The sequence below is a fragment of the Aristolochia californica genome, unplaced genomic scaffold, assembly GCF_029961685.1.
Source record: "Aristolochia californica isolate CCGP_79_NKW_82.1479 unplaced genomic scaffold, dmAriCali1.0.hap1 SCAF_2, whole genome shotgun sequence".
NCBI lineage: Eukaryota > Viridiplantae > Streptophyta > Magnoliopsida > Piperales > Aristolochiaceae > Aristolochia > Aristolochia californica.
In genome coordinates, this window is record NW_027181881.1 from 34,234,225 (window position 1) to 34,306,313 (window position 72,089).

Genomic DNA, 72,089 nt, shown 5'->3' on the forward strand with positions numbered 1-72,089 from the left:
ATTATTTTATAACCAAGATAGTCAATACCAGATTTATCTGAATTAATTAAAAGAATTTCTAATATATAATGACTTATAATAGGACGAATGCCTCTTTCTTAGTTATTTTATCATCAATCTAGTTTTTTAATAAATTCCATCCGCACTTGCCATAAAGTTAACTAACGCAAAATCTAAATTCTATTGTACTTTCTATAGACCATACTAACATAAAATAGTACATATCACCCAAGGATTCCCCTCCCCCCATGACTGTAATAGGAAGAGTGCTCCTATTAATAGGCTCATCAGGCCCTCATCTTCATGATGCAGGCCCCCTTGATTTTATTGTCTAACATTCTTCCTCTTATTTTATTCAAAGCTGAAGAGGATCCTATTAATAGGAACTAGAGAGCAATTATTTCCATGGGAAAGAGAAGAGTTGGTTATATACAACTAGTTTAGTTTGCTTCCATGACCTTTCTTCTTTCTCAATTTGTGTCTTAGGAAGGTCCCTTCAAATTCAACGTGAAAGATGTATTATTTTAACTAAAAGATTTGTTTTCCATCAAATTACGCTAATATCATGTTCAAGGGTGCAAGATGATGTTGAATCACCTTGACCCCTTAAAACAAAATTTTGATGGTGAAAACTTGATAACTTGAGTCAATTAGAATTTTATCACAAACACTTAACAAACTCGTATGTGTGTGTGTGTGTGTGTGTAAAGAGGATCCTATTAAGAGGTACTAGAAATCAGTTGTTTCCATGGGAACGAGAACTTTGCTTCCATGACCTCTCTTCTTTCTCAATTTGGGCCTTAGGATGGTTCCTTCAAATTTGACTTGAAAGATGTACTATTTTCCATGAAAGACTCATTTTCCATCAAATTACTCTAATATCATGCTCAAGGGTGCAAGATGATCTTGAATCACCTTGACCCTTAAAAACAAAATTGTGGTGACGAAAACTTGATAACTTGAGAGTCAATTAAACTTTTATCACAAACGCTTAACAAACTTGTGTGTGTGTGTAGTTTTCTTGGACAACGTCGCTTGTATGATCTATCTTCTTTCTCAATTTGGTATTTAGGGGGGTTCCTTTGTGTGTGTGTGTGTGTAGTTTTCTTGGGGGGATTAAGATGGGGTTGAAACTGAAGCCTTATTGTAGGGTAAGAGCGGGGTTGAGTTTCTGAAAACCCAATTACTTTGACAAGATCCTTACCTAATTGAAGCTAAATAACCTTGCATACAAAATTTATAGGTCACCAAAAACTGTTTCAACAGATAGTCTCTTTCCTAGTTGGTGGCTTGAAAATTAAGCTAAATTTAGAAAGGCAACCTTGAAATTTGATTAGGGCTTATCATATTTTTACATGGGACTTTTGAAGTTGAACATTTTCAAAGATGGACTGATAAATAATTCTAAGAAACAAGTATAACACTATTAGTGTTCCTAATGAAAAAAAATGTCACAACTTATGGTTATAATATTTTATCTATATTTTTAAATGGTAAAATATAAAAATTATTCATGTTAAGGCCAACAAATTAACTTGGAGTTTTCGAATTTGTATCTCGGCATGAGAGTAAAACATAGTTATCCAAACATGTAGATTCTATAATCTAGGTTTCAACATGAGACAAAATCATGGTTGTCCATTCATGCACGTCTCAATGACAAGTACACTTATGAATTAAATCTAACAAACAAATATAATCTTGCCAATAAAATTGTTAATAGGATTAAATGTCATATAAGATGTCTATATTATTTTTATCTAGAAATTTTCTATAGAGATCAACTACCCTAACTTATAACATCTAAACCAAAACATATCTCAAAGTCACAAATTGACCTGTCATTCAAAAAATTATTTTAACCTGGAAAATTAGTGTGAGAATTAAGAATGTAGATGGTGTATAAATGGAACAAAGTAGCTTATTTAGTTTACATTATGTTTATATATAGATAAAATTCTATTTTATCTGACTATGCCATCTCATATTCTGTATATCGTTTTACCAGATTATTTTATACTTATTCCATATTCCATTTATTTTTTCCATTACCTAATATAAAATAAGTAATTGGGTAAATAAACGAATAAATATCAAAATAAAAATTGAAATCTATTACAATCTCAAAAACTTAGAAAAATTCATACAATCGAGTAATCTAAAAAATACCACTCTAAAAAACTCACCAAAACATCTAGTAGCTAAACGTCATGTACACACTATTAAAAATTAAAAGGTCATGGAAGACTTTTCTTTTTATAATTTATATTAAAATTTTACTAAATTACTCTTATATACCTTTAAAATAATTGAGTAACCAGGCTATTGGGTATGATCAACCAAGTAAATATGTTAATTTAATTTAATTTATTTTTAATAAACAATTATTAAATAAAATAAATAAATAGGTGAATTTGACACTCTTAAAATGTATATCCCTTATTCTATGAGGTGTGTGACACAAAGAACAAGAAATAGTCTAACGAGGTAACCTTATTCACTATTATGCCAGGAAAAATAGTGTGGGCCCGCGTTATTGTCACGACGTATGCGTATCAAAACTTGCACCCATCCTCAACATCCTGCTTAATCAAAAAGTTCATTAGCCTATTTAAGACCTGCAATTTCAATGGTACTAAGTCCACATCAATATATTCTCTTTATTTATTTCTATAATTTTTTAATTTTTTTTTTTAAATTTTAAAAGTAGGTTAGAGCTCGAACGTGGCTCGAGCTCAGGCTCAAACTTGATTAAAATTCTTTGGCTTGAGTTTGATTTCAATTTTAGTCTCAAGGCTGAGTCAGAGATGGAGTTCAAAGTATTCAGATCAAACCAAACTCGAACACATGCAGGTTTGAGCTTTGCTCCACTTGATGTCACCCCTATTATTTAAGTCATTTATAGTCAAATCTTTTCTTATGGTCTTCGTTAAATAAACCACCGAAAGTAGTACACCGCGGGCCATCGACTACAAACTTGTAGCAGCCTGGCGGGAAGTTTTAATGTTGGCAACTTCAAATTACTTTATATGCGCAGTGAAGGCGATGCATCTGATGCAAAACCAATCCCGAGCCTTCATTCACCAAATTCCTCTTGCTTGTTTTGGTCTTTGAACTCGAAAAGGTGCTGAAATGTACACGCATTGATTCTCCATCAATCATTTCTTTACTTTACTTCTCTCTTTCTCTCTCTCTCTCTGACTTTTTATCCAATTTTATACGTGAAGGCTGCATTCTTGTTGGACGTCGCGTTGATTTTTTAGTGTAAGTTGTCTCTCAATTCAGCTTGCTTCATTTCCTAATTTGTTCGTTTTTTTAATTTTGGTTAGCTGGATTTGTGTGGAAGGTTCATTCACTTTAAAAGTTTTTAGGGAATAGAACATGGATGATGTTTTAAGTTGTTCATTATTAGAATCAGCTGAGACATTATTATTGAAGGACTTCTCTGTTGGTGACTATTGTCAGCATTGGTTATTCTGATGAAGAAGAAAGCATATGATGGCCCTAGAATATTATCTTCTGAGTGATTACTCGTTACCCCCCTGAATTGGCATTTATTACTCCTACTTTTTGAGAGTCGGTGACCTGTGGAGGGACACAGTGATGGAGGAGTTTTATTACACTTCTGAGTGATGCCTATAGATCCACTACCTACAGAAGATAGGAGTGTGCAAAATATCCAATATAAGCTATTTGAGTGGAGTATGGAGCGATGTCTTATGGCTAGGAGTGATTTTACTCTCACTTATATTATGTCAGCTGGGCCTCCTAGAAGAAACCACCAACTTGAGGGGGAGTGTTAGAAGATATGGAGGACCGCCATTTTATATGGAAATATCTTATACACCATTTGCAACAAGGTGGGAGTTCATGATGTTCTCTCACCCCCAACTTGAGGGGGAGTGTTGGAAGATGGGCCCAAAACCACACGACCAAGGAAGGTCCACGTATCCAATTGTATTAGAAGATGGGTTCAAGCCCATAAAACCCAGGAAGACCTACACATCCAAGAGATGTGGAAGATAGACCCAAGGCCCATAGACCAAGGAGAAAACCCACAAACCCACATAGTGATGGTAGGATGGTAAGCAAAGAGTCATCTCATAGAAATGACATTGATGTAATTAGTTTAAGTTCTAGGGGTATTATTATAATATTATGGTTTTTTCAATCTATAAATTGAGTTTTAGGGGGAGGGTTAGGATATAAGTCCATAACCTTTTTTTTCTTCTATTTACACCCAATGGGTCTCTTTCTCTTTTTCTTCATGGGCTAAATCCATGGAGTCCTGAAAATTAACATGCTCCATTATAAAGAAAATGATCACATATAGTTGAAATTTTTTGTGCTAGTATGCTTTTCTCCTAGTTTGGAAATCCTCTCAAGTAAGAAAGCCAATTCAACAAAACGGAAGTACTCTTACAAATATTTTTTGAACACAAAATTTGTCACTCCAATTAAAACTATTTGTTACGGATGATGTATCATCGATTTATTTGTTTGATGTTTGGTCCTTCCACCAATCTTTTTTGTACAGAATGTTTGCATTTCCGTGTCAAGATTAGCAGAATGCATATTTGTTTCGAAGAAAGAGCTTGAGGCTTCACCTAATAAAATGCTAGTATTTTTCTCTTTCTATGAATTTGACATTTCAGATTCAGGGGCTGTTACACTTTTGAAATCTGAAATACATGCAGAAAGCAAATATTCTCATTAGAGAAATGGGTAGTGGAACCAACTTCCCCTTTGCATGCAAGGAGACATATTGTTCTGATCTTATGATTCCTACCCACACCTTTCCTGTTATTTACTGCAATTAAGAGTGAGACATGTGAGCCTATATGCTGCTAGTACCATATAAGTAATATACAAAGAAGAGCACATAACATTCAGATCATCCAATTGTAAGTCTTAACAGATAACACTCCAAACAATTATTCCTTAATGAATCTTTTTGAATCTGGTTGTCTGGACCCGCAATTATTCCCTTCTTTGCTATTTTACAGGGATTTAGGTGTGCCCATGAGTTTTAGACTGGCTGTTTCTTAACATACTAACAGTCTGCTCTCCAAGATTTGATAGAGTTTCTTATTCTTTTTCTCTCTTTTTTATATCCATATCTTTTAAAACACCAGTACGGTCATTGCTCATGCTGGTGATGGCAACTTCCATACGGTGATTCTGTTTGATCCTAGCATGAAGCAGCGAGACTTAACCACTTCATGGTCCGAAGGTACTTTAATTAGTAGGAAGTTGTAATTTGGCATGAGACAACTAGAATCTTGGTCTATCTCATTACTTTATTCCAGTTACAGCAACAACTACTTTATCTCCTTCTTCATGGAGAATCAGAATGCTCTGAATCCACAAAATGAGATGGTTATTATTCAAAATTCAAATGTTCTGTCTGCTGATTTTATGCAATAGTCTCTTCCTGCTGATTATCATCAACAACATGTGGTTACTTCATCATCTTGTCCACATAATGAGGCTGGTTTGAATCTGCATAGTGCTGGTCCAGCTAAAGCTATTCAACCTAGTGATGGATCCACGTTAAGCCACAAGTCCAACCCCATCTCATCTTCTACTAGACTTCATCCTGTGTTTACTCCTTCAAAAGTGAGACTAGCCTTTTCTGCCGTTTCATCCTTAGTGGCAGATTCTATTTCAGATCTTCCTTTTGAATCCAAGAGCTATTGTGAGGCACTTAATGATCTTGCTTGGAGAGCAGCCATGGCTGAAGAATATGTTCCTCTTCTTCAAAATATACTTGGGTGGATTAATTTACAATACCCTTAAAAAATCATACATAGGAATTGATTCCCTCATTAGCTTCTAGCAATGTCTTTGGCTGCAAGTGGGTGTCTAAGTTGAAAAAAAAATACAAATGTCAATGGAGAATGTCTTAAAATCTGGCTCATTGCATAAGGATATAAGCAACAACATGGAATTGATTATGATGAGTGGATGTCGTACTAGTGAATGCACTATTGAAGTGGTAGCCTCTTGAACAAGTGGATGCCAAAAATGCATTTTTGCAAGGTCATCTGAATGGAGAGCTATACATGAGACAAAACTTGGCTTTTTACATTGCCAGCATCCGGGTTAAATTTTCAAGTTGAAAAAAGCTCTGTAAATATGCTCCTTAGGCATTATTCAATAGGTTTGCAATCTTTCTTCAAGAACTTGGTTGCTAAGAGAACCCAGCTGATCCCTCCATGTTTATGTATGAATTCATCTGAAGGAATGATTTTGGTCTTCCTTTATTTGTATGATATTGTGCTTATAGGCAGCTCTTCCTATTTGTTACAAGCCTTGATTTCCACTCTTCAACACGAGTTTCCTACCAAAAATCTTGGTCAGTTGCATTATTTTCTTGGAAAAGAGATTTTGCCACTATCATTTGCTTCTAACTCAATCAAAGTATGTTTCTCAGTTATTGGTGAAGTTTAATATGTAGAATAGTAAACCTTGCTCTGCATCTCTTGCTTGTTATGATATATTTGGATGTATATTAGATAGATTTTATGTTAATACTTGTTGTATAATTTGTGTTATGTACATAGGGTAATTAGATAGGGCTTAATGGGCTGGGTTGCATTGTATTGGGCCCATGGGCTGTTATGTAATAAGCTTCCTAAGATCTACGTTTAAAAAGAAAAATAAAGAAGGAAAGGTAATGAATTCCATTCCAGAAATCTCTTCGTCTCCCTCGCCGATAAACCATAGAATGTGAAGCTTTCTGTCTGGACTGCGCCATCGGTCCCTAGAAGTTGTAGTGGTTCCGTCCACCACCATTAGAGCCGAGTGCTCTCTGTTGGGCTGTGCCATCAGCCTCGTGACGAGGTGGTTCGGTTCCTGGGAAAACCAGACTGTGAACTTTGGTCTTGGCTGATCCGTCAACCTTGGTTCACCATCGTAGACCTCATTTTGTCATGGTATAAGAACTTAGTGGTTCAACTGCCCTGTGCTGAACGTGAGCTTGGAGCTCAAGCTCACTCCATCCTAAGAGTTCCTATTTGAAGAAGTTCTGTCCGACGAGCTTCCATCTGACGACTCAGCTCAGAGGGGTGGGGTGACAGATTCTTTCCGGGAAGGTGAATGGCCAGGTGGGTGTTTCTCTCCGAGCTTGGATTTCTGGGCTGATATTATGTGCATAAGGTGGTTTCTGAAATTTTCAGAAACTGTGGGGTAAATCTGGAATTTTTGGAAAGTGTGGGGGTAGATCTGGAATTTCTGAAATTATGGGGGGTAGATCTGGAATTTCTGAAATTATCGGGGTAGATCTGGAATTTTCAGCAACAGCAGAGGTAGATCTGGAATTCTCAGCAACATCAGGGGTAGATCTAGAATTTTTGGCAGCAGTAGGGGTAAATCTGAAATTTTTAGCGGGGTGGTATATCAACGGACGAGTTAGATTTCCTTCCTTTTCGGTTCACGGGTAAGAACTACAGTGCCCGGGCATGTTAGTTTCAATTATTTGTCATGGGAAAAGATTTATGGGGTCTTATTGATGGGTGTGATCAGACACCTCGCGAGGCTGAGGCGTTGTCAGAATGGACCACCATGGATGCTATGGTCATGACCTGGATAATTGGATACATTGATCCTCATCTAGTCCTTAATCTGAGGCTCTACAAACTACAACGGATAAGTGGAATTACCTCCACAAGGTTTATCATCAAAACAACACGGCCCGACGGGCGATTTCTAGTCGAATATGAAATGGAAAATTTCAAGCAAGGCAGACATTCCATTGAAGAATATTTTTCGGCTTTCCAAAATCTGTAGGCTGAATATACAGATATTGTTTATGAGAACGTCCCAGTTGTTGCTCTCTCTACAATCCAAGCCGTACATGGAATCAGTAAGAGGGATCAATTCTTGATGAAGCTCTGTCCAGAATTTGAGATTGCTCGTTCACATATGATGAATCATCATCTAGTGCCGTCTCTGGATGCCTGTTTGAGTGAACTTCTTAGGGAGGAGTAGTGCATTGCTACTCAGGCTGGCATGGAACATCGAGTGCAGGCTGATACCTCTGCTCCTGTGGCCTATGCAGCACAAGGGAAAAATAAGGGTTGGGACATGAGTTTTGTCCAGTGCTTCCACTGCAAGTCATATGATCACTTTGCTCGAGAATTCCCCAATAAGTCCTATAACTACTGCAAGAAGTTGGGTCATCTCATATCAGCTTGTCCTATTCACCATGAAAAGAAGAAGAATATGACTTATCATGCCTCCACTGGTACTTCTAGTTCTACAGCATTGCCGACTGCCGTCCTGATTACTACAATTCCTATTCCTCCAACACCTGCAAGTTTAAACACACTCACTCCTGAAATGGTACAATAGATGATCATATCTGTCTTTTCTGCTTTTTGTCTCTCAGGTAAGCAGAAAGTCTCTACTCAGCCATGGTATTTTTATTACGGTGCTTCTAACCATATGACCAACAATGTAGTGTCTCTTTCTAATGTCAAAAAGTATGATGGAAACCTTCACATCAACACTACTGATGGCAGAGGCCTATCAATGCTATTGGTGATCTCTCCCCCTCCTTAGCTGATGTCTTTGTGTCTCCTGACCTATCGACAAACCTTTTGTCCGTTGGTCAACTGGTTGATAAAAATTGTAATGTTCAGTTCTCTCGCTCTAGTTGTGTTGTACAGGATCAAGTGTTGGGGAAGGTGATCACGAGGGCCTAAAGTGGGACGGCTATTTCCACTTAAAATGTTTCTATCCACCATTATTCCCCGTACTCCTGTACTTTCTTTTGCATGTAATGTTGTTAGCTCTGGCACTAAGATGTAGCATAGATGTCTAGGCCACCCAAACTCGGACGTTCTTTGTACAATGTTTAAGTCTGGTTTATTAGGCAGTCAAACATGCACCTCTCTTGATCTTTCTTTTGACTGTTCATCATGCAAATTTAGCAAAAGTAAAGTTTTACCGTTTCCTCATAATGCCTCGCATGCCTCCCACTGTTTTGATCTTATTCATAGTGATATCTGTGGAATTGCTCCTGCTGTCTCCCATGTGCAATATAAGTACTTTGTTACCTTTATTGATGACTTTAGGCAGTTTACATGGGTCTACTTCTTACGAGCTAAGTATGAAGTTTTTGTTGTCTTTAAGAGGTTTCTTGCGCTTCTTGAAACACAATTCTCTGCTCACATTAAGATACTGCGCTCTAACTCTGAAGATGAGTACATGTCTACTGAATTCCAGGATTTTCTTCAAAGAAAAAGCATTATCTCTCACCGTTTTTGTCCCTCGACACCGCAAAAAAATGGGGTTGCTGAGCAGAAAAATCGTAACCTTCTTGATATGGTCCGTACCCTTCTACTTGAATAATCCATTCCTCCCTGTTTTTGGTGTGAAGCATTCTCTACCTCAGTTCATTTAATCAACCACCTGCCCTCGCCTACCTTGAATCATGTTTCTCCATTCATTAACTTATTTGGTTATTCTCTGTCATACACTGATCTTCGAACATTTGGTTGTGTTTGTTTTGTGCATCTACCTGATCAAGAACGACATAAACTTACAACCCATTCAGTTATGTTTGCATTTCTTGGGTATGCCATTTCTCAAAAAGACTATGTTTGTTATGATCCCCAGGTGCATCGAGTTCGTATTTATCAGAATGTGGTCTTCTTTGAAAATCAATATTTCGTTCTATCTCAAGTTACACTACCATCTGCATCTCTATCTAGTCTGCCGAGCTTTGATGAGTCTTGCACCAATTCATCACTGCCCCCTTCCGATCCCAACTTGGTGCCTACTCCTGATCATCCCTTTGCTCCTATCCCCATCACTTTTCATAGGTCTACTCGTCCTTCTTTCCCTCCTGATACGTATGGTTTCCCCTCCCCTGTATCACTTGCGGCTACTTTATCCTCTATTTCCATTCCCTTTTGCTACAAACAGGTTATGGCACATGAGTGTTGGCAAAAGGCAATGCAAACAGAACTACAAGTGCTAGAGGAGAATCACACTTGGGACATTGTGACTTGCCCCCTGCTATTCGGCCTCTTGGGAGTAAGTGGGTCTTCTCTATCAAGCTGCATTTAGATGGATCATTGGATTGGTACAAAGCCTACCTTGTAGCCCTGGGGAACAACCAGGAATATGGGATTGATATGAGGAAACATTTGTGCCAGTTGCCAAGATGACCACAGTCCGCACTATATTAGCCATTGCAGCCTCCCACTCCTAGCCACTACATCAGATGGATGTGAAGAATGCCTTTCTACATGGTGACCTACAAGAAGATGTCTACATGAAGCTCCCCTCGGGTATTACTAACTCCTCTCCTAAAGATGTCTGCAAGCTACGCCGTCCTCTGTATGGACTTAAGCAAGCCCATCGAGCTTGATTTGAGAAGTTTCGCAGCACACTTATTCTCCACAAGTTTACACAGAGTCAGTATGCTTCCTCTCTCTTCTATCATAAGTGTGTCGTGGGCATGGTCATTCTCTTGGTTTATGTGGATGACATCATCATTAATGGCACTAACTATGTCTTGATTACCAAGCTTCAACAGGTGTTGCATGCCACCTTTCATATGAAGGACCTTGGCCAGCTCACATACTTCTTAGGGCTGGAGGTACACCACCGACCCAACGGTATTTTCTTAAACCAGCATAAGTATATTAAAGATCTTATTACTCTAGCTGGGTTGGAGGACACATCTTCGGTTTTTACTCCTATGGAGGTCACTGTCAAATACAGAAAAGATGAAGGGGCTCTTCTTGATGATCCTACTATCTATCGATGACTGGTTGGGAGTTGCATATACTTGACCACTACTCGTTCGGACATCTCCTATGTTGTTCATCAGGGCAATCAGTTTATGTCTTCTCCTCGGCACCTTCATCTTGCGGCAGTTCGACGCATCATCCGCTATCTGCAAGGTTCTCCTACTCGTGAATTATTCTTTCCTACAGGCTTCGCGCTACAATTGGTTGCATATAGTGATGCTGATTGGGTAGGGTGCCCCGATACCCATCATTCTACTACAAGCTGGTGTATGTTTTTAGGGGATACATTGATTTCTTGGAAATGTAAGAAACATGACTGGGTGTCCAAGTCATCCACCGGGGCCGAGTATCGAGTCATGTCTACTGCATGTTCTAAAGTTATTTGGCTCCGCGGTCTTCTTGTTGAGCTTCAGTTTCCTCAGACCTCACCTACACCACTTCATGTGGATAATAAGAGTGCTATTCAAATTGTTGCCAACCTATTTTCCATGAGAGCACCAAGCACATTGAGGTTGACTATCACTCTATCCACAACACTTTGGAGCACCCGGTAATATCTCTTCCATACATTTTTTCGGATCTTCAAGTGGCTGATGTCTTCACCAAAGCATTGTCTCAACCCCGGCATAATTTTCTGGTTGGCAAATTGTTGCTGGTTGACTCACCAGCATCAATTTGAGGCAGGATGTTATGATATATTGGGATGTATATTAGATAGATTTTATGTTAATACTGGTTGTATAATTTGTGTTATGTACATAGGGTAATTAAATAGGGCTTAATGGGATGGATGGCATTGTATTGGGCCCATGGGCTATTATGTAATAAGCTTCCTAAGACCTAAGTTTAAATAGAAAAATAAAGAAGGGAAGGCAATGGATTCCATTCCAGAAATCTCTTCATCTCCCTCGTCGAGAAACTAGAGAGCGTGAAGCTCTCTGTCTGGACTGCACCGTAAGTCCCTAGAGATTGTGGTGGTTCCGTCCACCACCATCAGAGCTGAGTGCTCTCTGTTGGGTTGTGACGTCAGTCTAGTGACGAGGTGGTTCCATCCCCGGGAAAACCAGACCTTGAACTCTGGTCTTGGCTAATCCGTCAGCCTTGGTTCACCGTCGTAGACCTCATTTTGTCATTGCTATCAATACTCATTCATCTTATAAGGATGGCTAGCTCTTACGAAATCTTTCAGAATACAAACAAGTTGCTGGTGCCTTGCAATGTCATACATATACATGGATAGATCTTTCTTATGATGTAAATCTTTTTCACAGTATGTGCATCAGCGCAAAGGCACACATCTTACGATGGTCAATCATATTCATTGATATCATAAACTCCTCTTAACCAAGTTGAAACTAAGATATAGACAAAAGTGAGTGTGTGAAATTCGTGGTGGAATCTTTTGTAAAACCTTCAAATACCATGTGTTTTTGGAAAAAGGTGTCGACATGTCTCAAATGTCTGTAAAAGATCGTGTTATCCCTCCACATCTTAAAATGGTCAAACATATTCTTTGATATCATAAACTCCTCTTAACCATGTTAAAAGTTAGATATAGACAAAAGTAAGTTTGTAAAATTCGAGGTGAAATCTTTTGTAAAACCTCCAAATACCATATGTTATTGAAAATAGGTATAGACATGTCTCAAATGTATGTAAAAGCTCGTATTTTCCATCCACATCATAAGATGGTCAAACATATTCTTTGATATGTTAAAATCCTCTTAACCAAGTTGAAATTGAGATATAGATAAAAGTGAGTTTGTGAAATTCGAGTTGGAATCTTTTGTTAAACCTCCAAATACCATATGTTTTTGAAAATAGGTATAGACATGTCTCAAATGTTTGTAAAAGTTCATGTTATCCCTCCACATCTTAAGATGGTCAAACATATTTTTTTATATCATAAACTCCGCTTAACCAAGTTGAAACTAAGATATAGACAAAAGTGAGTTTGTCAAATTCGAGGTGGAATCTTTTGTAAAACCTCCAAATACCATATTTTTTTTTTGGATGTAGGATCCCTTTTCCATAATTCCGAGCAAGAGAAAGAAGAGAGAAAAAAGAGAAAAGGGAAGAAGAGCTTTTGGGTAGAGAGAAGAAAAAATAAAAGAGCAAAGAGAGGTTGCGCCAAGCAAAGGAAGAGAGAGAGAGACTAACTCGAGATTGAGATGTGTAACTTCATTAATTCCGAATTAAAACACCTCTATTTATAGTAGAGGAGGAGGTAGAGTCCTTATACAATTAGCCTTTCAATCCTAATTACATTCCAACTCTAACTCACTAAGATAAGTCTATTTAAACCAAACTACTAGAAGCATAATATGAGTTGAACTCTTGCTTTCTTCATGTGAGTATAGGGGAGAAGGCCAGATCATAGCCTTATCCTTGTGGGTCCCTTGTGATCCTCCAGCTCATCTGGAAAAGGTTGACAACTCGTGAGATTTTTGTGGATCCCACTTGAGCTTCAAGTCTTCTAATTCAATTCTGCTTGTGCTTCTTGATTCCTTAACTCGTGCTTGCTTAGGTGAGGACTCCTCTTGGTGTACCACATCCTCTAGGACTCTTCTTGTTGCCCCACGACCTCATGGTGGGTCCCACCAGCTCGAGCACCATGGTGGGTCCCACATTGTAACACTCCCCCTCAAGCTGGGGGTGAGAAGACATCACAAATGCCCAACTTGCTGCATATGGTAGGCATAATCTTGTGAGTGACTGGCTTGGTGAGAATGTTTGCAAATTGATTTTGTGATGATATATGTTTCAGAGATAAGAAACCAACTTGGAACTTTTCTCGTATAAAATGGCAATCCACTTCAATATGCTTTGTTCTTTCATGGAAGACAGGATTTGATGTAATGTGTATTACTGCTTGATTGTCACAGTATAGATCTATTGAAACTTCGTTGTAGAATCCCAACTCAGTGAAAAGAGATCTTATCCATATGAGTTGACTAACAGTGTGTGCCATGGCTCTATATTCTGCATCTGCACTCGACCATGCTACTACATTTTGCTTTTTGCTTCTCCATGTAACCAGATTTCCTCCAACCATCGTACAAAATCTCGAAGTAGACTTTCAGTCATCTTGGGATCCAGCCCAGTCTGCATCTAAGAATCCTTCGATGTTGAAGTGACCATGATTTTTATATAGAAGCCCCCTTCCAGGAGCTCCTTTTAGTTATCGTAGTATTCTTTCAAGTGCTTGCCAATGACTAAGTTGTAGCTTGTGCATGTATTGGCTTACCACACTTACTGTGTTTGAAATATCCGGCCTTGTTACACATAGGTAAATAAGTCATCCCACTAGTCTTTGATATTTTCCAATATTTACATATTCTCAAGTGCCTCCACATAATTTTGTATTTGCATCCATAGGAGTGTCTGTTGGTTTGCATCCCATCATTCATGTTTCTTGTAGTAGATCAAGAGCATACTTCCTTTGGGAGAGGACAATCCCATGTCAGGATTGTAACACTTTAATACCCAAGAAATATTTGAGTAATCCAAGATCCTTCGTCTTGAATTATGCACATATTTTCTCCTTTGTTTTCTGAATGCCCTCAGAATCGCTTCCAGTTAAAATAATATCATAAACATATACAGCTAGAATCACCTTACCTCTCGCTGTATTTTCAATAAATACTGAGTGATCTGTAGAGTATCTGTGAAAACCGGCCAGGCTGATGGCTTGACTAAATTTCTCAAACCATGCCCGAGGGGATTGCTTTAGACCTTATAGAGATTTTTTAAGGTGGCATACGGACTCCCCCTCAACCACATACCCAGGTGGTTGTGGCATGTAATTTTCTTCTTTAATATCACCATTTAGAAATGCATTTTTTACATGTAGTTGATATATTGGCCATGACGAATTGGCAGCCAAAGATAATAAGATACATACCGAGTTCATTTTTGCCACTGGAGAGAAGGTTTCTTCATAATCAATTCCATAGCACTGAATATAAACTTTTGCAACCAGTCGAGCCTTCAGTCGTGCAATGGACCCATCCGGATTGTGTTTGATAGTATAAACCCACTTGCAACCAACATGTTTTTTTATCTATGGGAAGAGGAACCAATGACTATGTATGATTGTCATTAAGTGCCGTCATTTCTTCATCCATTGCTGCCTTCCACCTTGGATTTTGTAGAGCCACCTGATATGACTGTGGAACAGATATGGAGGAAATAGAAGAAAGTAACCGATAACATAAAGGTGAGAGGCGATGATGAGACACAAAATTGGAAATAGGATGAGAAGTAGAAGGTTGAGCGCATGATCGAGGTTCTTTCCGTATAGCAATAGGGCGAGTATCATATTGAGGACCAAAATAGCTGGTGATGAAGGACTTACCTCTGGTGGATCTATTAACTCGACAGGTGTGGTGTCGACCACTTGCTCTGGTGGTTGAATGATCTTTGTATCATGAGGCACAACCAATCTAGGGGAACTTTGTACTGAGGATAGACTAGGAGGAGCACTATCAAAATAATATGAGTCTTCAAAAAATGTTTTGTCCATGGACACAAATGAACGTTGAAGAGTAGGAATATAACAAACATAACCCTTTTGTGCGAGAGTATCCCAAAAAAATACACTTGATAGATTTAGGATCAAGTTTGCTTTGTCTACGTAATGAGTTATGAACAAAACATTGACATCCAAAGACTTTTAACGGTAATGAAAATGGATCATCATTCGGTAATAATCTAGAGTAGGGAGATGGTAGATGATTAATAACAAATGAAGCCATAAGGACGGCCTGAGGCCAATAAAAGTATGGAACTTTCATGGCATATAACAAACCTCGAACTACCTCAAGAATATGATGATTTTTCTGTTCGGCTACTTCATTTTGTTGAGGAGTGTAGGCGCATGATGTTTGATGGATAATGCCATTTTTTTGACAAAAGGAGTCAAGGTCTTTGGAAATGTATTCTTTAGCATTATTAGACCGGAGAATTTTTATTTTCTGACCAAATTGTGTGAGTACCATAGCATGAAATGACTTAAAAATGTATGGTATCTCGTAACACTCCTTAAAGATAAACAACCAAGTGTTCGAAGTGAAATCATCAATAAAAGTAATAAAATATTTTGCTTGAGAAATATTAGAGACACTCAAGGGCCCCAAACATCAGTATGAATTAACAAAAATGAAGGGTCACTTTTGACTTCTGGACGAGGAGAGTATGTACTTCTTTGATGTTTACTCAATTGACAAACCTCACAACAAAAATTTGACCTGACTTTTAGAGATGGAAACATATAATGAAGAGACAATGCAGAAGGATGTCCCAATCGATTGTGCCTAAAACATGTCTCATTTTAAGTAGTAGAAACCATATTAATTTTTGGCACGTCCAAGTAGTAAAGCCCCCCTTATTCATGGCCTCCACCCATCACCTGCTTCGTTATAAGATCCTGAAAGACACATGAAGTGGGTGAGAAGGTAACTGAGCAATTAAAATATTTTTTAATCTGACTAACAGATAATAGGTTTAAAGGAAAATTAGGAACAAAAAGAATATCAGTGAGCATAAGTGATGGGGTGACAAAAGTGGAACCTTTCCCTTGGACTTTGGTTTGAGAGCCGTCAGTTATGGTAACAAACTTGTGAGAAAGACTCGGAGATAGAGAATGCAATAAATTTTTGTTACCTGTAAGATGCTTGAAGGCTCCTGAATCAATTATCCAGGATGAAGATGAGGCAGATAGCATACCTGAAGCGGTAGTGGCAACAGTAGTTGCAGAGGAACTAGGAGAAGAACCTAATGGTCTTCATTTTTTGAAATAGCTCATACTCTTCGTCAGTAATATTTTTTGTGCAGCTGTTGTTGTGGGATGTTCTTCTTTTGTATCACTCATAAAGGCTTGATTTGCCCTTGTCAATTCTGACTTTTTATTTGCTTTATAGCATATTTCTTTATAATGGTCATATTTTCCACAGTAAGTGCATGCCCTGTAATGGCACTGATCTATAGTGTGGCCAAAAAATTTACAATGTGTACATTTGGTATCATCTGTTCTGCTAGCACCAGTCCTGCCACCTCTTCCTCTCCCCGTCTATAACCTCTACCTCGGCCTCGGCCGCGGTCAGCTCTATGATCAAAATACATAGCGGATGATATATCAGTAGTGGAGGAAGAAGTGTTTGGAATACAAAGTAGTGTTGCACACACATCATCAAACTTTGGGACAGCAGAAGCACTGAAATGTTGACTCTTGGCACTTTCAAGATGAGGTTTAATATTTGCAAGACAAATAGTAGTAATTAAGGCTTCTTTCTGTTTATCATGGATAGAAATATCAGTGGTTGAGGGCTGAGCTAACTTCCACTCTTGAAGAAAGCCTCTAAAGCGGGCCAAGTACTCATGAATATTTTCTCCTTGTTTAGTATTCAACATTCTTTGGAGAATATCATAGGGTCTATGTAGTGTATCCGAGCATGAGTATAGTTTAGCACATGTCTCCCAAATTTGTTTAGCAGTATCAAGATGAATAACATTACTAGAGACATGTTCTTCCATGCTATTTTTTAGCCAACCAATTACCAAAGTATTATTCTTCAGCCATTTCATATAAAAAATATCATCTTCATCAATAGGTGATCCTCTGGTAGTGAGATGACCAAGTAGGTCTTTTGTTATAAGAAACCTCTGAACCGATGTGGACCAACTCATAAAATTTGATACCCCACGTAAGGGTATGGTGGTGTTTCTCAGTATATCACCTTTGATATTCATATTTTCGTCAGCCATGATAGGCCTTTCTTAAAAAAAAAATTTAATAATAACACCAAGTAGCACTCCTTCAATCAACTCGATGTATGGGAAAATTTAGCATCAATGCTAAATTATGATTCTTATTTTTTTTTCCAAAAACCACTCATAAGAGGCTCAATAATATTTTTCTATATCATGGAACTCTTATCCCACAAAAAAAAAAAAAAATTCCAATAATCAGATTATGGACTGGTCTCGGTAAACAGAATTTCCAAACCGATAAAACTATTTTGATAGCTCCTTCTAGATAGAGAGGCATGCATATCCATAACATAATAAGATTAAAGCATTCGCATATTCATCCTTGAATCATCTTCTAAATTCCAAAACTATTAGCATAAAAAAAAAATTTGAACACTTATCTCTTGGCTTGTGTTCTTCCTTCATAAAGAGCCTTCTTTAAGTGGTGTTGATCATCACTTCTCTAGAGCATTCCTTTGATGAAGGATCCTAAATACCATGTTGGATTTAGGATCCCTTTTCCATAATTCCGAGCAAGATAAAGAAGAGAGAAAAAAGATAAAAGGGAAGAAGAGCTCTCGGGTAGAGAGAAGAAAAAATACAAGAGCAAAAAGAAGTTGTGCCAAGCCAAGGGAGAGAGAGAGAGAGAGAGTAACTCAAGATTGAGATGTGTAACTTCATTAATTCCGAATTACAACACCTCTATTTATATTAGAGAAGGAGGTAGAGTCCTAATTACATTCCAACTCTGATTCTCTAAGATAAGTCTCTTTAAACCAAACTACTAGAAGCATAATATGAGTTGAACTCTTGATTTCTTCACTTGAATATAGGGGAGAAAGCCAGATCATAGCCTTATCCTTGTGGGTCCCTCGTGATCCTCCAACTCATCTTGATAAGGATGACAGTTCGTGAGATATTTGTGGGTCCCACTTGATCTTCAAGTCTTCTAACTCAATTCTGCTTGTGCTTCTTGATTCTTTAACTTGTGCTTGCTTGGGTGAGGACTCTTCTTGGTGTCCCACATACTCTAGGACTCTTCTTGATGTCCCACGTCCTCATGGTGGGTTCCACCAGCTCGAGCATCATGGTGGGTCCCACCAGCTCGAGCACCATGGTGGGTCCCACATGGTAACATTTTTGAAAATAGGTATAGACATGTCTCAAATGTCTGTAAAAGCTCGTGTTGTCCCTCCACATCTTAGGATGGTCAAACATATTCTTTGACATCATAAACTCCTCTTAACCAAGTTGAAATTGAGATATAGGCAAAAGTGAGTTTGTCAAATTCGAGGTGGAATGTTTTGTAAAACCTCCAAATACCATGTGTTTTTGAAAATAGGTATAGACATGTCTCAAATGTTTTTAAAAGCTCGTGTTATCCCTCCACAAATGACTGGAAACCTAACAAATGGCATCTTTCATAAAATCTTCCAAATACTATAATAGACATGTAAGCACCACTTCCATTAATTTTTTTTTTTTTTTTTTTTGAATATGATATCTAAAATCATGTAGTTGGCCCAAACCTTTACCCTCTTTAATAAAACAGGAATCCTGCCACTACCTTAGATTAGTTTCCAAAAAGTAGACTCAAAGATTTGAGAGTTGGCTGCTTCTATCACTAGCAATTATGCTAAATCTCTGCAGCTAAGTTGATTTCCAGTCATTTGGAATTGGGAGCCTCTAAAAGTTTCAGGGATCGTATGGACACTTTGCTGAGTAAGATTAATAGGGTAGTCTGCTCTTAATTCAATGGAGAAAGTTGTATGTCCTACTCTCAATTTGGTAAAGGTACTCAAACAATCAAATCATTATGTAGTATTCTTTTTTCTCGGATGATCTACATTTACTGGAGAGTCTACTTTTTTATGCTAGCATGTCTTATGGAAAGTTTTATAGAATTTACTTTTTGGTGTTAGTGTAAACCTACGGGAAGTGTATGATGAATTCAATAATAAAATGGATTTATGATGAGGCTGTCAGGAGAAATGTAGTAATGGTGAGTTGAGTTAAGGAAGGAAATCATGAATATACTACACCATTAAATACTGTCTGGGAGAAGAGGGAGGGCTTCCACCTCCTCTCTTCCGGTGTCCCTCTTTACCATGACCTATCTAATGATCATGGTCAATCATTAGATAGATGACGATGGAATGTGCAATTCCACCTCTCAGTATGGACTTTTCTTTTCTCTAGTTTTATGAAGAATGTAGGAGATCACTTTCTCTTGGTGAAGTGAATATCACCCAAGTTCCTTTAACCACTTATGCATTGTAATTTTCTCCTTTGGTTTCACTTTCTACTCCAACTTTCCAGAGTATACTAACAACCTTTTTTCAAATGTGAAAAAAATGTGCTAATTTAGGGGAAATATCATAACATGGTTGAATCTACTTTTGTTGGAGTACTACCATCGCTGCCACGGACGACGAATACCATCTCACCCTGTCGTGAAAAAAATCATTCGAAGTGGGAAATCTCCTCTTCTAGAAATCAGAAATTGGCAAATCATGGGGGCACATTTGGAGTATCTGACACATCTGGCGTATCTATCAAGATTATCAATCCGCAGGCGCATCCGTCTAGTTCATCAGACGCACTTTGTGCACACCTGATGAGGCCTCCTTCTGCATAGATGCCGAGGCTTCTCAGTGCAGAAGCAGTGCTCAAAATCCAGGCCTTCGCACGCAAAGCCCAAGATCGGCTATGATGTTTGGGGTTTCTTCTACAAAAATGACATGACGAAGTTTGACAGAATTGGAAATTTCGGATTATGGTAGAGGAGGGTGAAGGACCTGTTAGTGAAGTAGGGCATGTTGAAGGCATTATACAGAAAACAACCGGTAAGATTGGATGATATGGATTAGAAAGAAATGGAAGTGAAGGTTGTGGAGACTATTTGGCTTTGTCTAGTTGGTGATGTGATGTATCACATCATGGATGAGGAATCACCAGTGGAAGTTTGGTTGAAACTAGAAAGTTGGTATATGTCCAAGTTGTTGACGAACAAGCTCTATCTTAAGCAGAAACTATATGATCTTAAGATGTCAGAGGGCTCAGATCTGAGTCAACATATCAACGTTTTCAATCAGCTCATTAGTGAGTTGAGGTGGGTTGATGTGAAGTTTGAAGTTGAAGACAAGGCGTTAATGTTATTGCATTCCCTACCAAATTCTCCTGTGTACAAAATTTTTGTTACGACTCTGATGTGGAGAAAAGAAACTCTTGAATTGGAGGATATCACAAGTGCTCTATTAGGTTTCCATTAGAGGAAGAAAGCCAATGATGAGACTTCACAAGGTGGAGGACTTGTGGTGAAGGTTAACCAGGAACGTGGAAGAAACAAGTCTCGGAGTGGATCAAGTAACAACAAATCTCAATCTAAATCCAGGAAGAAGAAGGATATAATGTATTTGATGAGTGGAAAAAAGGGGCACATAAAATGAGACTATCCAGAGAAAAAGAAAGGGAATGCAGAGAACAAAGAGGGTCCACCAAATTTTGCAAATGTAGTGGAAGAAGAAGGCTCAGAGAGTGGTCATGGGGATATGCTTTCTGTTTCATCCAGTTTAGATCATCTCACAGATTCTTGAATTCTGGATTCATTATGCTTCTATCACATGACACCCAACAAAGATTGGTTTCACACCTACAGGTTAGTAATCTTTGCAACTGTTCTGATGGGTAATGATGCTTCATGCAAAGTTGTTGGAATAGGGAGTGTCAAAATTAAAATGTTTGATGGTGTGGTTAGAACGGTGTGTGATGTTAGACATATACCGGATCTATGGAAGAATCTGATTTCATTGGGCACTTTAGATTGTAATGGGTATAGTTACAAGTCTGCAAGTGGAGTAATGAAAGTGAGTAAAGGTGTCTTAACAGTGATGAAGAGGCAAAAACTATTAGGAAATATCTATACACTACAAGGTACCACAGTTGTTGGTGGAGTTCCAACTTTAGAGTCTGAGTCTGATTGTACAGTCTTATAGCATATGCGGTTAGGTCATATGGGTGTGCATGGGATGATGGATCTTCATAAGAGAAATCTATTGAAGGTTGTTAAAACATGCAAACATGATTTCTGCAAGTTTTTTGTTCTTGGGAAACTAAATAAGGTGCAGTTCAAGGCAGCCACACACAAGACAAAGGGGATTCTTGACTATGTTCATATAAATATATGGGGGCCAATAAGAGTAGCATCATGAGGAGGACACTTGTATTTCATGACCTTTATTGATAACTACTTATGAAAGGATTGGGTGTACTTCATGTAGCACAAGTCAGAAACGTTTACCAAGTTCAAGTTGTGGAAAGCTGAAGTAGAAAACTAAACAAGGGAGGAAGATTAAATGCCTCGGGTCAGATAATGGTATTGAGTACATAGATTCGAAGTTAAAGGAGTTGTGTGAGTAGCATGGGATTGGGTGTACTTCATGTAGCACAAGTCAGAAACGTTTACCAAGTTCAAGTTGTGGAAAGCTGAAGTAGAAAACTAAACAAGGGAGGAAGATTAAATGCCTCGGGTCAGACAATGGTACTGAGTACATAGATTCAAAGTTAAAAGAGTTGTGTGAGTAGCATGGGATTAAGAGACACTTCACAGTACGCAAGACACCATAACAGAATAGTGTGGCAGAAAGGATGAAAAATATAATTGCTGAAAGAGCTCGATATCTTAGGTTGAATGTAGGGCTTGGAAAGTGTAGAATTTAGGATCTCATTAAAGGAATTTTAGATCAACAAGAAAGAAGAAGAAAAAGAAGAGAGAAGGAGAAGAGAAGAAGAAGAACGAGGAAGGAGAGAGTTTGGATTAAGGGAGAAGAGGGTTGCGTCAAAAAGAAAAATGAGGGCTGGATGAATTTGTGGAAAGAGAGGAGAGTGCTTCAATGCCCTACCTCTTAGCCAATGCCTTTATTTATAGTTTTACAATGCCCTTAGGGCTACAACTTGATAAAACAAAAGACAAAAAAGGAACACATATTTACATTTCTATGCCATCTTTATGGAAAGTACCATATTTTACATATATGCCACTCCTATGACATGTGGGCTTCTTGTCTTGAGCTCGTGGGCTTGAGCCCATCTTCCAACACTCCCCCCCAAGCTGGAGGAGAAAATACATCATAAATACCCAGCTTGCCACATATAAACGATAGGATTTTAGATATAAAGGGTTTAGTGAGAATACCAGCTACTTGCTCTTGAGATGACACATGTTTGAGAGAGATTATTCCTGCTTGAAACTTCTCCCGTATAAAATGACAATCCACCAGAGTTGTTTAGTTCTTTCATGAAAAAATGGATTTGAAGTGATATGAATGGCTGCTTGATTATCACAATGCAGATTCATGGACCCCTTTTTTATAAAAACCTAGTTCAGTAAGAAGGGTCCTGACCCATAAAAGTTCACTAACGGTATGGGCCATAGCTCTGTATTCTTCTTCGGCGCTAGATCTCGCAACCATATTTTGTTTCTTACTTTTCCATGTAACCAAGTTTCCCCCAACCAAAGTACAATATCCTGATGTAGATTTTCTATCATCAGGAGATCCAGCCCAATCTGCATCTGAGAAGCCTTCTATGTTGAAGTGCCCATTTTTTTATATAGTAATCCTCTTCCTGGAGGTCCTTTTAGATAACGTAATATTCTCTCTAAAGCCTGCCAGTGGGTAATTTGTGGTTTGTGCATGAATTGACTCACCACACATACAACATATGATATGTCTAGCCTAGTTACCATGAGATAGACCAGTTTTCCCACGAGTCTTTGATATTTGCCAATATCAATATCTTCTTCATTTGTGGCACATAATTTTACATTTGTATCCATAGGTGTGTCAACTGGTCTACAACCCTTCATTCCTATTTCTTCAAGGAGATCCAAGACATATTTCCTTTGAGACAATATTATACCATGTTTAGATTGAAGAACTTCTATACCCAAAAAATATTAAACCATACCAAGGTCTTTAGTCTTGAATTCCTGACATATCATCTGTTTCACCTCTTGTATGCTCAAAGCATCATCACCGGTTAAGATAATATCATCTACTTATACGGCCAATAATATTTTCCCTTTGACCGTATCTTTATAATATACGGAATGATCAACTGAGCACCGATGAAAACCAAACCTTAGGAGTGTTTGACTAAATTTATCAAACCAAGCCCGAGGGGACTACTTAAGCCCATATAAAGACTTTTTTAACCTACATACTGACTCCCCCTCAACCACATAACCAAGTGGTTGAACCATATAAATTTCCTCACTGATATCACCATTTAAAAAAACCTTTTTAACATCCAACTGATAGACGGGCCATGAAGAGTTAGCAGCAATAGATAAGATGATGCGTACCGAATTCAATTTTGCAACAGGAGAGAAGGTCTCCTCATAATCTATCCCATAGCACTGCGTATAGCCCTTAGCAACCAGTCAATCTTAAAGACAAGCAATCAATCCATCCGGATTATGTTTCACCAAAAAAACCCATCAACAACCAACTGGTCTTTTACCTTTCGGGAGTGATGTTAAGTACCAGGTTTGGTTTTTGTATAAGGCGTGCATTTCTTCATCCATAGCCACCTTTCATCCTGGATGTCTCATGGCCTCCTGATACAACTCCGAAACGGAAGTAGAAGAAAGGGATGCAAGAAACTGAAAACACTCGGAAGACAAGCGATGGTGAGACATAAAATTTGAGATAGGATGCGAAGTAGTACAGGAGCGACGTTCTTTTCTTAAAGCAATAGGTCGAGTATCAAATTCAGGCCCATACATAGGAGGAGAAGGACTTACCTCGGGTGGATCTGACAACTCCACAGGTGAAGGTACGGCCCGTGCTTCAGGGGATGGATCCACTTCAAGATTGAACAACACAAGCGGACAAGGAGTAGAAGAAGGACAAGTCCATCCTGGAGGAGCATCATGGGAGGAGTAGAAGGGGGTGTCCTCAAAGAAAGTCACATCCCTAGAGATAAACATCCTCTAAAGGGTAGGATTGTAATAGACATAACCTTTCTGAGTGCGAGAGTACCCCAAATAAATGCACCTCATAGACCGAGGATCAAGTTTATTTTTATGTGGGGATGTAACATGAACAAAACACGTACATCCAAACACTTTCAACGGAAGAGAAAAAGGATCTTCACCATTAAATAACACAGAGTCAGGAGTTTTATGATTAAGGACTGATGAAGTTAACCTATTAATGAGAAAGCATGCTATAAGTATAACATGGGGCCAATAGAAATAGGGTACCCTCATGGAGTAGAGGAAGCCCCGAGCAACTTCAATAAGATGATGATTCTTCCTCTCAGCCACACCATTTTGTTGAGGAATATATGTACATAATGTTTGAGGATAAGCCCATTACTCTCACAAAATGATTTGAAGTCATGAGACATGTATTCCTTAGCATTATCAGATCTAAGGGTTTGAATTTTCTTCCCAAATTGTGTCATGACCATAGCATGAAAATTTTTAAACAAAGTAAGAATTTCGGAACGCTCTTTAAATAGATATAACCAAGTCACTCGAGTAAAATCATCACCAAAAAGGACAAAATATTTAACTTGGGAAATATTTGAGACACATAAAGGGCCCCATACATCAGAATGTATTAGCTCAAATGGAGCAGTACTTGTAGTTGTAAGACGAGGAGAATATGTACTCCTGACATGTTTACTTAATTGACAAACCTCACAACTGAAATTAGAAAGTCCTTTTAAAGATGAAACCAAAGAACGAAGTGAAGGGGTAGAAGGATGACCAAGTCGGTTGTGCCAAAGTTGGGTCTCAAATGTAGTGGACGATAATGCAGCTAATAGTGGAAGAGTGAAGTAGTACAAACCCCCCTTTTCATGGCCCCCACCAATCACCCGCTTCGTAGTGAGATCCTGAAAGACACAAGATGACTGTGAGAAGGTGATAGAACAATTTAATTGTTTGGTCAATTGACTAACCAAGAGAAAATTTAAAGGAAATTGAGGAACAAACAAAACATCTTGAAGGGTAATAGATGAAGTAAGAGAGGAGGAACCTTTGCCAAGGACCTTGGTTTGGGTACCATCAGCAATAGTAATGAATTTATGAGGATAACAAGGAGATAAGGACTGCAACAAGTGTTTGTTACCTGATAGATGTTCGGAGGCCCCGGAGTCCATGATCCAAGATGAAGAGGAAGAAGAGGAAGAAAGCATACCTGAGGCAATAGTAGTGGTAGTAGTAGATGATGAGGGGATAGATGATTCCATGAAGGACTTCTTTTTCTGAAATGCAGCATAGTCCTCACCCGTAAGAGTCACATTTTCGGATGATGATTCAGCCTTATCTTCATTTTTCTCAACGTTAACCGAGACTGGGTTAGCTATGGCCCTATCAAGCTTGCCATGAAGTTTCCAGCATGATGCCACAAGGTGGTTCTGACGGCCACACTAAGTGTAAAGTTGAGGCTCAGTACAGAAAGAATTCTGACCCGTTCTAACACCTCTATTTTCAGCCCCTCTCCTAGTTTGACCCCCTCTCATATTTCTGCCATGTCCTCAGGATGAGGAAGATGTTCCCCAATTTCCAGAGAACATCAGCAATGGAGCATCAATAGGAGAAGGAGGGGATGGATCTGGTATCCGAAGTAATGTAGCACTAATATCATTGAAGGATGGAAGAGTAGAAGAACTTAGAAGTAGAGTTTTGGCCACCTCTAGGTATGGTTTAATATTCAATAAGCATATGGCTGCTGCCAAAGCTTCTCTTTGTTGTTCTTGAACGACAATATCAGTGGAATATGGCTGAGTTAGTTTCCATTCTTGAAGAAGACCTGAAAACTGTGCCAAAAATTCATGAATATTATCTCCATGTTTCATATGCAGCATGTTTTGTAAGACATCACATATTTTTAGTAATGAAGCAGTACTTGAGTAAAGCTTGGCACAAGTGTCCCATATGTTCTTGGCTGTTTCCAAGTGGACCACATTGTTGGCCACCTGCTCTTCCATGCTATTAATAAGCCAACTTATGACCATGTTACCATCCTTAACCCACTTGTGGTAGGACGCATCTTCTTCATCAATCGGAGGAGGAAATTTAACAACGTGGCTCAAGAGGTCACGAGTAATAAGAAGCCTCTGAACCGATTGTGACCAGCTCATGTAATTGGAGAGACCTCGAAGTAGAATTTTAGTAATACGGAATATATCACTCTTATTACTATTGTATCCAATCTCCATGATGAGGCAAGTAAAATATGGAGGTCTAGGGAAAAGGCCTTCTTCAAAGAACAATTACTCAATGTAATTTGAAGAACCCGTAGACCAAATCAGTCACCAACAAAAGAGAACAAGAACCAATTTCTTTCATGAGGGCAAGTACCAAATTATCAACAAATTTGTGCCTTTAGAATGTGATAATAACATCCAACCATCACTCAACTTCTCTTGTATTCATAAGAACAAAGAGAAGAAAGTAGATGCAACCGATTAGGCCTTAATCCAAACTCCAACACAAACGAGCAATAGACAAAAATTTAGAGAAGATTTAACGGCAAACCAAGACACTTGGAAGAGATTTATCTTCAGCTCATGGGAGACTTCAACATAAAAAAAAATTCAAACGTTGAAGTTAAAAAAAACGGAACTATAAAGGGTAAATGACTGCTGGAATTTCATCAAACATATAATGGGCATCCAACAACAAAACACAAACCCATGAGCAACCTTAAGTAGGAGAAGTTACAGCAACATGTGCTGGAATTCTACCTCAAATGAGATGGATCCAAATTACATAAAGGTAATTGAATTTCACCCATCAATCTTAATAAGATGCAAACAACAAATGATCTTGATCACTCTTGTAATTGATTTACAAGGAGTCAAGATTATAACATCAATTTAGTCATAGAAATAAATCTTTACAACTTGACTTGATGTGACTTAAACTTCAAGAAGTAAAGAAAAACACTAAAAAGGAGTATGTAAATAAGAAAAGGAAACAAAAAAAAAAACGTAAATATGAAGAGCATGAACTTATCTCTTCATGACTGAACTCCTTTTACAGCTTCTTGAACAAATTTCATAATAACTCCATGAAGAGAGATCCTAAACTCCTTGCTCTGATACCATGTAGAAACCAGTGCTATAAAAGGCTCGAACCTCATAGGAAAGCAACCCCACGGATCTTATACAAGGACTGGCCCGGTCGATACAAAAAAATATTCCAACAACCTTCTTTGCGAGCCACACATCAACAAAAGAGACATGGAAAGCATGGTTACATGACGGCAAAAGGCGAGCCGTCTGTTCTGGCTTGATCGCATCCAAGCAGACTGTGCACTTGGCCTCCTCCATCTTCGTCTCCTTGACACCGGTAGCTTCTCCAGCTCTACAGCTCTCAGCCCCTTCATCGGCTGTGCCTTCACTGGTAGCGGCGGTGCTCTACTTATCTATTGTTAAGGAATAGTTCCACATGGATTACTGAGTACAAAGATCTTGAGTTTATTAGCTGGAAAAGAGGTTTCCTAAGTTGGCTAGTCATTTTGGGATGGGCCTTGGACCCAATTTAACATGGTATCAGAGCAGGTTTTGTGAGTTGACTTGGTCAACCCACAAAGATAATGAGATCCTTTTCTCTAAATTCTAAACCCTAAGTCTAGGTTCATAGTTATTTTTTAGTCCCTACACCTATAGTTTTCTTTGCATTTTTAACCTCTATAACGAGATTTTCATATTGCAAATTATATATTTAAGGAAAGATATTTAAGTGTACTTTCCAAGGAAAAATGATTTTTCAAATTGGAGTTATCTATAGAGAGATATCGATATTTGAATAAGTGAAGAGCAGATTGCAAAAGAGGTTCTACAGCAGCAGAAAGCTTAAGATTCTGAGGTATTTTATGCTCACAAGAACTAGAATTTATATGGAGAAATATAAATCAAAAGAAATACCTATAATTATATTCTTTTACCTATTCAAAAAAATTTTTATCTGAGTTATCTACAAAGAGAAATCTATATTTCAAGCAAAAAAATGTCAGATTGCAAAAGAGGTTCGAGCAGCAGCAAAAAGCTTCAACTTTCGAGGTATTTTATGCTATCAAGAAAGAGACTTTATATGGAGAATTATATATCAAAATAAATATATGTAAGTATATTTTCTTACCTATTCAAGCAATTCTCGATCTGAGTTTTTTATAAGAAGATATTGATCTTGGAAGAGTCAATGGTCATGCTGTAAAAAAACAAAAACATTGCTTAATTCGGCCAGATGACAGAGATCGAAATCTATCAGATTATTTATCTTATTATATTTATATTTTATGCAGATAATTTATACTTGGATGAAAGGTATTTAATTCTAGTTTCAAAAGGAAAAAATTTCATGTCAATCTGATCTATATTTTAATATATATTCACATTGGAAGAATTAAAGGTCATGTTGGTATCCTATTGCATTGAAAAATCCGAATTTAAGGTGATTGTTTTGCATCACTGTTTGAGTTGCTATATCAAGAAAATATCTCACTTCTCCCTACTTTAAGGGCATATTACAATACCTCTATTATTTGGGCTTATTACTACATCTTTGATATTTGGTTCAAGTTGGGATCACTGCCATTCCATCCCAATTTGAGGGGGAGAAGTAGAAAAAGTACAAGAAAGAGGTATTTTATTCCATATGTTGTGGATAATTTTATGTGACCAAAATATTCAAGAAAGGGGGAGAACAAAAGATGAAGCTTCTGCATCTAAGAAAAAATATTTATTTCGGATATGATTATTTCACGGGTCCTTCTATAAGGTTAATTATTTTGATTCGTGTTATATGTGTTGGAAGATGGCCGTGTTACATTACAGTTGCTGCTATTATGTCTCTTTGGACGAGACATTATTATTGAAGAAGAGGTGCCCTCAGTACCTTTTTCTCATACCATAATTTATGTGACTCTCAAAAATATCACGGTTGGGACACCATGAGAGTCGTTGTCCTGATTGGGACACCATTATAAATAAACACACTACCCCCCTGTATTGGCTTTTATTACTCCTACACTTGAGAGTCGTTGTCCTATGGAGGGACTCGGTGGTGGACACTTCAGAGCAATGCCGATAGACACACTACCTACAAAGGATGAAGTGTGCCCTACATCCAGCATTAGGACTGGAGTATGGAGCAAGGTCTTATTGGCTAGGAGTGATTTTTACTCTCACTTATATTATGCCAGTAGGGCCTCATAGAAGGATGCAACAGCGTGAGGGGGAGTGTTGGAAGATGAATGCATATTGAAAGATGTGCCATTTTATACAAAAAGATTCTATACATGATTTGCAGCAAACTAGAAGTTCATGTTGTTCTCTCACCCCCAGCTTGAGGGGGAGTTTTGGAATATAGGCCCAAGCCCACATGACCCAGGAAGGCCCACAAGATGGGCCCATGAACATAAAAAGTATGACCCACCATGATAACAATGAGCAAGCATCCTTATCATATAAGTTGGAAGATCAAGAAGCTAGTATCTTTATCGTATGTCACGACCTAGAAGAGTTTTAGTTTTAGTTATGTGTTATGTTTGTCTTTTATCTATATTAGTTATTTAATTTTGCTAGGACTTATCTTTAAGTGTTAGAGATTGGGAGTAATTAGGACAAAGGTAGTTTTATTGTAATTGGACTCTACAACCTTCCTCTATTACAAAAAGAGGTTCATGTACTCTGATTATAATAAGTCAATGAAGTCAATGATGTATTTCCCTTTTCCATAAATTCCACATGGTATCAAAGCCAGGTTCTCTTATATGGGCCTACACCTAAAAAAGTATCTACTTGCAGAGCCACAAAAGAGGGCCTACACCTAAACTATCCACTTGCAGAGCCACAAAAGAAGGCCTACACCTAACTGCCTACTCCTAAATTATCCACTTGTAGAGCCACAAAAGAGGGTCTACACGTGAGGGGGAGTGTTAAGGAATAGTCCCACATGGATTACTGAGTACAAAGATCTTGATTTTATTAGCAGGAAAAGAGGTTTCCTAAGTTGGATAGTCATTTTGGGTTGGGCCTTGGACCCAATTTAACACCTATACCATATCCAACACAAGTACACAAAAACAAACACCACCCCAATGCCAGCAAATGGCAGCAGGATCGCCCAAGAAATTGGTGCCCTCCATTCTCTATAGACATGGGAGAGAATGGATGTCTTTCAGAGAAATTCATCATAGTCACTGAAGGTAGCCTTCTAGTCGACCCTTCCCTCATCAAATCCATCTCTGAGCTTCACCTCATCTTGTTGGATTTTTCAAAGGGGAAGCCCTTCAGGACGACAATGACAACAGTGGCTGGTGTCGTAGGCAAGAACATTAAGATATTGCAAATGAGGCGGCTACTACCACCACTAAAGTCGAAGACGTTAGTGTTGGTTCATTTCTCCGTTGTGGCTTAATGTTTATTGGGCTTCGTGTAGCAACAAAAAAACACATACTTTTGCAAAAATGGCAGGAAGATCGCCAAGAATATCCGCAACAGCATGGCTCCAATGTCTAGATCCAGCTCGTCCTTCTCACAGAACACTCTAGCTGCCAAAGAGTACGAGATTTCGATTCAAGAGTCACACCAAAGGCACTTGAATCTCTAACTGATTTCCTTTTCATAAGAGCCCGCAACTACTTTGTATGGAGAGAACGACTACTGTAATGGTGGACGTGTTTCTTGTTGTAGGAGACATTGAACAGATAACAAGATCCAGGAGTGGTTCATAGGCGAGAGGCATCGGTCGGCCGATGAGGCGGATGCGATGGAGAAAGGCAACCGATTTTGACTAAAAGGCGAGAGATTTCAAAATTGGGTTCGCATTAGGAAGCACAACATAGGGAGAAAGAATGGGAATTTCTGTAAAAGAAAGAAAAAAATATAGATATGAACCTAAACTGCTAGAGATAATAGATCAAAAAAGGATCACATTATCTTAGTGGGTTGACCGAGTCTACTCATAGAACTTATTATGATACCATGTTGAATTTATGGAAAAGAGAAAGACTTCATTGACTTGATCTAATATGAGTACATGAAGCCTTATTTATAATTGAGAAAATTAGTAGAATCTAATTACAATTAAACTACCCGTGTCCCAATTACTGCCAAATCTAACAGTTAAAGATAAGTCCTAACGTAATTAAATAACTCAACTTAAATAGAACACTAACATAACTAAAACACCTTTAAACTGAGACCTCTTTATGTGGGACTCATGTAAAAATCCACCATATTAATTCTGGTCTCTTAGATCATTTCCAAAGTTGGTGTTACGGAGGATCTCATGCCAACAGTTCCCCTCAAGTTAGTGCGTATAGATCTCAGATGCCCACCTTGCCAAGTGAGTTGTATGAATTTTTACTGCAGACTGCTTTTGTAATTATGTCAGCTAACTGATCTTTAGATTTAAGAAATGGGAATAAAATTATTTTAGATTCAAAGTTTTTTTCCATGGTCTGATATGGTCTAGCTCATATATCTTCTCTTCTTCAGCGCTCCATCGAGTTCGATCGGCGGAAGTCTATTCCACGCCTGAGGGCCTCGAGATAATTGTACAATTTTTCAAGATAGTCACCGGTGTCACATGTCACTGCAGATCATACATTTGGGAGGTGTCATTGCCATCAATATATGTAATAGTAATGTTGGTGGTCTAGGTCGGGGTTGAAGCTTTTCTCAAAGCTTCAGTCATTCTTGTGGGCAACTCGACCACGAGTAAAGGAGATTTAAGGAAATCATCGTTCAAATACCCCAGCTTGTCTTTGCATGATATATTCATCTCGATGACCTGGGATAGGTCTGACTCAAGTCCAGTCCGAATCTAGTTCTGGTCGAGTTTTGGTCTGAGCCGAGTCTGGTCTAAGTCAAGTCTTGTCTGAATCTAGTCTAGGGTGAGTCTTGTCTGGTCTGGTCTGGTCTGTCCGAGTTTGAGTCTGATCTGAATCTGGTCAAGGTCAAGTCTCATTTTGTCTGAGTCAAACTGCATCGACTACCCACTCTGTAGTCCGAAGACTCTGAATTGAGGGTATAGAAGGAGTTTGATGCTGGCGGGCCTTTGCTGCTGCTACTACTTACTCTTCCCCCATAGACCATCATTTCAAAATTCATCTTTTGTTTCAAAAATTTTGTTGGCTAGCATTTTGGTACACAATTTGGAGTTCTTCACTACAGTTTTTGAAATCCGGGTACCCAGATAAGAAGTTTTCTTTGTTACTGTCCCATCTCTTCTCTTTTTACGCAGCAAAGTGGTTTATCTTTCTTCAGATCTTGTGAAGAAATCGAGCCTTTGTTTTTTAGGCAGATTAGTTTAGCACTCTCACAACGAAATTTTGAGAAATCGTCTCTCAAATGGTCTATTTGTCATCATATCTCATTTATGCTTGCAAATCATCGAGAGTAGATCATTTCATCACTGTGTTATTTAGACACGAGATATATGGCATTCTTTGCGAGCCACACATCGACACAAGAGACGTGGAAAGTATGTTTATGTCTGATACTATTTTGATTTTCAAGCTTCAGATGGAAACAACAATGAGAACTTTCCAGCTCTGGTTGCTAGTGGAGAACTTCCAAAAATAATATCATTCTAGCAGAGAGTTTCCATAGGATCCTGCCATACCAATCAAGTTGATTTATAGAACAGATCACCGAACAAGATCACCAGAGAGTTTCCATCAGGTTATGTCCCGAAGGTAATACAAATCAATCTTCCAAGCTTTCTTCCCAGTCATGGCTCAATTCCATGGCGACAAATCGGCCAACTTCACAACCTTGCCAAAGCAAGTGATGGCGATCAGAAGCATGATGGCAACAAGAAGGAAAAGCAGTTCGAGCTGGTGGCTCTGCCTTCTCGCGTCAGTAGCAAGCAGCGCAAACAAAAGGGCTTCGAATCCAACCCTAGTATGATGCTGTTATGCCAAGTCAACTCGGCTCAACTCAGTTACAGGGAAAAACTAGTATGCAGTAGGAGAACGTAACGACCAATAAAATAAAAAAATGAATTCCAAACCAAGTTCCAAAAACTATAAAAAATAACTATCAATATCAGAAAGAAAAAATGGGTTTCTGGAATCTTGAAAACCATACCTGTGAGTTCTGAAAATCAATGCTCTAATACTATGTTGGAGAAAAAGAAAAAGACACCCATTGGGAGAAAACAGGAGGAAGAAGAGGTTATGGACTTGTTGATCCTTACCCTTCCCCTGACGCTCAATTTATAGATTAATCAAACTACATTATTATAATAATACCCCTGAACTTAGGGTTTAGGGTTTTAACCCTGGAAAATTAACCTAATTACATTAATGCCATCTCTATGAGATGACTCTTTATTTACCATCCTACCATCATTGTATGGGGCTGTGGGCCTTCTCTTTGATCTACGGGCCTTGAGCTCGTCTTCTACATCTTTTGGGTGTATGGGCCTTCCTTGGTCGTATGGGCCTGAGCCCATCTTCTAACATAGTTGCACTTGTGGGCCTTCATTGGTCGTGTGGGCTTGGGCCCATCTTCCAACAATGGCAAAAGGTGAGCCATCTTTCTTTGCTCGACCACATCCAAGCAAACTGCGGACTCAGTCTCCTCCATCTTCGTTCCCTCCGACACCGGTAGCTTCTCAAGCTCCACAACCATCAGCCCCTTCGTCGACCGTGCCTTCACTGGCAGTGGTGGAGCTCTGCTTACTGTGTACCATATCAAAAACTACTACACCAAAAAACACCACTCTGATGCTAGCAAACAATAGCAGGATTGCCCAAAAAATTAGTACCCTCCATTCTCTACAGCCCTGGGAGAGAATGGATGGCTTCTCGGAGAAACCCATCACAGTCGCCGAAGGTCGCCTCCTAGTCGACCCATCCCTCACTAAATCCATCTTTGTGCTTTAACTCAACTTGATGGATTTTGCAAAGGGGATGCCCCATCATGATGATAATGATGATAGTGGCTGGTGCCATAGGCAAGAACATTATGATATTGCAAACAAGGCCGCTACCCCCACCACTTAAGTCAAAGACATTGTTGAATTTAGGATCTGTTGGAAGACAAGGCCCAAGCCCACACGATCAAGGTAGGCACACATATCACAGTGTATTAGAAGATGGGCCCAAGCCCATAAGACCAAGGAAGACCCATGCTTCCAAGAGAAATAGAAGACGGGCTCAAGGACAATAGATTAAGGAGAAGGCCCATAGGCCCACATACATCGATGGCAGGATGGTAAATAAAGGGTCATCTCATAGGGATAGTATTGATGTAATTATGTTAAAGTTCTAGGGTTAAAACCTATTGGAAGATGGGCTCAAGCCCACAAGCTCAAGGGTAGAAACTCACATGTCAAAGGAGTTGCACATGTGTGAATTATGATACTTCACTTAAAGATGGCATAGAGGTGTAAATATGTGTTCTTTTTATGTCTTTTATTTCAACAAGTTGTAGCCCTAAGGGCATTGTAAAGACTATAAATAATGGCATTGGCTAAGAGGTAGAGCATTGAAGCACTCTCCTTTCTTTCCACAAATTCGTCTTGCCCTCATTTTCACTTTGACGCAAACTTCTTTTCCCTTAATCCAAACTGTCCTTCTTCTTCTCCTCTCCTTCTCTCTTCTTCTTCTTCCTTGTTGATCTAAAGTTCCTTTCATGAGATCCTAAATTCCACATGGTATCAGAGCAAGGAGTGTAGGATCTCTCTTGATGAAGTTATTATGGAATCTGTTCAAGAAGTTGTAAAAGAAGGAGTTCAGTCCTGAAGAAATAAGTTCATTCTCTTCTTATTTACATTTTATTTCCTTTCCTTATTTACATACTCCTCTTTACTTTTTTTTTCTACTTCTTGAACTTTGAATCACATCAAGTCAAGATAAATCTTTATATATTGTGAAGATTTATTTTTATGACTAAATTGATGTTATAATCTTGATCTTCTTGTAAATTAATTACAATGTGATCAAGATCATTTGTTGTTTGTGTCTTATTAAGATTGATGGGTGAGATTCAATTACCTTTATGTAACTTGGATCAATGTCATTTGAGGTAGATTTCCAGCACATGTTGCTGTAACTTCTCCTACTTAATGTTCCTCATGGGTTTGTGTTATGTTGTTGGATGCCCACTATATGTTTGTGAAATTCCAGAAGCCATTTACCCTTTGTAGTTCCTTTTGAACTTCAACAATTGAATTTTTTTTTTACGTTGAAGTATCCCATGAGTTGAAGATAAATTTCTTCCAAGTATCTTGATTTGCCTTTAAATCTTCTCTAAATATTTTCTCTATCTGTCTATTTGTGTTGGATTTTGGATTAAGGCCTAATCGGTTGCATCTACCTTCTTCTATTTGTTTTTAAGAATACAAGAGGAGTTGAGTGATGGCTGGATGTTATTCTCACTTGCTAAAGGCACAAAGTTTTTGATAATTTGGTGCTTGCTCTCGTGAAAGAAATTGGTTCTTGTTCTCTTTTTTGGTTACTAATTTGGTCCACAGGTTCTTCAAATTACATTGAGTAATTGTTCTTCGAAGAAGGCCCCTTACCTTGACCTCCACATTTGATTTTCCTCATCATGGAGAGTGGACACAACAGTAATAAGAGTGATATACTCCGTATTACTAAAATTCCACTTAGTGGTCTCTCCAATTACCTGAGCTGGTCACAATCGGTTTGGAGGGTTCTTATTACTCTTGACCTCTTAAGCCACGTTATTAAATTTTCTCCTCCGATTGATGAAGAAGATGAGACCTACCACAAGTGGGTTAAGGATGATAACATGGTGATAAGTTGGGTCATCAATAGCATGGAAGAGCATGTGGCCAACAATGTGGTCCACTTGGAAACCGCCAAGGACATATGGGACACTTGTGCAAAGCTTTACTCAAGTACTGCATCATTACAAAAAATATATGATGTCTTACAAAATATGTTGCATACGAGACTTGGAGATAATATTCACGAATTTTTAGCACAGTTTCGAGGCCTTCTCCAAGAATGGAAACTAGCTCAGCCATACTCCACTGATATTGCCGTTCAAGAATGACAACGAGAAGCTTTGGCAGCAGCCATTTGCTAATCGAATATTAAACCTTACCTTGAGGTTGCTAAAACTCAGCTTCTAAGTTCTTCTGTTCTTCCATCCTTCGATGACATTAGTGCTACATTACTTTGGATACCAGATCCATCCCCTCCTTCTCTTATTGATGCCCCATCGGTGATGTTCTCCGGCAATCGGGGTACTTCTTCCTCATACCTCGGATGGGGCAGAAATATGAGAGGGGGTCGAACTACGAGAGGGGCTGAAAATAGAGGTGGTAGAACGGGTCCAAATTCTTCCCGTACTGAGCCTCAAATTTGCACTTACTGTGGTGGTCAAAACCACCTTGTGGCAACATGTTGGAAACTTCATGGCAAGCCTGATTGGAACACGGCTAACCCAGTCTCTGTTAGCGTTGAGAAACAAGAAGATAAGGCTGAATCATCCTCTGGAAATGTGACTCTTACTACTGAAGACTATGTTGCCTTTCAGAAAATGAAGTCCTTCATGGAATCATCTATTCCCTCATCATCTACTGCTGCCACTACTATTGCCTCAGGTATGCTTTCTTCCTCTTCCTCTTGGATCATCGACTCCGGGGCTCCGAACATCTATCAAGTAACAAACACTTGTTGCAGTCCTTGTCTCCTTGTTATCGTCAAAAATTTGTTACTATTGCTAAAGGTACCCAAACCAAGGTCCTTGGCAAAGGTTCCTCCTCTCTTACCTCATCTATTCCCCTTCACGATGTTTTGTTTGTCCCTCAATTTCCTTTAAATTTGCTCTCGGTTAGTCAATTAACCAAACATTTAAATTGCTCTATCACCTTCTCACCGTCTTCTTGTATATTTCAGGATCTCACTACGTAGCAGGTGATTGGTGGTGGCCATGAAAAGGGGGGTTTGTACTACTTCACTCTTCCACCATTAGCTGCATTATCATCCACTACATCCGAGGCCCAACTTTGGCACAATCGTCTTCGTCATCCGTCTACCCCTTCACTTCGTTCTTTGCTTCCGTCCTTAAAAGAACTTTCTATTTTCAGTTGTGAGGTTTGTCAATTAAGTAAACATATTAGGAGTACATATTCTCCTCATCTTAGAACTACAAGTACTGCTCCTATTGAGCTAATACATTCTGATGTATGGGGACCATCATGTGTCTCAAATATTTCTCAAGTTAAATATTTTCTCATTTTTGTTGATGATTTTACTCAAGAGACTTGGTTATATTTATTTAAAGAGCGTTCAGAAATTCTTCCTTTTTTTAAAAAATTTCATGCTATGGTCTTGACACAATTTGGGAAGAAAATTCAAATCCTTAGATCTGATAATGCTAAGGAATACATGTCTCATGAATTCAAATCATTTTGTGAGAGTAATGGGCTTATTCATCAAACATCATGTGCCTATACACCTCAACAAAATGGTGTTGCTGAAAGGAAGAATCGTCATCCTCTTGAAGTTGCTCGGGGCCTCCTCTACTCCATGAATGTACCCAATTTCTATTGGCCTCATGCTATACTTACAACATGCTTTCTTATTAATAGGTTACCTTCATCAGTCCTTCATCATAAAACTCCTTACTCTATGTTATTTAATGGTGAAGATCCTTTTTCTATTCCTTTGAAAGTGTTTGGATGTACGTGTTTTGTTCATGTTACATCCCCACATAAAAATAAATTTGATCCTCAGTCTATGAGGTGCATATTTTTGGGGTACTCTCGCACCCAGAAAGGTTATGTCTGTTACAATCCTACCCTTTGGAGGATGTTTATCTCTAGGGATGTGACTTTCTTTGAGGACACCTCCTTCTACTCCTCCCATGATGCTCCTCCAGGATGGACTTGTCCTTCTACTACTCCTTGTCCGCTTGTGCCTTTTAATCTTGAAGTTAACCCATCCCCTGATGCACTGGCCGTATCTTCACCTGTGGAGTTGTCGGATCCACCAAAGGTAAGTCCTTCTCCTCCTCTGTATGGGCCTAAATTTGATACTCGGCCTATTTCTTTAAGAAAGGAACGTCATTCTTGTACTACTTCACATCCTATCTCAAATTTTATGTCTCACCATCGCTTGTCTTCCGAGTGTTTTCAGTTCCTTGCGTCTCTTTCTTGTACTTCAATTCCACAATCGTATCAGGAGGCTCTGAGGCATCCAGGATGGAAGGCGACTATGGATGAAGAAATGCACGCCATAAACGAAAATCAAACCTAGTCCTTAACATCTCTCCCGAAAGGTAAAAGACCGATTGGTTGTAGATGAGATTTTTCGGTAAAATATAATCCGGATGGATCGATTGCTTGTCTTAACGCTCAACTCGTTGCTAAGGGCTATACGTATTGTTGTGGGATAGATTATGAGGAGACTTTCTCTCTTGTTGCAAAATTGAATTCGGTACACATCATTTGGTCTATTGCTGCTAACTCCTCATGGCCCGTCTATCAATTGGAAGTTAAAAATGCTTTTTTAAATGTTGATATAAGTTAGGAAATTTATATGGTCCAACCACCTGGTTATGTGGTTGAGGGGGAGTCAGTATGCCATTTAAAAAAATATTTATATGGGCTTAAGCAGTCCCCTCGAGCGTGGTTTGATAAATTTAGTCAAACACTTCTATGGTTTGGTTTTCATCGGTGCTCGATTGATCCTTCTGTATATTATAAATATACGGTCAAAGGAAAAATATTATTGGCCGTATATGTGGATGATATTATCTTAACCGGTGATGATGCTTTGAGCATACAAGAGGTGAAGAAGATGATATGTCAAGAATTCAAGACTAAAGACCTTGGTATGCTTAAATATTTTTTGGGTATAGAAGTTCTTCAATCCAAACATGGGATAATATTATCTCAAAGGAAATATGTCTTGGATCTCCTTGAAGAACTAGGAATGAAGGGTTGTAGACCAATTCACACACCTATGGATACAAATGTAAAATTATGTGCCACAAATGAAGAAGATATTGATATTGGCAAATATCAAAGACTCGTGGGAAAACTGATTTATCTCACGGTAACTAGACCAGACATATCATATGCTGTAACTGTGGTGAATCAATTCATGCACAAACCATAAATTACCCACTGGCAAGCTTTAGAGAGAATATTATGTTATCTAAAAGGAGCTCCAGGAAGGGGTTTGATGTATAAAAAACACGGGCACTTCAATATAGAAGGCTTCTCAGATGCAGATTGGGCTGGATCACCTATTGATAGAAAATCTACATCAGGATATTGTACTCTGGTTGGAGGAAACTTGGTTACATGGAAAAGTAAGAAGCAAAATGTGGTTGCAAGATCTAGCACCAAAGCCGAATACAGAGCTATGGCCCATACCGTTAGTGAACTTTTATGGGTTAGGACCCTTCTTACCAAACTAGGTTTTTATAAAAAAGGGTCCATGGGTCTGCATTGTGATAATCAAGCAGCCATTCATATTACTTCAAATCCAGTTTTTCATGAAAGAACTAAACATATTGAGGTGGATTGTCATTTTATATGGGAGAAGTTTCAAGCAGGAATAATCTCTCTCAAACATGTGTCATCTCAAGAGCAAGTAGCTGATATTCTCACTAAACCTATTACATCTAAAATCCTATCATTTATATGTGGCAAGCTGAGTATTTTTTATGTCTTTTCTCCTCTAGCTTGAGGGGGAGTGTTGGAAGATGGGTTGAAGCCCACAATCTCAAGGCAAGAAACTCACACGTCAAAGGAGTTTCACATGTGTGAATTATGATACTTCACTTAAAGATGGCATAGAGGTGTAAATATGTGTTCTTTTTATGTCTTTTATTTCAACAAGTTGTAGCCCTAAGGCCATTGTAAAGACTATAAATAAAGGCATTGGCTAAGAGGTAGAGCATTGAAGCACTCCTCTCTTTCCACAAATTCGTCCAGCCCTCATTTTCATTTTGACGCAAACCTCTTTTCCCTTAATCCAAACTCTCTCCTTCCACGTCCTTCTTCTTCTCCTCTCCTTCTCTCTTCTTCTTCTTCTTCCTTGTTGATCTAAAGTTCCTTTCATGAAATCCTAAATTCCACAAAACCCTATACCCTAAACCCTAAGTTCAAGGGTATTATTATAATATAGTAGTTTCATAAATCTATAAATAGAGCTTCAAGGGGAGGGTAAGGAACAATCAATTCCATAACCCTTCTTCCTCCAGTTTTCTCCCAATGGATTTCTTTCTCTTTTTCTCCATGAGCTAAATTCACGGAGTCTTGAAAATCAACATGGTATCAGAGCTTCGATTTTTCAAGACTCCTGCTATGGTTTTTCAGGTTCATTCTCCCTTGTGTTTTTTTTCCATAGTTGATATTTGTTTTTTTTCTGTTTAATCCTTTTTTTTCTACTGCTACTCTCTTCGTGAGCAATTGCTAGTTCCTTAATTTTTTTTGTCTTCTTCTCTTCTTGCTAGTTATTATTGTTGTCTTGCATATCTTTGCTCGTCGTTGGATCCGACCGTCTCTACTACTGACGGGAGTTTATCATCTGTCGGAAAGGTTGGTATTTGGTCTTTGTTGATTTGCCATCAATGCATAAATCTTGTTTGGAAAATAATCGGCCTTGTCATACCTTCGTTAGCCCTTCCTTTACTCGGAAAGATCCAGCTCTGTCTCTTCGTGTTATGTTTGCTAGCTGGGACTGCTTTCTCTGTTGGCTTTCTTCGGTAGCCTCCCCGGTGATGAAACTAATGAACTCCGAGACGCACTCCTACACTGTCTCCTTGGCGTCCTTGGACATCTTTGCGTTCATCAACAACGCCTTCTTCATGATTAGACTCATGTTAGCGAGCGGAAGGAACCTGTCCTGCTCCCTCGGCTAGAAATCGCTATTAGCGTTGTTGTTATTTTGTCCCCCCGATTCGTTGTATGAGTCTGCCATTTGGAAACATTATGTCAGTCAATCAGGAAGAGTCTCTGTTGGTTTTTCTATTTTTCTACTGTTTCCGTTTTGTTGGTTGGCAGAACATCGCGGAAAATCATCCGAGTTCCTTCTACTGCTAGGCTAACTTCGAAAAGAATTATTTGGAAACCTCTTCTGCAGATTTTTTGGAAACTAATCTTCTGGATTGATTTATTTTGGGAAGTCTCTCGTTGTTGTCCCATTTATGCTCAGCGCTAGCTCTGCGTCGGGGAAGAAGAGGAATGGAAACTTTCCTCTGGAGTTTCTTCCAAGCAATGTTTCTGCTGGAAGCAGGGAGGAAGACAATGTTACTATTTAAAAATTAAATGTTTCCTAACTTAGGAAACGTATGCAACCTGGACTCACCCGAGTCAACCCAGCCGGCCCAAGTCAAGCCAGTGCTGAGTTAACTCAGCCAACCACTCTTTCGTTCCAGACCGAGTCAACCCATACCAACTCGGGTTTGGGTCAACCTGACTTGGGCCACTTAATTTTTGCCTCGAGTTGCATGCCAAACATTTTGGCGTTACTCGGTAAATTTGTTTTTTGGCTGGATTAATATTTTTTTAAGAATTGATAGATTATTCCTTGGTCATCATATTATTTGGTCTAGATATGTGCATTGGACTATTTTATGGGTTATTTTACAAGAATTGTTTTGGGTCGTGTTAAGTGGGTCCAAGCCAAACCCATTTAAGCTGCTACTATTGTGTCTCTTTTGATGAGACAGTATTATTGAAGAAGAGGTAGCCTCATACCATTATTTAATGTCAACCCAGTCAAAAATATCAAAAAGAAATTTGTTGAGAGTCCATGACGGAGGAACTTATTGTTATATTTATTGTCAACCCCTTAAAAAATATCAATTTGTTTTTGTTGGGAGTCCATGACGGAGAAACTTATTGGTATATTTATTGTCAACCCCTTCAAAAATATTAATTTTTTGTGGTTGGGTGTCCATGACGGAGGAACTTTATCCCGTCAAAAATATCAAAATATTTTTGGTTGGAAGTCCATGACAGAGGAACTTTATCCCCATAAAAAATATCAGTTTTTTGTGGTTGGAAGTCCATGACAGAGGAACTTATTGTTATATTTATGTTACTTCCCCCCATTAATATCATATTTTACTCTACCACTTGAGAGTCGTTGTCCTGTTGAGGGACACGGTAGTGGAGGTGGACACTTCAGAGCAATGTCTTCGTGGCTAGGAGTGATTTACTCTCAATGATATTATACCAGCTGAGCCTCATAAATGAGAGCACCAGCGTGAGGTGGAGTGTTGGAAGATGAAGGCATATTATACAAGAAAGATTTTATACATCATTTTCAACAAGCTAGGAGTTCATGTCATTCTCTCACCCCCAGCTTGAGGGGGAGTGTTGGAAGATAGGGCCCAAGCCCACACGATCAAGAAAGGCACACATATCAAAGTGTATTAGAATATGGACCCATGCCCATAAGACCAAGGAAGACCCATGCATCCAAGAGAAATAGAAGACGGGCTCAAGGCCCATAGATCAAGGAGAAGGCCCATAGGTCCACATACATTGATGGCAGGATGATAAATAAAGGGTCATCTCATAGAGATGGTATTGATGTAATTATGTTAAAGTTCCAGGGTTAAAACTCTAAACCCTAAACCCTAAGTTCAGGGGTATAATAGTAATATAGTAGTTTCATAAATCTATAAATAGAGCTTCAAGGGGAGGATAAGGAACAATCAAATTCCATAACCCTTCTTTCTCTAGTTTTCTCCCAATGGGTTTCTTTCCCTTTTTCTCCATGCGCTAAATTCATGGAGTCCTGAAAATCAACAGGATCCCTTTTTCAATATTCCAAGCAACAGAAGAGAGAAAGAAAAAAAGGAGAAAAGGGGAAGAAGGCTCTCGGGTAAAGAGAAGAAGAGAAGAGGAACAAGGTGTGCACCAAGCAAAGAGAGAGAGATTTATTCAAGAGAAAATTGTAGAACTTGATTAATTCCGAATTACAACACCTCTATTTATAGTAGAGGAAGTGATAGAGTTCTTATACAATTAACCTTTAAATCTCTTAATTACATTCCAACTTTAACTCTCTAAGATAAGTCTACTTTGAAAGGATAACACAATCTAATAGAGTTCTAATATAATTTGAACTCTAAATCTTTTTCAAAAACATGAAAATAAGGGAGGAAGTGAGCTTGGGGTCTTATCCTTGTGGGTCCCACGTGATCTTCCAGCTCATATTGATAAGATTCCAGCTCGTGGTATCTTTGTGGGTCCCATTTGATCTTCAAGTCTTCTAACTCATTTCAGATTGTGCTTCTTATCTTCTTAACTCATGCTAGCTTGGATGAGGACTCTTCTTGGCATCCCACATCCTCATGGTGGTTCCCACCAGCTCGTGCATCATGGTGGGTCCCACATTGTAACACTCCCCCTCAAGATGGGGGTGAGAAAATATCGTAGATGCCCAACTTTCTACAGATGGTAGACATAATCTTATGACTGACTGGCTTGGTGAGAATATCTGCAACTTGACTTTGTGATGATATATGTTTTAGAGATAAAAGACCCACTTGGAACTTTTCTCGTATAAAATGGCAGTCCACTTCAATATGCTTTTTTCTTTCATGGAAGACTGTTATGGACTCAATAGCTCACCGAGTTACTCAGAGGACGAGACAATGACTCACCGAGTCATCTAATTTAACTTTCATTCTTTATGTTTCTTTTAGTTAAATTTTCATTGATTATGTAATAAGCTTGGACGTAAGGGTATAGTTGGGATTGATAGCCCTAAACTATCATGACTTGCAATACACTATTTAAGAGTTAAAGAAAATGAAATAAAGCAAGTCTGAAATTAGAGTAATTTAGAGTAGAGAGATCCCTTGTCGAGTTCCTATCTTTGAGTCCTTGACGTGCATTGTTCTTGGAGTTACATTGGTGGAGATTTGGTGTGATCGAGAGAGAAGAGAGGAGAGTTACTCTCTTTCCCGAGCAAGAAGAGGAAACCTACCTCTTTCTCAGAAATCAAAAAGAGGGAAAGGGTTACGGGGAGTCTTGCTGCAAGAAGGAGACCTTCAAGTTGTTGGACTGGTGTTTACGTCAAAGAGGTAATCCTACACTCCTTTCCGAGTAGAGAAAGGTTATAATTTTATTCTTTTACGTGCATGATCAGTATTGGCATATTAGGGAAACCCTGTATCTTGATGTGAATCCTAAAAGGGAGGTTTTATGCATGGGCTATCTAAATGTCCCTTGATCCCTTGGTTATACCTATAATTGAGAAAAGGAAACTCCTTTCCAAGTATAATGAAGAAGAGAGAAGAAAAGAGAGTTCATTTCACAGTTACGTGATCTAGAACCCTCAGACAGTGCTGGATTCATTAGTACCTCACCGAGTTACTAGATCCATGGCTAGGGACTATAACAATGACTCGATTCGATGTAATGTGTATAGCTGCTTGATTATCACAATATAGATCCATCGGAACATCTTTGTAGAATCCCAATTCAGTGAGAAGAGATCTTATCCATTGGAGTTTAGTAACAGTGTGTGCCATGGCTCTGTACTTTGCTTCAGCACTGGACAGTGCTACTACATTTTGCTTATTGCTGCTCCATGTAATGTGTGTCTGCTAGTTTGCATCCCAGCATTCCTATCTCCTCCAGTAGAACTAGGGCATACTTCCTTTGGGATAGCACAATCCCATGTCTGGATTGTAATACTTCAATAACCAAAAAATATTTGAGTAGTCCAAGATCCTTTGTCTTGAATTCAGCACATATTTTTTCTTTTGTTTCCTGGATGGCCTCAGAATCACTACCCGTTAAAATGATATCATCAACATATACTGCCATAATTACCTTCCCTCTATGTGTGTTTTTAATAAAAACTGAGTGATCTCCAGAGCATCTATAAAATCCTGCCCATATGAGGGCTTGACTAAATTTCTCAAACCATGCACGAAGGACTGCTTTAGATCATACAGAGATTTTTTTAGTCAACATACTGACTTCCCCCTCAACCACATACCCAGGTTGTTGCATATAAATTTCTTCTTTGATGTCCCCATTCAGAAAGGAATTTTTCACATCAAGTTAATATACGTGCTAGGCAAAGTTAGCTACCAGAGATAATAACACACGTACCGAGTTCATTTTTGCCACAGAGAGAAGGTTTCTTCATAATCAATTCCATAACATTGTGTATAGCCTTTAGCCACGAGGCGAACCTTGAGCCGAGCCACAGATCCATCCGGATTGTGTTTCACAGTAAACACCCATTTCCAACCAACAAGTTTCTTTTCTAATGGAAGTGGAACTAGAGCCTATCTCTAAATTTCATGAAGGGTCTGCATTTCTTCATCCATTGCTGTCTTCCACCCTGAATGTTTGAGAGCCTCCTAATAGGACTGTGGTACAGATATGGAAGAAATAGCAGAGAGAAATTGACAACATGCAGGGGACAAATGATGATGAGACACAAAATTTGATATGGGATGAGACATAGAGGGTATGGTGCATGATCTAGGTTCTATATTTGTGCGATAGGACGAGTATCATATTGTGGGCCAAAAACAATTGGAGAAGATGGATTTACCTCAGTGGGATCCGTAAACTGAGCAGGTGTGGTGTCAACCGGTGTTTCTAGGGGCTGAGAAGTTTCTATAGCATGGGGCACAACCGGTGGAGGAGAACCTGGTACTGAAGATAAACCTGGAGGTGCAATGTCAGAATAGTATGGAGATTCACAAGTAAATGCTGAAGAGTGAGATTATAACAAACATAGCCCTTTTGTGTACGAGAGTATCCTAGATTGATACACTTGATAGATTTAAGATCAAGTTTACTGTGTTTTGGTGAGGAAATATGGACAAAACATTGACACCCGAAGATTGTCAAGGGCAATGAAAAGGGATCATCATTTGGTAATAATATAGAGTAAGGAGATTTATTACTAAGAACGGAAGATGGTAGTTGATTTTTAAGAAAACATGCGGTCAGGATTGCATGAGGCCAATAAAAGTATGGAACTTTCATGGCATATATTAAACCTCGAGCTACCTCAAGAATATGACAATTTTTCCATTCGGCTACACCATTTTTTTGAGAAGTGTAGGCACATGATGTTTGATGGATAATGCCATTTTCTTGACAAAAAAAGTCAAGTTCTTTGGAAATGTATTCTTTGGCATTATCAGAACGAAGTATTTTTATATTCTGACCAAAATGAGTGAGTACCATAGCATGAAAAAACTTAAAAATCAATGGTATCTCAGAACGCTCCTTAAAAAGAAACAACCAAGTGGTACGAGTGAAATCATTAATAAATGTAATAAAATACCTGACTTGAGAAATATTTGAGACTCTCAAGGGTCCCCATACATCGGTATGAATTAATAAAAATGGAGTAATACTTTTGACTTCTAGACGAGGTGAGTATATACTCCTTTGCTGTTGACTCAGTTGAAAAACTTCACAATGAAACTCAGACCTGACTTTAAGAGTAGGAAACATATAATGAAGAGATTGTGAAGATGGATGTCCCAACTGGTTGTGCCATAGCCTTGTCTCATTTTCACTAGTGGAAACAGTATTTATTTTTGGCACATCTAGGTAGTATAACACCCCTTGTTCATGGCCTCCACCAATCACCTGCTTCCTTATAAGATCCTAAAATACACACGAAGTGGGTGAGAAGGTGATAGAGCAATTAAAGTACTTTGTCAGCTGACTAACAGATAATAGATTCAAAGGGAAGGTAGGAACAAATAGAATATCATTGAGCGGAAGTGATGGTGTAACGGAAGTGGATCCTTTCCCTTGAACCTTGGTTTGAGAACAGTCAGCTATGCTAACAAACTTATGTGAAAGACACGAAGATACAGAATGTAATAAATGTCCGTTACCAGTAAGATGCTCGGAGGCTCCTGAGTCAATTATCCAGGAAAAATATCTGAGTGTTTGTTGGCATTATAACATATTTCTCCATAGTGACCATTTTTTCCACTATAACTCCTTTCCTTGTAATAGCATGTATCGATAGAGTGGCCATATCTCCCACAGTGAGTGCTTTCTTTCCACAATTTTTTTATGATTTTAATTAGCCAACTAATCACAATGGTATCATTTTTTAACCAATTTTTTTATAAAAAATGTCTTCTTGATCAACAGGTGGTCCACGGTTGGTGAGATAACCAAGTAGGTCATTTATTATAAGAAACCTCCAAACCGATGTTGACCAACTCATAAAATTTGATACCCTTCGTAAGGGTATTGTGGTAATTCTGAGTATACCACCTTTGCTACTCATATTTCCTTTATCAATAATAGGCCCTTCAACGAAAATAATTCTCCAAAAAAGTCTAATCAAAATATCCAAGTAGTATTCTTCAAACAACTTGGTGCAGGGAGAATTTTAGCATTGATGTTAAACAATCATTATTCTGATTTTTTTCTGAGTAAATAACCACTGATAATGGACTCAATATAAATCTTCTCTATCATGGGAATCTTGTTTCCACAAAAAAAATTTCAACAATCTGATCATGGGCTGGTCTTAGTTAACAGCAATTCCAAACCGACAAAACTGCTTTGATAGGTTCTTCTAGATCGAGAGGCATTCATATCCACAATCTCATAAGATGAAAAATATTTACATACTCATCTTTAAATCATCTTCTAAATCTTGAAACCAGTAACATGAAATAAAAAAAAAATGAAGGAAATGTATCTCAAGCTTTTTTATCTTCCTTCACAAGGCGCCTTCTATGAGTGTTGTTGATCATATATTCTCAGAGCATTCCTTTTTTATGTAGGATCCTAAATTTAATGATCTGATACCATGTTGAATTTAGGATCCCTTTTCCAATATTCCAAGCAAGGGAAGAGAGAAAGAAAAAAAGGAGAAAAGGGGAAGAAGGCTCTCGGGTAGAAAGAAGAAGAGAAGAGGAACAAGGTGTGCACCAAGCAAAGAGAGAGATTTACTCAAGAGAAAATTGTAGAGCTTGATTAATTCCAAATTACAACACCTCTATTTATAGTAGAGTAAGTGATAGAGTCCTTATACAATTAACCTTTAAATCTCCTAATTACATTCCAACTCTAACTCTCTAAGATAAGTCTACCTTGAAAGGATAACACAATCTAATAGAGTTCTAATATAAGTTGAATTGTAAATATTCTTCAATAACATGGAAATAAGGGAGGAGGTGAGCTTGAGGTCTTATCCTTGTGGGTCCCACGTGATCTTCCAGCTCATATTGATAAGATTCCAACTCGTGGTATCTTTGTGGGTCCCACTTGATCTTCATGTCTTCTAACTCATTTCAGCTTGTGCTTCTTATCTTCTTAACCATGCTAACTTGGATGAGAACTCTTCTTGGCATCCCATGTCCTCATGGTGGGTCCCACCATCTCGTGCATCATGGTGGGTCCCACATTGTAACAGACGTCGATGTCAGTTCGTTTCTCCAACTTGGCCTTAAAGCTTACTGGGCTTCGTGCAACAATAACGAAAACTTAGACTTTTGCATAAATGGTAGCAGGATCGCCATGAATATCCACAACAACATTTCTCCAATCTCCAGATCCAGCTCATCCTTCTTGCCAAAATCTCTAGCTGCCAAAGTGTACAAGATCACGATTCACGAGTCGCAACAAAAGCACTTGAATCTTGGACCAATTTCTTCTTCAGAAGAGCCTGTAACCACTCGGTATGGAGCCAGTGACTATGTTATGGTCCCGGATCTAACACAATGATTTGTAGGGAGGAAGAGAGAGAAGAAAATCAAGCCGAAGGGAAGCTTGAAAACCCTAGTTTCTTTGAAGAGAACGCACACTCCTCAGCTCGTTGAGGAGAACTCTAAACCCTTGTTTACTCTAAATCTACTTGTTTTTCTCATTACTCTTACCTCTTAAATAGGGTTCACCCTTACAACGTTCAAGATAAAATATTAAAAAAATACCCTTGTGGCCTACTAATTCTTTAATTGAAATAAAATAAAGTAAATTAAAGAAAAACAATTAATTTGATTCTAAATAACTTAATAATGTTATTGCGTTCATAACATTACACCCCCTGGGAGAAAGAACTTGTCCTCAAGCTCGAAGGTAGAGTTTGTTTGCCCTTGCCGATGTCTCCACCTGTTTCCAAGTAGCATTCGCAGTATCTGTCAGCCCTTTGGACGATAAAACTGGAACATTCCACCCGAGAAGCAATTTTTTTTTACCGACACTGCCAACATCACTTGTTGTAGCACACCCCAATACATACAGCGCCTTCACCGCAACAGAAATTGCCAGAGGTGGACCTATGCCCAATACAGAAGGGTCCACACCAACAGCAGTAAAATTCCTGAATACACCAGAATTGGTAATGCCTTTTGCTCTGAAACTAAGCTTCCAATAAAGAGGATTTCACCGGCACTATCACCTACTTGGCTCGAGTTACCAGCAGTGGTCGTGCCATCCTTCTTGAAAACAGTCTTCTGCTTCACCCAGTCGGACACAAATACATTATGAAGGCAGCCATCATCCATAGAAAGCACAACATTTTTCTCCTCCTGATTATTAGTGTCAATGATCTTTGTAGCCACTGATGTAGTTGCTGCAGCAGCATGCTTTTGGGACAGAACAGCAGAGTGGTCTTGCTGCTGCCTGGTGACACCAATTCGTTGAAGAACATATTCAGAAATAATACCCAGAGGAAGAAAATCTGGAGCTTGCTGGAAATTCTTTATCATAGGGTGGATTGAGCCTTCCCAGGCCATAGTATATGCAGTCATCGAATCTAATCCAGCTCCCATTCCTATGTCATCGAAGCCAGCTTGTATAGCTGCAGTAACAGTGGTAACAGCCAGAAGGCTAGAAGAACCTCGCTGTTTCACAGTTATGATGGGCACCGTTTCTGGGAAACCAGCATAGAATGCTTGCATCCTGTAAACCCGCCTGCCAACATGGGCTGGAAAACCATCAGCGTCGTCAAAGTGTCCATGACGATCTAACGTGGCTGCAGACAGCAAATTGTGGAAGAACCCATGAGCCTCTCCAGGTGGCCTATTAGGTGCATATTTTGCTGTATTGAGAACAGCCACCCTGTAGTCATATTTTTCAGTCGGCGGAGCCCGGCCAAGTTCACCACCTTGGCCAACATGCTGCATACATAACATATAAATAATAGCCTCTAGGAAGGGCCAGTCGCCTCTAGAGTTGGTAGCAGCAACGTTGCTGTAATTCTGCTGATAGGACTCATGAAGAGCAATTAGTGCGCTCTGGTGAATTGCTATAGCAGCAGGAAGGAAGTTGGGATTCATGGTCTTGACAAGTTGAAGCCTTCCCCTTGAAATAGAGTGCAAAATGTTCTCTGCACCTCCCATCTAAATTAGCAGCAGTGTGCTCAGCACTACTAGTGTTTTCAGCACAGTTTTCTGCACTGCCACTGTATTCAGGACTGGATTCTGCACTATTTTCACAGCAGCATTGTTTTCTTGGCTGTCTTGCTGCACTGTTTTGTAGACAGCAGTCAAAAGGACATTTGCTCCATGCAACTCTACCGTGTCATGACCACTTACATGTTCATGCATGTTATCCTTGTTCCCATTGCAGCACACATTCTCCTCCTCCACATTCATAGATGAAGGAAATGCAGTGCCACCAACAGTCCCTTGTTCCAGTCGAGGACCCAAGTTTGCCACTGATGACAAACAGTCAGTTTTTCCAAAATGACGAAGGACACCTGCTGCATCCAAATCCTGACTCTCAGTTTGCATTTTATGATGTTTTGCACCTTTCTTCACTGCAATAGCATCAACAATTTTAAATTTCAGCATCATCTCAGTCTCAAGAGCTCCACGAATGGCACATGCAATAAGAACAGTAATTACATTTGTTGCTGCCTCTTTTCGGCCAGAATTAGCTACATCCTGCAGAGGATTATCTATCGTGCCCACAAAAACAGATAATTGTGCTTCATAAGTCACTACTGCTTCTACTCACAGTGTTGTCAGCACTGGTTTCTACAATGCCACAGTCGCAGCACAAAAAAATTAGTTGAAGAACCCATGAGCGTAAGCACAAGCTGTCCATCTTGATAAGTGAAAACGTTCTTCAGCACCATCAGTTGTGTCCTTAGGTGTATCAGCATCTTGAACTACTATAACACCACTCTCCATAGGTTCCAACACTATTTTTTATCCAGATGAAGCAAAACCTTTCAACTGCAAAGGCTTAATCAAAAAGCCACCCTGTTGGTATACACATGAAGAATATTCCAAGTCAAGCTGTTTTCTGAGTTTTAGGTGCATTGTCATCAATAAATGGAGCCGCAAGACTTATAAATGAAGCTTCTCAAAAGCCAACCAACATGCAGCATATGGCAATGGACCAAAAGTCAAATGAACAACCACAACTAGCTACAACTAAAGTCCAGACTGATAATCCAACCCCAATAAGCCTAAATGGATTGTGGGTCTTTGCCAATGATGCAAATATAGGTGAAGCCACCGGGAGTCCAACCATAAATGCAGATGACAGAATACCATCAATAGTAATAAAAATCATCCCCCACATCATAGTTTTCACCTTTTCCAAAAAAACCCTAACTGCTAAGTAGAGAATTGTTGTACTCCCCCTTTCTGCCAAGCATTTCATCATACAACTGTTTGTCATCTTCCATTTTTCTTATCTCTTCTAGATTATCTCTAACCCGTCTATCTATTGGAGCCCCTTTCTGCACTGTAATAACAGCCATAGAAAAATAATTCATCCTACTATTCAACCCAACCACAGAAAATAATGCATCCCCCATAGAATTCTCTCGATCATTACCAGAATACCCAAAAAAATTTCATCTCCAATTTTTCCCACGTTGGCTACCTTCTCATATTCAGAACTCCCACCTGAATGAAAATTTTCCACAAACAGGGCCCGAGCAGGTCAATTCCGACAAGGTTTTGGATGCTTTTGGATTCGAGGTTTTAGACTGATTTCGGATTTCCAGTCTCCCTACTGCTGGACTTCGGCTCTTGATTTCCCTGCGCGAAAATTGTTAATTTTTCTTGGTCGTGGCTTTTCCTCCCATTCAAGACAGCATCAGCTCGTGACTTTTGCTCCACGACGTTTCTCTCTACTACGGCCCCTTCACGCATTGCTGCCATTGCCCTTTTGATTCTTTGGAGTTTCTAGTTAATAATTGGGATTAAATCCAATTGGTGCATGACCTGATCAAACCTTCTCTCGTTTTCTGCCTATGCCTCTCCGTGTGCAATCAGCCCTCATATCAGCAACTCTCTTAACTCCCCATTGCAGTAATTCCCCATGTTACGCAGCTCTGATACCAGTTGTTATGGTCCCGGATCTAACACAACGATTTGTAGGGAAGAAGAGATAAAAAAAAAAAATCAATGCCGAAGGGAAGCTTGAAAACCTTAGGTTCTTTGAGGAGAACGCACACTTCTGAGCTCATTGAGGAGAACTCAAAATGCTTTTTTACTCTAAATCAATACTTGTTTTTTCTCATAATTCTTACCCCTTAAATAGGGTTCACCCTTACATGGTTCAAGATAAAATATTACAAAAATACCCTTGTGGCCTATTAATTCTTTAACTAAAATAAAATAAAGTAAATTAAAGAAAAATAATTAATTAGACTCTAAATAACTTAATAATATTATTGCGTACATAACAGACTACCATAATGGTGGATGTCTTTCTTGTGATCGGTGACGTTGAAAAGATTAAGCACCCCGATCGGTAACCAGATTCGGGAGCGGTTCATGGGCGAGTGTTATGCACACAATAACATTATTATTTTTATTTTTTTTCTTTAATTTAATTTATTTATTTTGGTTTTAGGCCACATGGGTATTTTTGGAATATTTCATTTGTAGGGGTATTTTTGTAATATTTTATATTGAACCCTATCAGGGACCCTATTTAAGGGTAGGGGTGGCTTTGAACCAAGCCGGCTCACGAGCGGCTCAAGTTCGGCTCGGTGTCGTCTCGGTTCGCTTTGTTATCGATCGAGCTCGAGTCAAGCTCGAGCTTTGAAATCGGCTTGTTTACCTTAACGAGCCAAGCTCAACTGAAGCCATGTTCACTTCGTCGGATCGCGAGCCGGCTCGAGGTGAGTTGGGATCGGTATTGAGCCAGGAGCGGGGGAGCATGAGCGAGACCGAGGGGGGGAAATTTTTTTCCTCCCCTCGTCACCACCGAGCCCCTCCCGTCGGCTGTTGTCGCCGCCTCTACCGCTGTCGACAGCTGCTCGCCGGCCACCTCTGTGGATGTTCGTTTGACTTCTTCCTTCGATTTTTTCCTCTCCTCGTCATCACTTCTGTTTCCATCTTCGCCGCTTCCGTCGCCGCCGTCACAGCCGTCATTCCCAGTGACAGGTCCTCCCCGGCATCTTAACCCCCTTCCCTCCGCATCGTCTCGGTGAAAAACCTGAACCAGTAAGTTCAGGGGAGAAATAATCTCCCCCCTCCCCCGCGCGAAGATGATTTCGCACTTGCGAAAGATCAGAAAGTAAAAAGAAAAAAAAAAACTTTTTCCTTAAACTCTCCTTCCTCATAGCTCTTGAAAAAAAATTAAAAATGCATTTTATAGAAATAAGTTTCAATGAAATATTAGTGTCTCATGTTTTATTTAAATATTTTTCTAATTAAAAATTCTTATTAAAATCATATAATTTTCTAAGTAAGATTTTCCTACCAAGATGAGATAGAAAACTGAATAGAAATTTTTTGAATAAGTATTTAACAGTTGATGCTGTAATACTTTTAGCATGAAGCAATTTTCATTGCAATTTTGTGTTTGACATTTTATTTGATTAAAAATTTATCAATAAGTATAATAATATATTAGATTGATTATTAATTTTTATTTATTTCCCTAGAAGAGGCAATAAAAGGTCCATTTAACTTTCGTAAGAAAATTTTAAAATATTTCTTGTAATTTTCTAATAAGTCACTATTAGTAATAGGATTTTATTTAAAGGTTTTTTTGGGAATATGTATCATAGGGAAAATATTTCTAGTTTTTTCTAGAATATAAATTTTCATCTAGGGGCACTAAGGAGGCCATAGTAAATTTATGGCCAGATTCAAAAATTACAAAACAAGCTAGACAACAAATGGAGTAAAAAAGATTAATATTGGTGCATTTTAATCCATTATTGAAATTCAATCCTGAACCTCCCCTATCATTATTTTTTTTTAAATGTATGCATAATGTTATATATAATTTATTCGAAGCCACCCCTACGTGCGAGATCGTTAACAAGGAAAAAAAAAACTCTTTGTCCCTTCCTAAATGCTCTTGAAGAAATTGAAAAGATATTTTAGTAGAAATACGTTTCTAGAGACTATTAGTGGTTTTTTCAATAAATGTCGAAAATGACATTTTTAGTAGAAATATAGGGACAATTAGTGCCTCATGTTTTTTGAAAATATTTTTCTAATTATAAATTCTTGTTAAAAAATCATATAATTTTCAAAGTAAGATTTTCTTGCCAAGATGGGCTAGAAAACTGTACAGAAAAATTTTGAATAAGTATTTGACAGTTGATGGTATAATACTTTTAGCATGAGGCAATTTTCATAGCAATTTTGTGTTTGACATTTTATTTGAATAAAAATTTATCGATAAGTATAATAATATATTAGATTAATTATCAATTTTATTTATTTCCTTAGAAAAGGTAATAAAAGGTCCATTTAACTTTCCTAAGAAAAATTTAAAATATTTCTTGTAATTTTCTAGTAAGTCTCTAATAGTAATAGGATTTTATTTAAATGATTTATAGTTTTTATTTGGGTGATTGTAAATTGATAGTGATATTTCATTTAATTTTGTTGTGTTTGATTATTGTATGGAGTTTATTCATAATGTTATGCATTGTATGGAGTATTTAGACTATTTTATAGAGTGTATGGAGTGTATAAACAATATCATGGAGTGTTTATGAAATGTATAGACAATTTTATGGAGTGTTTATGAAGGTATTATGTATATAGATTATGCCCAATTTTAAGTAGAGGTCATGCCGAATTTTATTTAAGTACGATATACATAGATTATGCTCAATTTTATGTAGAGGTCATACCCCATCTTGTACATGTATTATATATATAAAAGTTATGCCCAATTTTATGCAAAATATATGCATAATTTTATATACAATTTATTTTATATATATATTTTGAAAAGTTTGAAATGTATGTTGAAGCTCGAGCTCAGCTCGAACTCGGTTAAAATTTTTGGGCTCGATATCGATAACAATTTTAGGATCGAGACGAGGTTTGAGCCGAGCTTCGAAGCTCGGCTCAAAATATTTAAATCAAGCATGGCTCGAACATAGGTAGATTCGGGCTTGGCTCGACTTGATGTCACCCCTATTTAAGGGGTAAGAACAATGAGAAAGGGAAGCATTGATTTAGGTTAATTTTAGGTTAAACAGGCTTGGAGCTCTCCTTACGAGTTCTAATATTTTCAAGCTTCCCTTTGGCTTGATCTTCATTTTCTCTTCTTCCTCCCTATGAATCCCTACGAATTCTTGTGTCAGGTCTGGGACCCTAACAACTGGTATCAGAGCGTGAACGCAATAAGCCATTCTATATCCCCAGAAGAATGGATGGTGATGCACAGAGAAATAACCCTAGAAGAATGAATGGCGATGCTCAAAGAAATGAGATAAATGCGGTGGATTGGCATTGAAGAGAAAAAAATACAGGAACGGCGTGCAGATTGCGTAAAAAAATTTCTTGTAAGGAAGCAAATGGCCGCCGAAAAGGTCATACGACCTCAAATCTCCGATCACGACATATGTGCAGAAGACTCAGACGCTATTTTAGACGAGCATAAAGGCCAAGGGCCGGGAAATTCCAATATTTCTGAGCACAAAATACACACCAAACTAAAGGTAGCCGATTGAGACGTTGTCTCGGATGGGTAGGAGACGCCAACAATCAGTGAGCACTCTGTCTCTTTAGAATGGGGTTCGGCATCGAGTCCTTTCCCAATGGACGCCGTGCGTCTCTCCAAACCGAAGACGTAGAGAAATTCAAAGCCAAATAGTGGGGAAGTAATACAAATCCGAACAGGGGCAATTCCGAAATTGTCGACACTGGACAATTTGGGGGCGACCTCAATTCCGAAAGTGGGGATAAGGGAAATTTCCGAGCAGGAACATCCCACGTAAAAATCCAGAGCAGGGCAATGGGACACAAAAATTTCGAACTCAAACCACTTCTACTCATGGTTAGCAAATCTTCCGGCGACGGTTCCGACTATGACACAGGAGGCGAAGCCCCAAAGGGCTGCCCTTCACCACCGAACACCGAGGAGGCTCTATCGGCGCCGTCGGAAACAAGTTCGATGGGATTGGACTTCCGGCCTCCACCTCTCCATCACAATCTCTCTCTTGGCAGTCCAACGGGGAACCATCTTCATTGCAATTGGGGGTAAGCTTCGGAAACTCCTTCGATTTTTAGATCAAAACATGTCTTTCAGGGCATTGATGTGGCTCAAAGGGGCTGAATAGTAGCAACACTGCTTGAAAATTAGAAACGAAGGTTCTCTGTGTCGTGAAGCAGAGAATCAATGGCCAATTGATGGATGTTCGGATTGGGGGTATGCAGTTCGAGATGAAAGTTTTTGGAGGATGCCGGAATCCATTGAATTTTTTTTTTGGGGACCTCTGAATTTTTGTTTCGGGTGGCTTGGTTGTTCTGTTGCTGCGCACAGCACCAGTGCATATGTTCGTTGTCCACTTGACACTGTGCAGCTATTTAATTTTTCTCTTAACGAGTTCACCAGCAGGCTGAATGTCCTATATATAATTGTGCTTAATGGGATGCTCCTGTATTATAAGCACGTCAATTTTGAGAAGGGGGCAGCAGCTGCTCTAACTGTTGAAGGGCTTATTTTTTGGGGTCCCATGTCTGTAGTAATGCGAGACAGCAATGAGACATTCCCATGTTTTGGATTGGTTAATTTTGACAATGCAACTGCAGCTGCTCTTGCCATCGAGGGCCTTCATGGAAAACACTTTGATGACAAGGAGTGGGATTTTGGGAAGGCTCTGCAGAACTCAGTAAGAGAGATGGGATTGAAGGGAAGGTTTGAGTAGAATAATCTGGAGATTGTAGACAGGTGCCCTAACATGTACTTGAAGAACATGGATGACAGCATAGATGCTGAGCAGCTGAAAGAATTTCCAAGTTTCCAGTTTATTGTCTTAACATCTCCTCGAGGAGCATTCATTGCAGCACTGGCTGTTTCACTGCTTCTGCAGTTAAGATCCTCTCTTCTTACAACAGAAAATGGTCCTACATGTCTCCAGCGTTAAAGAATTTCCCTGAGAATGTCGACATGATGAAAGTTATAGACAAGGCACAGTCATTCCAAGCTCTAACACTGGAAGCTAATACCTGTTCATCTCTTTCCTCCAGTATTTCTGGTTCAGTGAAGCCCACATTTTCCAGAGGTTGCAGTCTTTCTTCTGGTTCAGCTTCCCCTAACTCTTTACCGGATAGTTACTGGAATGAGATATGGAGGGTACTCAACCACACCGACAATCCCTCTAATGGCAGCCACAATGACCACTTTCTCTATGGAGAAAAAAAGGGTTCTTCAGGTCAAGAAAGACCAAGTCTGGCGAGAGCAGAATCAGCACCTTCTTCAATTAAGAGTCAGAAAGGAAACAAGATTTATCGATTCTCTGTTAGGAGAAGGCTGTTAGCAAATTTGACTAGGGAATTTGGTGAGTCGGAGGTAGAGGATGAGAAATCGACTTCCAATGTAGTTTCCACCAGTAAAAATCCTCTCTCAGTTGATTTAGAAAAAGGATTTCGGGGTGGTCCAAGTGTACAAACCGGTGGTCAATGGAAGAGTTACAACGAAGATCCAGGGATTGCCAAGGAGATGACAGCGATCTTCTCTGAGTTACTGGGTGAAATCCTTCACGGAGGACGACTGGGTGCTCCTGATTTTGCGGCTGTGGCACTACAGAATCCAGTGTCGCCAACAGTGCTGCTGCTGCACCCAATACTGATTATTCAGAATCAAATGGACCAAGTTTATGATATTGGATCCACCTTCCAAGCCAAATTTATTCCACAGTTGGTCTCACGGGTTTTGGGAGAGGCTGTTCAGAGTGACGAGTTCATATTGCAAATTAGATGTTGGATTTGTGGCTCACGTTCCAGAATACTATGGATCTGCTCAATCATCTCCATCCAGAGCAGAATACTATGGATCTGCTCAATCATCTCCATCCAGAGCATACAGTTGATAGGAATGGAGAATTTCCTTGGGAGGTTGATACGTATCTGAAACCATTCATGTCGGAGGATGCATTCTTGCATAGATTTTGCGGGGACGAAGATGACCAAGATGAATGTACCCCATCAGCTCACAGAGTGGAACTCCTAAGGGAGGTGGACAACGTCAAAGATTTTGCTGGGATTTTCTTGGAGGATGAGAATGTTCTTGATGCTGTTTTATATGAACTTGATTATGTTCATGGGACTTTCAAGAAGGTACATGTCTATGTTCATGAATTTCCAATTGCTGGTAACAAGGCCCAAAATGTTATTGCTGGAAATGGCATGTCGGGGGGTGAGATTGAAAGATTTTCTACATGGGAATAGAAGGATAAAAGTTTGAAGGTTTCTTTTGCAAATGTGGCTGCCAGAGAATTCAAGATAGTATACGAGAATTATTTTGGTGCATACAGTTCTTTTGGAATTCACAGAGAGATGATCAGCGACAAGGTGAGGACAGATTCTTAAAGGGCAGCTATTCTGAATAATCCTTCTCTCATGAGCCATGCCACAGTTCTGGATGTTGGTTGTGGTACTGGAATTCTGAGTTTATTTGCAGCTCAAGTTGGGGCCATTCTCCCTGATTTTGCAACTAGGTTTGTTGCTGGAATTGGGAGATGTGGAACTAGCGTCCAGACCTTTAATCTGGTGACATGGGAGTCTAGTAATATCGACTTCACCTCTAGCTTTGAGTTGGAGCCGAAGATTGATGGTTCAGGGGAGTGTTGCAGAATTTTGTTATGGTTTGAGACTGCCTTCACAAGCAGATTTTGGAATGAAATGCCAGTTGTCCTATCCACTTCCCCATACAAATCAACGCCACATTGGTCCCAGACAATATTGACTTTCAGGGAGCCGATTGCCATCTCTTCTGCAAGGCTTGTTGCCGATAAAGTTGGGACAAAATCTATAGGGAATCCTCTAGTTTTGGCGTCCAGAGGGCGGCCATTGCTATCGCGGATGTTACTTGGACACAGGTGGAGATGTCGGCATACAGACCTTACTTTCGAGCTTGATGACAAGCTCGTTCTTCCAGGGGGTGTAATGTTATGCACACAATAATATTATTATTTTTATTTTTTTTAATTTACTTTATTTATTTCAGTTTTAGGCCACAAGGGTAATTTTGGAATATTTTATTTATAGGGGAATTTTTTTAATATTTTATATTAAACCCTATCAGGGACCCTATTTAAGGGGTAAGCGCAATGAGAAAGGGACACATTGATTTAGGTTAATTTTAGCTTAAACGGGCTTGGAGTTCTCCTTACGAGTTCTAGGGTTTTCAAGCTTCCCTTTGGCTTGATCTTCGTTTTCTCTTCTTCCTCCATACAAATCCCGACGAATTCTTGTGTCAGATCGGGGACCGTAATAGCGAGACGCATAGGTAGGCCGATGAGGAAAGATGCAGCGTCAGTCAGTAACATAATTGATGCGGCATCTGATGTTGACTAAATGGTGGGAGCTTCTAAAATCGGGTCCGCAATACAAGCACGACATAGGGAGAAAGAACGGGAATTTTTGGAAAAAAGAGAAAAAAGATAATAGGAGCCTAAACTGCTAGAGATAATTCATCAGAAAAGGATGACATTATCTCTGTGGGTTGACCAAGTCAACTCACAGAACTTGCTCTGATACCATGTTGAATTTATTGAAAAGAGAAAAACTTCATTGACTTGATCTAATCTCAGTACACAAAGCCTTATTTATAATAGCGGCAAGTAGTAGTATCCAATTACAATTAAACTACCCTTGCCCCAATTACATCCAAACTCTAACACTTGAAGATAAGTCCTTGCATACTTAAATAAATCAACAAAAATAGAAGACTAAGATAACTAAAACACCTTTCAACTAAGATTCTTATGTGAGACCTCCTTCTGTGAGACTCTTGTAAAACTCCTCCATATAAATTCTGGTCTCTAGGATCATCTCTAAAGTTCATGTTACGGAGGATCTCATGCCAACAGTGCCTTCCACTTCCTCTCCCTCTCCCTCTCCCACATTCACCTCTAATCACCACACGGCCGCCTCCGCCCACGCCCCGCCCGCCGCTTCCTGGCCTCCCGCCCTAGCCATTTGGATGAATTACTGGTCGTCGTCATCGGAGTTCCAGGTGCAGCTTGCCATGGCAATCAATGCTTCCAATTTGGACTTTCGGGATGATCCAGACTCCGATCAGATCCGACCTACCACTCTCTTGAGCCTGGGTTGCCGGAATTCGGGGTGGCAAAGGGAGGACACCACGGAACCTATGTCGAGGCAATATTGGGCGGTTATTGATTGCAATTTTTTTTGGAAATATAAGGGTTTCTTTGGAAGTTTGGAATTGGAATTGTGTTTGTTCTCTGTGGGTATTATGGTTTTGGTTGTACACACTTTATTGGGAATCTAGTGGGATTGTCAATTTTGGCTTGTGTGAGCCATCGAAGTCATGCATCTCGAAGGCTCTGATCCACACTTAATGTGGTGGCACTTTGTGGTATCCCATACATTTTTAGGCAATGCCTTCCTATAGAATGTGAACCTATTGTGGATATACAAATATAAATTATAATCATATTTATAGGGCACTCTTTGAAGAGATTATAATTATCTACCAATGTAGAACTAGTAGCTTCAACTTTAGAGTTATTGAAGGGATTTGTCAGTCTTATGACGGAAAGCTATTCATGAAATGATAAATCACATTTTAGACTACTTATATGAAAACATAATAGAATTCTTTCAAAATCTCCAAAATGCAAAAATAAAATTGTATTCGAAACATGTCATCTTGAAGTATATTGAAGACACCAGAATGTGAAGTTGTAGCTGAATATGAGTTGAAATTTTGCTGCAGCAAAAATTATGTGAGTTGTGGCAACGACTTTAGAAGGCATCAAACTTACCTGATACAAGTCTTTAATGAAATGGAAGATGATGAAATCTTCATAGTTGGGATAAGGCTATGATATTGATGATGATTCAAAAAGAAAATTTTCAATCTGTCATACTTAGTGAATAGTAAAATCTGGTTTCATATTCATACATTTTGCTCAAATTTGTTTGCTATGCATTCTATGATTTTTACTTGTTTTAATTAAACTTTGAGTATCTTTGATCTTGTTGTGTTCATATTGGCCTCACCAAGACTACAATGTGCTTGATTATGATGAGAAGGTCGTAGATGGTTTTTATGACATATATGGATTCTCTACTAATATTATGGGCCAGGGAAAGAAGCCTTTACTTGTAGAGGTTCAAGGGAAACATGGAGAGCTTGGCTTAGAAATAGTTGTTGTCAATCGAGCAATTGATCCTGCTCTTGAAGAGTTGCTGCAAGTTGCACACTACATCCAACTGGACTGCCTTGTTACCCAAGTTAGTATTCTAGTGCAGAGGATTGTTAACTTAGTTACAGAGCATATGGATGGGCTTGTGAGGGATGCCAATGATGTGCTGGCGAGGTCGATGGAAAGAACTATTGACTTGCACACTTCACTTCATACAAGTGTGTTGCCTATTGGGTGCTTAAATGTTGGTCTTTCACATCATCGTGCTCTTCTTTTCAAGGTAAGCCATAGGTTTTCATCTAAAAATTCCTTGTGAGAGGTATTTATTAGTTCTTTGTGTTGAATTTAAGATCCCATGAGCAATACCTCGAACAAGGGGAAAGAAATAAAAAAAGGAAAAAGAGAAGAGCTTTCGGGTAGAGACAGAAGAGAAGGAAAATAAGAGAGAGTAAAGAGAGAACACTTCACACGATAGAGAAAAAAAGAAATAAGAAACTTGCTTGATGAATTCCGAGTTGCAATCACCTCTATTTATAGTTGAGGAGGTGATAGAGTGCATGTACAAGTAATTTTAGGACTCCTAATTACATTTCAACTAGAACTCTCCAAGAAAAGCCTACCATGATAAGATTACATTATCTATTTAAGAGACTACTTTAACTCAACTTCTAACTCTTCTTTAACGTGAAACAAGATAGAAACCACCTCATGATCTTATCTTTGTGGGTCCCACATGATCTTCGAACTCATGTTGATAGAGATACCAGCTCGTGGTATCTTTGTGGTCCCACTATTTTCAAATGTTCTATTTAATTCCAGCAGATGTTCCTTATCTCCTAGCTAGAGCCACTTTGTATGAGGACTCTTGTTTACACCTCTCGAGCTCATGGTGGGTCCCACATTGTAACACTCCCCCTCAAGTTGGGGTTGAGAAAACATCGTAGATACCCAACTTACTGCAAATGGTTAACAAAATTTTGTGAGGGGCTGGTTTGGTGAGAATGTCTGCCACCTGGTTCTGTGAAGATACATTCTAGAGAGATAAAATACCGGTAGTGAATTTTTCTCTTATGAAGTGGCAGTCTATTTCTATATGCTTTGATTTTTCATGGAAGACTGGGTTTGATGTGATGTGAATTGCAACCTGATTATCGCACTATAGATTCATAGGAGCTTCTTTCTAAAAACCTAGTTCAGTTAGGAGAGATTAGATTAGTAGGAGTTCACTGATTGTGTGTGCCATCAGTTTGTACTCTGCTTCTACACTAGACCTTGCAACAACATTTTGTTTCTTGCTCCTCCATGTAACCAAGTTTCCTCTAACCATCGTACAAAATATTGAAGTAGATTTTATATCATCCGGGCATCCGGCCCAGTCTACATTTGAGAATCCTTCGATGTTGAAGTATCCATGATTTTTATAGAGGAGACCTCTTCCTAGTGCTCCTTTCAGATATTGTAATATCCGTTCTAGTGCTTTCCAATGACTGAGTTGTGGTTTGTGCATATACTGACTTACCACATTGACTGCAAATGAAATATCTGGCCTCTTTACGCAGAGATAAACAAGTCTTCCCACCAATCTTTGATATTTTTCGACATCTACTTCTTCTCCAGTACCTGCACATAATTTTGTATTCGAGTCCATAGGAGTTTCTACTGGTCTACATCCCAGCATTCCGGTCTCCTCCAGTAGGTCAAGGACTTACTTCCTTTGAGTTAATATAATTTCATGTTTGGATTGTAGTACTTCAATACCCAAAAAATATTTCAGCAGTCTGAGATCCTTTGTCTTGAATTCAGTACATATCCTTACTTTTGTCTTTTTTATGCCCTCGGGATCACTGCCATTTATAATAATGTCATCAAATTATATGGCTAGAATTACCTTGCCCTTCTATGTGTCTTTAATAAAGACAAAGTGATCTCCAGAGCATCTATAAAATTCGGCCCGTATAAGTGTTTGTCTAAATTTTTTAAACCATGTACGAGGCGACTATTTGAGACCATAAATAGATTTCTGTAGTCGACATATGGACTCCCCTCAACCACATACCCAAGTGGTTTCTGCATATAAATGTCCTCCTTTATATCCCCATTTAGAAAAGCATTTTTTACATCAAGTTGATAGACCTGCTAGGAAGAGTTAGCTGCCGAAGATAATAACAAATGTACCGAGTTTAATTTAGCCACTAGAGAGAAGTTTTCTTCATAATCAATGCCATAACATTATGTATAGCCTTTAGCAACAAGGCGAGCTTTCAACTGAGCCACAGACCCATTCGGATTGTGTTTCACCATAAATACCCATTTGCAACCGATGGGTTTCTATTCTGAAGAAAGGGGGACAGAGCCCATGTTTGATTTTCATAAAGAGCCTGCATTTCTTCATCCATAGCCGCCTTCCACCCTGGATGTTTGAGAGCCTCCTGATAGGACTGTGGTATAGATACAAAATAAATAGCCGATAAAAATTGACAATAAACAGGGGATAGACGATGATGAAGTTTGTTATGGAATGAGAAGTAGAAGGCATGGTGCATGATTTGGACTCTTTCCTAACAAGAATAGGATGAGCATCGTATTTTGGGCCAAAAATAATTGGAGAAGATGGATTTACCTCTGTCGGATCCGGCAACTCAACAGGTGTGGTGTCAGCCAGTGTTTCTCAGGGCTGAGTAGTTTGTGCAGCGCGGGGCACAACCGGTCGAGGAGAACCTAGTACGGAAGATAAACCTGGAGGAGCGTAATCAGAATATTAAGGAAAGTCTTCAAAAAATGTGACATCCCGAGACACAAGTAAACGTTGAAGAGAGGGATTATAGCAAACATTACCCTTTTGTGTGTGAGAGTATCCTAAGAAGATACACTTCACAGATTTGGGATCAAGTTTACTATGTTTTGGGGAGAAAATATGGAAAAAACATTGACAGCCGAAGACTCTCAAAGGCAGTGAAAAGGCATCATCATCAGGTAATAATAGAGAGTAGGAAGATTTTTTACCAAGAACGGAAGACGGTAACCAGTTTATAAAAAAACATGTGGTAAGAAGTGCATGCGGCCAATAAAAATATGGAACTTTCATGGCATATAGTAAACAACGAGCTACCTCAAGAATATGACGGTTCTTTCGTTCGACTACACCATTTTTTTGAGGGGTGTAGACACATGATGTCTAATTAATAATGCCAATTTCATGACAAAATGAGTCAAGATATTTTGATGTGTATTCTTTGGCATTATCACAACTGAAGGACTTTAATTTTCTTCCCAAAATGAGTGAGTACCATTGCATGAAAAGATTTAAATATCAATGGTATTTCAGAATGCTCTTTAAACAAAAATAACCAAGTGGTACGAGTGAAGTCATCAATGAATGTAATAAAATATTTCACATGAGAAATGTTGGAGACAGTCAAGGGTCCCATACATTAGTATAAATTAATGAAAAAGGAGAGACACTTTTAATTTCTCGACAAGGTGAGTATGTAGACCTCTGATGTTTACTCATTTGACATGATTCACAATGAAGGTCCGACAACGCTTTGGGTGGACGGATGTCCCAACCGGTTGTGCCGTAACCTGGTTTTAGTGTCATAGGTGGATGCAGTATTTATTTGTGGCACATCCAAGTAGTAGAGCCCCTCTTGTTCATAGCCACCACCAATCTCCCGCATCGTTGTAAATTCAAAAACACACATGAAGTGGGTGAGAAAGTGGAGACCAATTAAAATGTTTGGTGAGATGACTAACCATTAAAAGATTCAAAGGGAAAGTAGGAACGAAAAGGATATCAATGAGAGGAAGTGATGGTATAATAGATCTGGATCCTATCCCTTGAACTATAGTTTGTGAACCATCAGCAATGGTAAAAAATTTATGTGAAAGACATGGAGAGAATGAGTATAATAGATGTCCCTTACCTGTAAGATGTTCGGAGGCTCCTGAGTCAATTATCCAGGATGAAGAGAAGGCAGAAAACATACTTGAAGCGGTGGTGGCAGCGGTTGGTGAAGTAGTACTTGGGGAGGACCCCATTATGTTCTTCATTTTATGGAATAGTTCATAGTCTTCATTAGTAAAAGTATGTTTTGGAGTTGTTGTGGTAGACTGCTCTACCTTTGTATCACTCACTAAGGCTTTGTTGGCCTTATTCTCATTAGCTTTATAACATCTTTCGCGACAGTGCCCCAATCTACCACATATAGAGCATTCTTTCAGGTAAAAACATGTATCTCTAGTGTGGCCATATCCCTTACAATGGGTGCATTCCTTCCAATCTGTTCGGTCAAAACCACTCCTTCCACCTCTTCCTCTTCCTCCTCTATAAAATCTGCCTCAGCCTCGGACTTGGTCAGATGGTGTTCCCCTATGTCCAGCGTACATAGCGGATGGTATTTTAGTAGTAGAGGGAGAAGCGTCTAGAATACAGAGAACTATTGCACACACATCATCAAAAGTGGGAACTACGGAAGAGCAAAGAAGGTGAGTCTTAGCAACTTCAAGATGCAGCTTAATGTTAGCAAGGCATATGGCAGTTATCAAGCCTCTTTCTGTTTATCTTGGACAAAGATATCTGAAGAGGTTGGCTAGGAAAGTTTCCATTCTTGAATAAAGCCTTGAAAGCGAGCCAAATATTCATGTATATTGTCTCCTTGTTTGGTGGTTAGCATCCGTTGAAAAATATCATATGGCCTTTGTAAGTTGTTGGAGCTTGAATACAACTTGGCGCATGTCTCCCAAATTTGTTTAGTTGTTTCTAAATGAATGACATTATTGGAGACATGTTCTTCCATTCTTTTGATAAGCCAACTAATAATCAATGTATCCTCCTTTAACCATTTGATATAGAATATATCATCTTCATCAATTTGTGGTCTACGTTGGTGAGATGACCAACTAGGTCCTTGGTGATAAGAAACCGACTAACCAATGTCGACCAGTTCATAAAATTTGATACCACCCATAAGTTTACAGTGGTGATTTTGAGTATGAAACTCTTGTGACTCATATTATCTTCATCCATAGTAGGTAAATCAAGTAAAATAATTCTCCAATCAAGTAATCAAAATATGACTACATAGAAGGCTTTAACCAACTCGGTTAATGTAGATGCTTAGCATAAATGCTATATAATTAATTTTAATGGACAATGACTCATATAAGGCTCAACATCATCCTTCTTTATTCGGGAATCTTTTTCCCACATATTTATAAAAAAAAAATCCAATATGCTCTGGTCTCGGTCAAACTATTGTGCAAACCAATAAAAACGTCCTTGATAATCGCTTTTAATCAAAGATAATCCAAGATGCATACATTCTCATAATTTTATAAGATGAAAACATTCATAAGGACATCTCTAAAACACCTCTTAATACTGAAAACCAGTAGCATAAATTTAATAATATCAGAAATAAATACTTATCTCTTGAACTTCAACATAAGGAGCCTTCTATGAGCAGCTTTTAATCATATCTTCATAGAGGATAATGGGGATCCTAAATTAGTAGCTCTGATACCATGTTGAATTTATGACCCCATGAACAATACCTCGAGCAAGGGCAGAGAGAAAAAAAAGGGAAAAAGAGAAGAGGTCTCGGGTAGAGAGAGAAGAGAAGGAAAATAAGAGAGAGTAGACAGAGAACACTTCACACGAGAGAGAAGAAAAAAAATAAGAAAACTTGCTTGATGAATTCCGAATTACAATCACCTCTATTTATAGTTGAGGAGGTGATAGAGTCCATGTACAAGTAATTTAGGACTCCTAATTACATTCCAACTAGAACTCTACAAGATAAGCCTATCATAATAAGATTACATTATCTATTTAAGAGACTACTTTAACTCAACTTCTAACTCGTCTTTAATCACATGAAACAAGATAGAAATCACCTCATGATCTTATCTTTGTGGGTCCCACATGATCTTCCAGCTCATGTTGATAGAGATACCAACTCGTGGTATGTTTGTGGGTCCCACTTGATCTTCAAATCTTCTATTTAATTCCAACACATGTTCCTTATCTCTTAGCTAGAGCCACTTTGTATTAGGACTCTTGTTGACACCTCTCCAGCTCATGGTGGTCCCACCAACTTGTGTAACCATGGTGGGTCCCACATTGTAACACTTTGTTTTGATTAGATATTTTTGCTACCTTATCCAAGTAGCAAGCTAGTTATTTAGCATGAATGTTACTTTTTGTCCAGATGGAATGTGAAATAATTTTAGTATTTTATTATTTGAGAAAATTGAAGTGATTTTTAAAGTAAAATGGGAAAAAGTTGCTTAATCTTGATGATGATGAATGTAACAAGAATATCAGGTTGAAATACTTAAGTTATTTGTTTTACTCCTTGAGTGCAGGTTATGGCATATCGCATTGGTCTTCCTGGTAGGCTGGTTAAAAGAAGTCACTACATTGGGATTGATGACAATACAATCAACATTATTGAAAAATATGTCATTTGGGAAGAAAATAGAAGAGGAAAAAGATTTTTGGAAGAGGAGCAGCTTTGCTGCCTTGGAATTTGAGCCAAAAGGCCCGTCCAACTTCCATATAATTGGGGTTTTAGTGAATTTTTATAAAAGGACAAAAATACCCCTCAATACTCAAAATTACATATATTCTAAAATAAGTGTCTAAATTGAATGCAAATTTAACTAGAAATAAATAAGACATTCTCTATCTAATAGCCATACTATTAGAGAAAAATATAATGTGAAAAATATGGAAAATGACAAAAATACCCATGGACTTGTACTTTAACACTCCCCTTGAAGCAGGAGAGTATATATCAATGTTACAGTCCCGGGTCATGGATCGAGTAACACAGCCTAGGATTTGAGAATCCAGCACTTGTACCAAGTTGCTGGACTCGATAAGAAGGGTTAAAGCTCCCTTCTTTGATTGATCTTCCACACGTGATAAATTTCCCTTTTGATGTATCCACTCTAGTGCTAAAGTATAACTAGAATTGAATTAATTCAAATAGAGAAAGGACTAGTAGAAATACCTTTTATTGCTCACAGAAACCAGGGTTTCAACCCAAGTTTGGTTGCTGCTCGTGCTAGGATTGAAGGCCTAGCTTATGTGTAGCTCTTGGCTCACCTTGGTGGGCGTGGATGCTAGATTTTCGTGATGCTTCCAAGCTAAGAAGGGATGCACCAGACCTTCACGTGGAAGAACCAGAAAACCCTTCCTTTTTCTACTCGTCAAGAGGGTTAGAACCCTTGCTGGCTGTTGATGCTGAGAAGGAGGGAAGAACCCCTCTTTGGGCTCGGAAAAGGGGTAGGAAGCTCCTCTTCAAGCTATGGACGATGGAGGATGAAGGTGGATGAAGATGGATTTTTGGAGTAAACCCTAAACTTGAGATGAAGAGGTGATCTCAGCCTGTTTACACTAGGTTATTCTAAAATGTCAAAGCTTACCTATTTCATTCTTTCTTTCCTTTAAATAGATCACGTCATGGAGTTTTAGGGTTAAAATAATTCCCATAATGCCCCTACATATAAAAGTAATTATAAATAACACCTACTTAAAACAATATAAGAAATAAATCCTACTCAAAGTAGTATAAGAAATAAATCCTATTGAGTGAGTTGTTGTTGCCTCCTTCGTTGTGTGACTCGATGTGCTATTGAGTCCACATCAATCAAACAATCCTAGTTTGTCACTAATGGATACATATTCATGTTTTCCTAAAGACTTGGTAAATATATATCCCAACTGGTCTGAAGACTTTACATAAGGAATTACCACCGTCCCTTGCATAACTACATCTCTAAGTAGTAGTCAACCTCTATATGTTTCATTATCTCTTGGAATACAGGGATGTTGGCAATTAAAATGGTTGCATGGTTATCTGGTAACATAAAACCAAACTCAAGAAGCACAAACCTAATCTACATAAGCTCACTAAATGTATGATCCATTGCTCAATACTCAGCCATTGTACTGGACCTAGCGACAACTATCTGTTTCCTAATGTTATGGTCATTGGGTTAAGTACCTATGCCTTCTGCTCCTAACAGGCCGGTCTTTTGGGTAGTATTTGCTAGGTGCTTAACATTTGGTATCAGAGCAGGCGCTACATCTCGACTTCGAGTCCCCACGTGCGCAGGTGGACTGCACGCCCCTGGAGGGGCGTCGTAAGGGAGTATGGGCTCCTGACCCGGTCCCCGTTGCTGTGTTAAGGCCGCCGTGGTCGTTGGCTCGGGAGGGCGGGGTGTACTGTTATGGTCCTTGGGTTAAGGACCTATGCCTTCCGCTCCTAACAGGTCGGTCTTTTGGGTAGTATTGGCTAGGTGCTTAACACTTAATTTTCTAGCTTAATAGGCAGCCACCAACAAAACAACAGTAGTCTGACATAGAATGTCTATCCATCTTACACCTAGCATAATCGGTGTCAAAATACCCAAGTAAATCAACTTTTCCATTCTGAGTATACAAAAGACCTTTTCCAGGTGCACCCTTCAAGTACTTCAAAATCCTATGAGAAACTTCTAAATGGAATTTTTGAGGATTTTCCATGAATGGGTTCACAACTCCCACTACAAATGAGATATCCATCGTGGTAATTATTGCATAGATAAGTTTACTTACAAATAATCGGTATTGAATTTTATCCTTGTGTGTAGGATCCTTGGTGTTATATAGATTATGATTAATTTGATGGGGGGTGTCTATGGGTTTACCACCTAATAAACTATTCTCCTGTAACATATCCAATATATATTTTCTCTGAGAAAGAACAATTCCTCGTTTGCTACGAACGACTTCTTCAAAGGAAGTATTTGAAGAGCCCAAATCCTTTGTCTGAAAATGTGTGGCTAGATATTATTTAACGTCTATCATACCATCAAGATCATCACCAAATAACACAATGTCATCTACATAGACAACAAAAACCACCTTACTGTTTTCCTTTTTAGTAGGAACATTGAATGATCACAATGGTTCCTATAGAACCAAAATTGTTGTACCACATCACTAAAATTTTCAAACCAGGCCCGTAGACTCTGTTTAAGTCTATAAATAGCCTTCCGCAGCTTACACACCTTTCTTTTCTCTCACTTATCAGCATAACTTGGAGGTTGCTCCATATACACTTCCTCATGTAGATCACCATATAGAAAGGCATTCTTCACATTGAGCTGAAAGAGAGGCCAACCCTATTAACAACCACAGTTATTAAGTTTCGTATTGAAGTAAGTCAGGTCATAGGAGATAATGTCTCAAAGACATCAACTCCAAAAGTATGCGTAGACCCTTTCTCTACAAGCTGATCCTTGGACTGTTCAATAGAGCCATCAACATTATATTCGATCATATAAACTCACTGACACCCCCACAATAGTTTCTCCTATAGGTTGATCACATAGAAACCATATTCCTTGAGACACCAAAGCACTCTTCTCATCATCCATAGCTTGTTTTCATTCTGAGGAGCACAATGCTTCCTGCATTGAATGAGGTATATGGGAAGTAGACAATGACATAGAAAATGACTTGAAGGATGTGGACAAAAAAATCGAGAGACACATATTTGGATATCGGATGAGAAGTACAAGACACATACTTTTTTGAAGACGGATAGGCAAGTCCAAATCAAAGGCAATAAGATCTATAATCAATGAGGAAGCTGGTAGATCATGAGAGGAGAAATCCATAGGGGTAACTGTTGGAGGCACTACAAAAGCATGAAAGTGATGACTGTAAATGTGAAGAGGCAATGAAGAACATGATGAAGCTAGTACAACCAAAACTACAACAGGAACTAGACAGTTTGAAGGAGATTCTAGTGATACTGGAAGCTCAGTAGATGATGAAAAATAAGGAGTATATTCAAAGAAAGTCACATCAGCGGACAAATACATCTTCCATTGAATAGGATCTTAACATTTGTACCCTTTTGGTTGACAAGAATATTGACATACCGAGGTGACAACTTATCAACCGAAGTTCCAAACATAAGAACAAAATAAGTACATCTAAAAATATAAGGAGCCATATCAAAGA

The 72,089-nt window shown here is 38.8% G+C and overlaps 1 pseudogene; it reads right to left on the bottom strand.

Moving 5' to 3' along the window:
* Positions 1-49,572: 49,572 nt before the first annotated feature.
* Positions 49,573-50,849, bottom strand: LOC137954992 (3-ketoacyl-CoA thiolase 2, peroxisomal-like; annotated as a pseudogene).
* Between the last annotated feature and the right edge of the window lie 21,240 nt (positions 50,850-72,089).